Raw genomic sequence first — 71,588 nt, 5'->3', positions numbered from 1 at the left:
ATATCAAAAATACCAAAAATATTCTATCTATCAGATCTCACTCTCGTAAGTGACCGTGAAGGGCTTGACAACCCCTAATCGCGTTGGTTGCGAGTAGCTATCGCTTTGTGCAGGTATGAGGGACTTGAGCGTGGGCTCCTACTGGATTGATACCTTGGTTCTCAAAAACTGAGGGAAATACTTACGCTACTCTGCTGCATCATCCCTTCCTCTTCGGGGAAAACCAACGCAAGCTCAAGACGTAGCATGATGGTGCTTCTCTTGTCCCACTAGTGGACTATCTTACCAATGATTGCTTGCATGATGTTATCCACCTATCGCCATGCTTCATGCTAGTGCGACTTCTTCATGTCATGGCTTACCAATTTATGATGACTATGATGATGATCATGTTGATTTGCCTAGTTGTCATGCTATGCTCCATAGGATATCATGTGAAAATTCTATTGGTCACATCATGTTTGCCAATCCTTTAAACTTGTCATATGCTATGAGTGAGATCTCCCAAATTGCATCATTTCAATCTCAACATAGTGACTATGCATGCCCCGTTACAATAAATCCCATTTGCACTTATGGCATAGATGACAAGATGATGGTCATTGGCTTTTGTTTTTCATGTGATGATATTGCTATGCTTACTTTACATGATTTGCACAATTCATCTACTATGCCATGCCATGAAAATTATTGTGTATCGCATGATTACATCCCTTGTGTGCACCATATGCATTCCATGAATAACAATGTTCTACATATTTCTTGTGATGCATTACGCAATTTGAGTCTCCATTATGCTATACATAACAACAAACCTCTCATGATGGATGACATGTTTCTATATCACGCATCTCATTTATTTGAGCATTGGCTATTTTGTGCTAACCAACACAAGCATGTGCGCATCATGATGGATGATGTGTACATCTACCACGCACACACAATTTTCCCTTTGTCTTTGTTTTGTGTAGGTACTCACGTATACTCGTCAACCTCTCAATCCCAAGAGTTGACGAAACGAGCTCTTGAGAGCATAGATGACTTGGGATCCTGTGAACTACCCTTCCCACCGCTCTCTTCGCGCAACGACTACGCGCATCTCTCTCACTTGGATCTCACATGGCTATGGACTATATAACGCTTCTCGCTTCTTGCTCATTTTGCCATGTTCACTTTGCATGCTATGCTTGCTTCTATGCCTTTGCCATGCAATTGTGACCCTTACTTGCATCTACCCATGATTCACCAGTATGCTACTTCTATGCGTATTTGCATGCTTGGTGGAGATCCTTGTTGCTATTGCCATGTTTATCATGCGCCTCATGCTATTGATGCTATTTTGCTCATATCTTGCCTTCATGCTTGTGATGTGTCTTGTGCATTATTCATGACTACCATTTGCACACATGACATACTTAACATGATTCCTTCTAGTACATTGCATCTTCGCACTACTAGCTTGCTTGCCTTGATTCATATCATTGCTTGCTTTGTCGCATCACCCATGTTCCATTATTACTTGCTTTCTTGGGTTGATGACGTATATGTTCATGCCTCTCACATGATACATGTTGTGATGCATGCTTGCTTGCTTGCGCCTACTCTATTTGGTTGTTCTCACATCATATGCCTCTGATGACCCACAAGTATAGGGGATCTATCGTAGTCCTTTCAATAAGTAAGAGTGTCAAACCCAACGAGGAGCAGAAGGAAATGATAAGCGGTTTCCAACAAGGTATTCTCTGTAAGTACTGAAATATGTGGTAACAGATAGTTTTGTCATAGGATAATTTGTAACGAGCAACAAGTAACAAAAGTAAATAAAGTGCAGCAAGGACAAGCCTGGACAAACTCTTATATGATGTAAAGCGCTCCCGAGGACACATGGGAATATCGTCAAGCTAGGTTTCATCATGTTCATATGATTCGCGTTCGGTACTTTGATAATTTGGTATGTGGGTGGACCGGTGCTTGGGTGCTACCCTTACTTGGACAAGCATCCCACTTATTATTAACCTCTATTGCAAGCATCCGCAACTACAACAAAAGTATTAAGGTAAACCTAACCATAGCATGAAACATATGGATCCAAATCAGCCCCTTACGAAGCAACGCATAAACTAGGGTTTAAGCTTCTGTCGCTCTAGCAACCCATCATCTACTTATTACTCCCCAATGCCTTCCTCTAGGCCCAAACAATGGTGAAGTGTCATGTAATCGACGTTCACATAACACCACTAGAGGAGAGACAACATACATCTCATCAAAATATCGAGCGAATACCAAATTCACATGACTACTATAGCAAGACTTCTCCCATGTCCTCGGGAACAAAAGTAACTACTCACAAAGCATAAACATGTTCATAATCAGAGGGGTATTAATATGCATATAGGATCTGAACATATGACCTTCCACCAATTAAACCAACTAGCATCAACTACACAGAGTAATTAACACTACTAGCAACCTACTAGCACCAATCCTGGACTTAGAGACAAGAATTGGATGCAAGAGATGAACTAGGGTTTTGAGATGAGATGGTTCTGATGAAGATGTTGATGGAGATTGCCCTCTCCCAATGAGAGGAGCGTTGGTGATGATGATGGCGATGATTTCCCCCTCCGGGAGGGAAGTTTCCCCGGCAGAACAGCTCCACTAGAGCCCTAGATTGGTTCCGCCAAGGTTTCGCCTCGTGGCGGCGGAGTTTCGTCCGAGAAGATGGCTTATGATTTTTTCCCATCAAAAGACTCCATATAGCAGAAGATGGCCACCGGAGGGCCACCAGGGGGCCCACGAGGTAGGGGGCGGGCCCAGGGGGATAGGGCGCGCCCCCCACCCTCGTGGGCAGGGTGTGGCCCCCCTGGTGAGTTACTTCCGCTGAGTGTTTTTTATATATTTGGAAAATCTTCCGTGAAGTTTCAGGACTTTTGGAGCTGTGAAGAATAGGTCTCTAATATTTGCTCCTTTTCCAGCCCAGAATCCCAGCTGTCGGCATTCTCCCCCTTTATGTAAACCTTGTAAAATAAGAGAGAATAGGCATAAGTATTTTGACATAATGTGTAATAACAGCCCATAATGCAATAAATATCGATATAAAATCATGATGCAAAATGGACGTATCAACTCCCCCAAGCTTAGACCTCGCTTGTCCTGAAGCGAAAAGCCGAAATCGAAAAATATGTCCACATGTTTAGAGATAGAGGTGTCGATAAAAATAAAATACGGACATGAGGGCATCATGATCATTCTTAGGACAGCAACTTATATAATTCTTATCATATAATCTCTTATGCTAGAGTAATAATTCAATCACAATATCAAGTATGAATCGTAAACTTCATTGAAAACTAGCAAACTACAATCTCAGTCATTGAAGCAATTGCAATTTATCATAACATAGGAAAGAGTCAATGTATAAGAGCTTTTCAGCAAGTCCACATACTCAACTATCATATAATCTTTCACAATTGCTGACACTCACGCAATACTTATGGGTATGGAGTTTTAATCGGACACGGAGAAAGATATGGGCTTATAGCTTTGCCTCCCAACGTTTTACCTGAAGGGTAATGTCAACAATAATAGTTCATGAAAACTCACATCCAATTAATCATATATACCAGGATCTTTCCAACATATTGTGCTTGCCAAAGGATAAAATGTAAAAAGGAAGGGTGAAGATCACCATGACTCTTATGCAATGTAGGAGATAAAAGTAAAAGAATGGCCCTTCGCAGAGGGAAGCAGAGGTTGTCATGCGCTTTTATGGTCGGATGCACAAAATCTTAATGCGAAAGAACGTCACTTTATATTACCACTTGTGATATGGACCTTTATTATGCAGTCTGTCGCTTTTATTACTTCCATATCACACGATCATATAAAGCTTATTTCCTCCACACCAATCAATCATACATATTTAGAGAGCAATTTTTATTGCTTGCACCGATGACAACTTACTTGAAGGATCTTATTCAATCCATAGGTAGGTATGGTGGACTCTCATGGCAAAACTGGTTTAAGGGTATTTGGAAGCACAAGTAGTATCTCTACTTGGTGCGATGAATTTGGCTATCATGAGGGGGAAAGGCAAGCTCGTCATGTTGGAAGATCCAAGACAATATAATTTATCTCAGATGTAAGAAGACATAACCCATTATGTTGTCTTCCTTGTCCAATGTCAACTCTTTAGCAATGTCATATTTTAATGAGTGCTCACAATCATAAAAGATGTCCAAGATAGTATATTTATACGTGAAGACCTCTCTTTCTTTATTACTTCCTATTAATTGCAACGATGACCAAAACTGTGTTTGTCAACCCTCAACAACTTTTATTCATCATACTCTTTCTATGTGGGCTCATTAATCTCCATAAGATTCACATGATCTCTTTGTTTCTTTTTCTTGCTTTCTCTTTTCTTTTATTCACTTAGGATCATGGCAAGTAACCAAGCCCTTGACTCCACACTAATCTTTATTATATAGCTCACGGACTCGATTACATAGAAGGATAATAAAGCAAAACTTACGACTAGATCATACTAAGAACTTTTATTCTACTAGATCAAGATATTACCAAAAGGATCGAACTAAGAAAATGGTAAAGATAAAAGTGATGGTGATACGATACCGGGGCACTCCCCCAAGCTTGGCGGTTGCCAAGTGGAGTGCCCATACCAGATACTCAATTCTTCTTTGTTGGTGGAGATGGTGGTGATTTTGTTGATGGCGTAGGCTTCTTCCTTAATTTGCGCTTGCGGACAGAATTTTGGTCCCTTAAGTCCTCGATCTCCTACTCCAAGCTCAGTATCTTTTTGCATAGTTCTTGTTTGTTTTCCTGCAAGAGGCGAAAAGGGATAAACTCGATCTTAGGTTTCTTTACCCTATCCGGGAGGCTTGACTTTTTGAACTTCACATGCATGTCCCCAGGTTGAGGTAGTGGGACTTCATCTTCATCTGAGCTCATCTCCCCCTTTCCCTTGGGTTCATAGTCCTCTTCTTCTTCCGTAGTCCAACCGCAATGCTCCACATCCCCATAGACCTTAGGATCTGCGACGTAATCAGCTACGTAGCTTTCTCCTTCCGAATCCTGGGACGACATGTTGCTCTATCTGCAGCAGGATAGCTCAAAACAAAGACAAGAGATTTTTGCGTGATACGGGAGTCAAAACCCCTGGGAGATTATATAATGAATTTTTGCCGACCAAAATTGTTCCAAACTAATAGAAGTAGCATTAATCAAATTTGCTTTTTCTCGTTCTATCTCAGAGTATCCATTCATTCGATACTCATCCGCTTCTAGTTCGACTTTCTGTAATCGAATCCGAGCTTTTTCGAGTTGCTCAATGGTCCCTCTACGCAATTCTTCTGAATTTCGAATAGTACTCAAGATCCTCTGTTTTCGATTATCTAAGTGTCGTGTACGAAAACGGAGTCTAGAGAGCACACGAGGTGCCCACGAGGTAGGGGGGCACGCCCTCCACCCTCGTGGAGGCCTCGTGTCCTTCCCGGACTGCTTCTTATTTTTCTATTTTTCTAAATATTCCAAAACGGAGAAATATTGCCTTAAAAACTGTTTTGGAGTCGGTTTACTTACCGTACCACATACCTATTCCTTTTTGGAGTTTGAAACGTTCCGGAAAGTGTCCCTTATGTATTCCTCCGAGGTTACAGTTTCAATAACATTGGTTTCAACATTTATGGGATTACCTGAGATATAATGTTTCATTCTTTGACCGTTTACGACCTTCGGATTTGTGCCTTCGAAGTTATTGATTTTTATGGCACCGGAACGGTAGACCTCCTCGATAACGTAAGGACCTTCCCATTTAGAGAGAAGTTTTCCTGCAAAAAATCTTAAGCAAGAGTTGTATAGCAATACATAATCACCTACATTAAACTCACGCTTTTGTATCCTTTTATCATGCCATCTTTTAACTTTTTCTTTAAACAACTTGGCATTTTCGTAGGCATGGGTTCTCCATTCATCAAGTGAGCTAATATCAAATAACCTCTTCTCACCGGCAAGTTTAAAATCATAATTAAGTTCTTTAATAGCCCAATAAGCCTTGTGTTCTAGTTCGAGAGGTAAGTGACATGCTTTTCCATAGGCCATTTTATACGGAGACATACCCATAGGATTTTTATATGTAATTTTATAGGCCCATAATGCATCATCTAGTTTCTTGGACCAATTCTTTCTAGACCTATTAACAGTCTTTTGCAAAATTAATTTGAGTTCTCTATTACTCAATTCATGACCACTAGACTGAGGGTGATAAGGAGATGCAATTCTATGATTAACATCATATTTAGCAAGCATTTTACGGAAAGCACCATGAATAAAATGTGAACCACCATCAGTCATTAAATATCTAGGGACTCCAAATCTTGGAAAAATAACTTCTTTAAGCATTTTAATAGAAGTGTTATGATCAGCACTACTAGTTGGAATAGCTTCTACCCACTTAGTAACGTAATCAATAGCAACTAAAATATGTGTATATCCATTAGAGGAAGGAAAGGGTCCCATATAGTCAAAGCCCCAAACATCAAATGGTTCAATAACAAGTGAATAATTCATAGGCATTTCTTGACGTCTACTAATATTACCAATTCTTTGACATTCATCACAAGATAAGACAAACTTATGGGCATCCTTGAAGAGAGTAGGCCAATAAAAACCAGATTGCAGTACCTTATGTGCAGTTCTATCTCCAGCATGGTGTCCTCCATAAGATTCAGAGTGACACTTGCGTAGGATCTGTTCCTGTTCATGCTCAGGTACACAACGTCTAATAACACCATTCACTCCTTCTTTATAGAGATGTGGGTCATCCCAAAAGTAATGCCTCAAATCATAGAAGAACTTTTTCTTTTGCTGGTATGTGAAACTAGGTGGTATAAACTTAGCAACTATGTAATTAGCATAATCAGCATACCATGGAGTAGTATGAGAAGCATTTATGACATTTAATTGCTCATCAGGAAAGCTATCATCAATAGGTAGTGGGTCATCAAGCACATTTTCTAACCTAGACAAGTTGTCTGCAACGGGGTTCTCAGCTCCTTTTCTATCAACAATATGCAAATCAAATTCTTGTAGCAAGAGAACCCATCTAATAAGTCTAGGTTTATCATCTTTCTTTTCCATAAGATATTTAATAGCAGCATGATCAGTGTGAATAGTTACTTTAGAATCAACAATATAAGGTCTAAACTTATCACAAGCAAATACAATCGCTAAGAATTCTTTTTCAGTAGTAGCATAATTTCTTTGAGCATTGTCTAGAGTTTTACTAGCATATTGAATAACATTTAGTTTCTTATCAAATCTTTGTCCTAGAGCAGCACCTACAGCATAATCACTAGCATCACACATAATTTCAAAGGGTAAATTCCAAACAGGTGGCTGAACAATAGGTGCAGAAATCAATGCTTTCTTAAGTATTTCAAATGCTTCTACACAATCATCATCAAAAACAAATGGTATGTCTTTTTGTAATAAATTAGTCAGAGGCCGAGAAATTTTTGAGAAGTCCTTAATGAACCTCCTATAAAATCTGGCATGACCAAGGAAACTTCTTATACCTTTGATGTCCTTGGGACATGACATCTTTTCAATAGCATCAACCTTGGCTTTATCAACTTCAATACCTCTTTCAGAAACTTTATGCCCCAAGACAATACCTTCATTAACCATAAAGTGGCACTTTTCCCAATTCAAGACAATATTAGTTTCTTCACATCTCTGCAAAACTCGATCAAGGTTGCTCAAGCAATCATCAGAAGAAGATCCATAGACGGAAAAGTCGTCAATGAAAACCTCACAAATCTTTTCACAAAAGTTAGAGAATATAGCCATCATGCATCTTTGAAAGGTAGCAGGTGCATTACATAAACCAAAAGGCATACGTCTATAAGCAAAAGTACCAAAAGGGCATGTAAAAGTAGTCTTTGATTGATCTTTGGCTGACACAGGTATTTGAGAGAAACCAGAATAACCATCTAGAAAGCAAAAATGTGTATGTTTGGACAATCTTTCTAGCATTTGATCGATAAAAAGTAAGGGGTAATGATCTTTTTTAGTATCCTTATTTAATTTGCGGAAATCAATTACCATCCTACAACCTGTAATAATTCTTTGAGGAATCAATTCATCTTTATCATTAGGAACAACAGTAATACCTCCCTTCTTAGGGACACAATGGACAGGGCTTACCCACTGACTATCAGCAATGGGATAAATTATACCTGCCTCAAGGAGCTTTAGTATCTCCTTTCTTACCACTTCTTTCATTTTAGGATCCAGCCGGTGTTGATGATCACGAACTGGTTTAGCATCTTCTTCCAAATTAATTTTATGTTGACATAGAGTGGGACTAATGCCCTTAAGATCATCAAGAGTATACCCAATAGCAGCACGGTGCTTCTTCAGAGTTTTCAATAATCTCTCTTCTTCATGTTCTGAAAGGTTAGCACTAATAATAACATGATATATCTTTTCTCATCAAGATAAGCATATTTGAGTATCAGGTAACGGTTTAAGCTCAAACACGGGATCACCCATGGGTGGAGGAGGATCCCCTAGGATTTCGACAGGTAAATTGTTTTTAATAATAGGTTCCTGTTTAAAGAATACTTCATCTAATTCCCTTCTTTCATTCATAAACATATCATTTTCATGGTCTAGCAAATATTGTTCTATAGGATCACTAGGAGGTACAGCAATAGAAGCAAGACCAATAATTTCATCCTTACTAGGTAATTCTTCTTCACGGTGTTGTCTACTAAATTTAGAGAAATTAAATTCATGAGTCATATCATCTAAACTGACAGTAACAACATCTCTTTTGCAATCTATGGGGCAAAAGCTATAATGGGGCAAAAGCTATCTTGTGGGGAACCAAGAACAAGAAAATCAGCAGGATATTTAGTTTTCCCACACAAGACTTCAACATCTCTAACAATTCCCATTGGTGAAATAGTATCTCTATTGGCAAGTTTAATTCTGACATCAATATCTTCTATTTCAGCATGTGCAATCTCATGCATAACTTCTTGGTATAAGGAATAAGGTATTGCACTAGCACTAGCACACATATCACATAAGCCATGATAACAATGATCTCCTATTTTAACAGAAATAACAGGCATGCCTACCACAGGTCTAGGTTTATATTTATCACAGAGTTTAGCAATTCTAGCAGTTTCATCACAGAAATAAATAACATGCCCATCAATATTATCAGACAAGAGATCTTTAACAATAGCAATATTAGGTTCAACTTTAACTTGCTCAGGAAGTGTATATGTTTTAATATTGCTTTTACGGACTACAGTTGAAGCTTTAGCATGACCTTTATCCTAACAAGGAAAGGTGGTTTCTCAACATAAGAAGTAGGAACAATAGGATCATTATAAGTGATAGTCTTTCCTTCAACTTTAATAGGTGCAGCTACTTTTACTTCTATGAGAGGATGATATTTAAACCACTTCTCCTTGGGGAGATCAACATAAGTAGCAAAAGATTCACAGAAAGAAACTACTATCTCAGAGTCAAGTCCATATTTAGTGCTAAATTTACGAAAAATATTGGTATCCATAAAAGATTTAACACAATCAAAACTAGGTGTCATACCTGACTCCTTACCATTGTCGAGGCCCCAATCTTCAGAGTTGCGTTTAATTCTTTCCAATAAATCCCATTTGAATTCAATAGTCTTCATCATAAAAGAGCCAGCACAAGAAGTATCAAGCATGGTGCGATTGTTACCGGAAAGCCGAGTATAAAAATTTTGAATAATCATTTCTCTTGAGAGCTCATGATTGGGGCATGAATATAACATTTATTTAAGCCTCCCCCAAGCTTGAGCGATGCTTTCTCTTTCGCGAGGCCAAAAATTATATATGTAATTGCAATCACGATGAACAAGATGCATAGGATAAAACTTCTGATGAAATTCCAATTTCAATCGTTTGTAATTTTAAGACCTCATATCATCACATAGCCTATACCATGTCGATGCATCTCCCCTCAAAGATAAAGGGAAGACCTTCTTCTTAACAACATCTCCGGGTACACCTGCAAGCTTAAATAATTCACAAACTTCATCCACATATATCAGATGTTCATCAGGATGTTTTGTTCCATCTCCTAAAAAAGGATTAGCTATCAATTTTTCTATCATACCCGCAGGAACTTCAAAGCAAGCATTTTCATTTTCAGTAGGTTGAGGAGCAACTCTTTGCTCTACTGGTCAGGGTGAAGATACCCCGAACAAGCCCCTCAGAGGATTACTTTCCATAGTAACAAGTGACAGTAAATTTCAGCATACTATATAAATTTTTCCTTACCAAATTCCACCTACCAAAAGCGCTTCACTCCCCGGCAATGGCGCCAGAAAAGAGTCTTGATGACCCACAAGTATAGGGGATCTATCGTAGTCCTTTCGATAAGTAAGAGTGTCGAACCCAACGAGGAGCAGAAGGAAATGATAAGCGGTTTCCAGCAAGGTATTCTCTGCAAGTACTGAAATAAGTGATAACAGATAGTTTTGTGATAGGATAATTTGTAACGAGTAACAAGTAACAAAAGTAAATAAAGTGCAGCAAGGTGGCCCAATCCTTTTGTAGCAAAGGACAAGACTGGACAAACTCTTATATGATGTAAAGCGCTCCCGAGGACACATGGGAATATCGTCAAGCTAGGTTTCATCACGTTCATATGATTCGCGTTCGGTACTTTGATAATTTTGTATATGGGTGGACCGGTGCTTGGGTGCTGCCCTTACTTGGACAAGCATCCCACTTATGATTAACCTCTATTGCAAGCATCCGCAACTACAACAAAAGTATTAAGGTAAACCTAACCGTAGCATGAAACATATGGATCCAAATCAGCCCCTTACGAAGCAACGCATAAACTAGGGTTTAAGCTTCTGTCACTCTAGCAACCCATCATCTACTTATTACTCCCCAATGCCTTCCTCTAGGCCCAAACAATCGTGAAGTGTCATGTAGTCGATGTTCACATAACACCACTAGAGGAGAGACAACATACATCTCATCAAAATATCGAACGAATACCAAATTCACATGACTACTAATAGCAAGACTTCTCCCATGTCCTCAGGAACAAAAGTAACTACTCACAAAGCATAAACATGTTCATAATCAGAGGGGTATTAATATGCATATAGGATCTGAACATATGATCTTCCACCAATTAAACCAACTAGCATCAACTACACGGAGTAATTAACACTACTAGCAACCTACTAACACCAATCCCGGACTTAGAGACAAGAATTGGATACAAGAGATGAACTAGGGTTTTGAGATGAGATGGTGCTGATGAAGATGTTGATGGAGATTGCCCTCTCTCGATGAGAGGAGTGTTGGCGATAACGATGGCGATGATTTCCCCCTCCGGGAGGGAAGTTTCCCCGGCAGAACAGCTCTGCCAGAGCCCTAGATTGGTTCCGCCAAGGTTCCGCCTCGTGGCGGCGGAGTTTCGTCCGAGAAGATGGCTTATGATTTTTTTCCCATCGAAAGACTTCATATAGCAGAAGATGGCCACCGGAGGGCCACCAGGGGGCCCACGAGGTAAGGGGCGCACCCAGGGGGATAGGGTGTGCCCCCCACCCTCGTGGGCAGGGTGTGGCCCCCCTAGTGAGTTTCTTCCGCTGAGTGTTTTTTATATATTTGGAAAACATCTTGCGTGAAGTTTCAGGACTTTTGGAGCTGTGCAAAATAGGTCTCTAATATTTGCTCCTTTTCCAGCCCAGAATCCCAGCTGCCGGCATTCTCCCTCTTTATATAAACCTTGTAAAATAAGAGAGAATATGCATAAGTATTGTGACATAATGTGTAATAACAGCCCATAATGCAATAAATATCGATATAAAAGCATGATGCAAAATGGACGTATCAGCATCCGTACTATGAAATGCTCCCTTGTCCTTTCTTATGATGAGCATGATGCATCCACTTGTTGAGTATTTTACCACACGAATGATAGGTTTTGCATCTCCGATAATCTCATTTGTTTTCCAAGTGTTTGTCATGTTCTTTCATTTGGGAAGATTCACAAGGCGGTGCCGTTATGCGACAACTTGGTCATGCGAAGGCATACAAGATGTGCAACACCAACATTTGCGAGAATACCCTAAAGATGAACTCCTTCCCTTTGAGACATCCTCAAATAGGCATATTGGATGGATCACTCTTTCATTGTTGTCTCCTTCTTGTTGTCCACATGATACATCTCACGAACGGAGGAGCGACATTGGAGATCGGCTCCATGGACATTCAAGTTGAGGAGTTCTCGGACTTAGTGGATTCACCACCGGACCACCACTTCTACCACAGCATTGAGCTATGGTACAACACCACCCATAACAAATTTGCATCTTATGCATGGATTGACTCACCTTATGATTGCCTTGTTGCGTCTTGTATTTCTATGTCATCCATGATATATGAGCTTGTGCATTTCCTTAGCAAATTTGTTGTGATCTTTCTTGATGGCATATTCATACATAATGATCACATTGCCTACCATCAATTGCATGATAACATAATCATATTGAGCATACATTGCCATATTCATGCTATTGATAAACCGTCTCACTATGACATCATTTTGCACCGTGGTTGCATTGATCACATCCACAATACATTTGTGTGCATAATGAATGCTTTTGCTCCCATGAATGCTTTACATGTCATTTTACATCATTTGGATAAGCATCTCATGCATTTTCATGAACAATTCCTTTGGACGAACTCATGTTTATTTGATGGACACCTTGTGTGCGTTAACCATTGTATTTCCGGGTGTCGTTTGTGTTTGCTCTTCTTGCATGTATACCACTCCGGCGACACCTTGGAGTACTTGGATTGCGCAATGTCTTCAACTCCGTCCAACTACAAGTCCGTCCACAACAACCGTTTCCATGGTGATGAGGATCACGATCCGAGGTCGGATCTTTCCCAAGGGGGCGGAGATGATGCGGTGCAACCCACGATCATCCCCATGTACACTTCGACTACTACCCAAGCCCCAAAAGGACATACGATAAGACCTCGACCATACGCCATGGGACACAAGGTGAACTCACTCCTCTTCGAACCGTATCTTCCCACATACGAGACATGGTTACTACCTCATGCATGGACCTTGTGTATACTCAGGCTCATACGGGATGACCATGGAGATTCAAAGGACCAAGGCCAAGCATGGAAGAGAAGACGGAAGAAACGAGAAGAAGATGGAGCAGCTGCTTGCGTCAGTCCGGACGTCCGGACCTCCCTCCGGATCATCCAGACTCAGCCGGATCATCCGGATGCCCTCCCGGATCATCCGGGTAATCCTGCAGCCACGACACCCGAAGCTTGCAGAATCCTCCTAGCGAAGCCGGATCATCCGAACGAGGACCCGGATCATCCGGACGATGCCCAGATCATCCGGACCCCCATCCGGATCATCCGGCCTTTGCCTGCGCGCATGACTTGGGCCGAGGCCCGTGTACTCCTTGGCCCCTCACTTACCCCTTCGTGGCTTAGCACCACTATATATAGACCCCCTCCTCCTCCATTTGAGGGTTAGCAAAGTAGTAGCTCATTAGAGATAGAGCTTTGCTCATCAATATCGGATCGTCTCCTCTAGAGTGACCGCGGCCCCTCTACGGAGAAGATCCCCTTGGATTCAAGACCCCCTATTGGGTGGCCCCATCAAGACCTCCTTACGGAGAAGAACCGGTTACCGTTTGTATCGTCCGTTATTGACTTTGGATCTTGTATCTCACCTTTGTGTTCATCGATCTAGCGCATGTGTGATCTATTCTTGTTGGTTGAGTGATTCTCTCGTGTTTCCTCTTGTGTTTTCCCTCGTGTTCTTCGCGTTCTTGGACGGGATCCACTCCTTTCGTGAAAGATCAGGCCGTTAGGGTTCTACCCTACATCACAAAGGAAATCCAGCACCGGTTCATCCGTTTCAACTTTCAAGCCTATAGCATTTCATTACTGCGACCATCGTTGAGCCTGTGTGCACCCTTGAAAGGATCAGAGATTCATCAGAGGGACAGAAATATTTCTGCTCACTTATGGATAGGGGCCCCGGAGTCACTGTCGATTCGCGGCCACACGCCGGCGACCTGCACCGAGGACGGCTCTAGGTTGGAGGCATCGGCAGCGACTTGTGCATGCTTGAAACCGGCGAGGCGACCAGGCCGCCTCCCGTCCCGAGGGAGGGACAAGACTTGGCGAAGACGAGCGACCCGTGAAGCCGCTGCCGCAGCGGCAGGGAGGTGCTCCTTGATTGTGAACGTACACGAGGAAGAGTCTGTGGCAGTGGCACAGCATGAAGCGGAGGATCGTTGATTTGTCTTGCCGTCGTTAAGTTTGGGAGCGAGCGAGCGAACTCGTTCCTTAAAATTAAAGAAAAAAGCGAACTCGTTCTTTTTTTTTGAGTGGTGCGAACTCGTTCCTTGGTTTTTTTTTTTGAGTAACCTCGCCGATTTTATTGATTCAAAGTAATGTTCATAGGTATAAGGTCTGGGTCATGAGGAATGCCCAACTATACATGTCTACCGGTATCTAATTTACAAGCAAATTTAACGAGGTTGTGAGCCTCAAAATTAAAGTTACTACGAGCTACGATTTCATGTGTAATTGCTGCATTCGGACCCCCTGTCCCGTGGTTGATGTCATTAACTACTCCTTGACAATCAGATGCCACCACGACGTCCTGAACTGCAAGGTCTTCCGCCAATGCTAGAACTTCTCTGCACGCGTAAGTTTCCAGAATTATCGGGTCAGATATCCCCTGGTAGACCACCGCCGAGGAGCCAAGGTATATGCCATTGTGGTCGCGGCACAGAGCTGCAACAGCCCCACCTCTCCTGTTCCTTGCTATCGCCCCGTCTACATTCACCTTGACTGCACCTGAAGCCGGAGCAAGCCATCGTTGTGTTTGGTTATTAGCCGCGCCTACTCCAGCCGGGGATTCTCCAGCTCTGCTATAAAGTCGTTCTCCAGCTCTGCTATAAAGTCGTTCACAAAAGATATAGTGTATTGAGGGCTTTGGAAGATTGATTCGTAAATTGCTTTCCGCCTCGCATACCACAGCGCCCATAAGGTTACCACCATCTTTGTGAACTTTGAGCGTTCCAAAGATCCGAACAGTTCAAACAGCCAATTCCTAGCACTGGGATCATCAAGTTGCGCCATCTTTGAGACTGTTTCCTCATCCGATAAGGCCCATACACATATCGCCATGGTGCATGACACTAACGCATGTCTCCAGGAGTCCCGGCAGCCGCACAATGGGCATCATCCTGCTGCGCCATGTTTCTGTGGTGCAAAACATCGGTCGTTGGCAGAGAATGACGCCCCAGCCGCCACAAGAAAACCTTTATCTTTGAAGGAATCGACATCTTCCACAGAGCAGTCCACGCCTTCTCGTTCCTTGGTTCGATGGGAGCAACCTAGCGGACCACGGCCCGTAGGTTACGAATTTCGGCTGCTGGGCCGTCCAGCGTGCGCTTACTGCTTAAAGAGTAATGCTAGACGTACGGGCATTTTACAGGGGGTTTACAGGGCTGAGCGGTTGTGATTGGCAGAGATTAAATTAGGAGGGCGGGCCCACCACTGAAAATCAGGGGGGGGGGGCAATTAGATGAGGCCACGTCGTCTGCCTGTAAAGGTTTGTATGAAGATCGTGTACGTATAGTATTATTGCTGCTTAAATTAGGCCGCGTGCACTTATAGCTGCTTAATACACTACAACACGACTCACATTAGAAGGCGTTTTAAAATGCCTCCCAAAGTCTCTAAAATGCCTTCAAATATGTTCTGGGGCGTCTTTGAAAATTGCTAGAAATGGTCGTGAAGGGGAATGTTAATCAAGGCGTTAAACAATAATGCCTCGGAAGACTTAATTCGACGGCATTTTTGAAAAGTGCCTCGAAAGCTTTTCGACGATTTGCAGAAGTGCCGCTAAACTCCAGCAACGGGAAAACATAAATAGTGGATCAGGCCCAGCTAAGCGCTTATCTATTTCCTGTAGGTCTCGTTTTTTTTATTTGAGGTGAGAAGCGCTTATTAGTCTCTCTTCTCACTACCTTCAATTGGGCTGTTGCATTGTATTACTTGGGCTGAAATGGACAGGCCCGTTAGCGCAGGCTCCTTCTCTCGTAGCTGTTATCCTGAAGCAACCTGATTGCCCTGTCTTTTTAAGGTGGTCAAACTACTGTTCCATAAGCAGTATGGGACTAAAACTGCTTTGCCTGAGACACAGCGAACGAACTGATTGGTCAGCACCGCCGCCAAAATACATCTACTCCATCATATGAATCTTCAGGAACCATGCATCATTAGCTTCGCCTGTTCAGGTTGAGATGACAAATTCGTTTAATTTTCTTTTCAGCAAGTGACGAGGCAGATTTTTCGTATTTCTCTCCCAACTCCGGCGACACGTGTACCGGCGACCATAACTTCTATATTTCTTCCCTGCTCAGAGACAATGAATCATCGATTTTACACCGCTAGGCCTCGTCGGATTGTTCGAACACAGCACATCTTGTGTGTAACAGCTGATCACCGACCAGTACACCAAGGTAGCTGTCTGTACTCCAATGGGAAGGGACGTCTTTTAACATATATATACACAGGCATGTCTCACGGTCCAAAACAACGTCACCGTCTTCTCCAGCGCCGGCGTTCGGCTGCCTCGACGTTGCGATTAAACGGCGACACCCGCGAGCTGAGTCTCATTCATGCACATAGCAGCAGCTCGGCCACCTGCGGTCACCACCTTCATTCCGAGGCAATTTTCTAAAACGCCTTCATAGCTCATCAATCCGAGGCACTTTCTTAAATCGCCTCCATAGCTACATCAATCCGAGGCACTTTCTTAAATCGCCTCCATAGCTACATCAATCAGAGGCAGTTTCCTACAACGCCTCCATAGCTGCATCAATCCGAGGCACTTTCCTAAAACGCCTCCAAAACTAATCAATCCGAGGCGTTTTCAAGATGCCCTTAAAAAAATGCCTTCAATCAACGACCGTGGTGTAGTGATAGTCCCGCACGGCTCGCTTACAAATCAGATGTGCGGCTTAATTAGGCTGCTCTTGCCGTAAGTAGAGCCGAGGAAGCAATCACGGGCTAGTTAGCGCTGGCTAATCGGGTTTGCAAGCCAAAAGACTGACGTATAGACGTTGAGGCACACACGTATCACAAATGCGAGCCGAGTCTATACGAGCGACGATGTATAGACGTTGAGGCACACACGCAGCGCAAATGCGAGCGGAGTCTAATGATCCACACTTGTGCACCGATCCACACTTGTGCTATATATCTGCATCTGCATGTGCTATTTTACGTACCCGTGACCACTTTCAAGCCTGTGCTCACCCTCGACGGGGTCAAAGATTCAGAGGGACAGAATCTGACCGGTAGGAGTCCATGTTCATTATTCCTGTTCAGGCCAGTAAGAGGAAATATAAGTTTTATGCATGCAACAAAATGTCCTTACCAAAAGGTTAAGTGAGTGTGCATTATTTAGACATGTGATTCTCTTAGGGTTGTAGATATTGAACCAGGAAGATTCTCACAACAAAAAGTTCCAACAGTCACAAAAAAATATCTAAACGGCGATGTAAGTTTTGTAAGCGAGCACAAGTTCGTCTCGAGTGATGTCTCACGTGCTGGACTGGATGAGGTCATCAAGCGGCTGTAGTAAACTCGGTCAGCTACATTATACGGATAATGAAAGAGACAATGGCCGCCGGCAGTTCAGTTAACCACTACTACACTAGCTGTCTACAAGACAAAACATCTCTTTTCAGGTAGGTACACATGTCAAAAAATCAGAATAAGCATTGGAAACTCTTTGTGCCGACATGTGGCGACATGTATGTCTCTGCCAAGAGCTGCCTGGTTAAACAAGTTCTGCCACTGGCTAGTGTGTGCTGTTCTTTTGCAAAAGTATACCAAGACTTGAATTCTTTTCAAAGTAACAACAGAAATGCAAGTTCCGCAAACAATAAATTGAAGAAGAGTGTGGATGCGGCTGTATTGTCTGAATATGATGAGATGGTAAAGATCGCCTGAGTTCGGCCTGTGAAAGGAGTTCGGACGGATTGCTTCCGCTGATCCAGCGCACTGCCTATCATATACATGCCCAAGCCCAGTTCACTGGTTTCAGGCCTAAAGCAGTTTTTACCTGCGACCATTGCCGAGCCTGTGTGCACCCTCGACGGGATAAGAGATTCAGAGGGGCAGAAATATATCTGCCCGCTGACAGGCCCCTGTTCATGTTCATTTTTCCTGTCAAAGTCAGTAAGAAGAAACATGAGTTTTATGCGTGCAACAAATGTTCATACAAATGGTTAAGTGAGTACATTAATTAGAGCTGTGATTTTCTTAGAGTTGTAGATACTGAACCAGGAAGCTTCTCACAAATAAAAAGTGCGGAGAAAATATTCTCACAAGAAACTAAACAGCTATGGTAGTTTTGTAAGTGAGCAGCTGTTCGTCCCAAGTGATGTCTCATGTGCTGGACTGGATCAGGCCATCAAGTGGCCATAGTAAACTCAATCAACTAGATTACATGGATAATGAAAGAGCCAATGATCACCGGCAGTTCAATTAACCACTAACCCACTAGCATCTCCAAGACAAAACTTCTCTTTTCAGCTGGGTACAGATGCCAAAATTTCAGAATAACCATCAGAAACTCTTTCGACTGACATGTGGCGACATGCATGGCTCTGCCAAGAGTGGCCTAGTTAAACAAGTTCTGACATTGGCTAAATGGCAAAGCTGTCGTCACCGTCAGCACCCTGGATAACACATAATGAGAACATCATTTACTAATGCTGGGTATGATTGACCGGACCCGGTCCAAGCTAGTGACAGAATCTTCAGGCCTTCAGCATCCGTGTGCACTCTGGATAACACCTGACGAGAACATCATTCACTAATGCTGGGTATAGTTGATCTGGTCCTAGCTGGTGACTGAATCTTCAGCATCCGCGTGCATATATGGACTAGCATGACTCTTCAGCAGCTAACACTTCCCACTTCCTCAACAGTCTCTTAACAGACCAGCAGAGCAAGAATGGCGATGACACTGGTCGTGCTGCTGTTGCTACTGCCAGTAACTCGAGTCTCAGCTCAGGAGCAGCAGCAGCAGCAGCCGACGCAACATGTTGTGCAGCCAGGCTGCCGTGAAAAGTGCGGCAACATCACCATCCCCTACCCCTTTGGCATCGACGCGGGTTGCTTCCGCGACGATGGCCGAGGTGGCTTCCAGCTTTTGTGTGAGGACACCCTACCAGTGCCACGGCTGACCGTGGCTGACTACGGCATCCAGATCACCGGCTTATCCATTAGCACCGGCGAGGCCCAGGCCTCCCTCAACGCATCACGCCACTGCTACAACAGCAAGGGGAGCATCATCAGCCATGGCGGCCCGGTAGCTGTACCACTCGTCAAGACCAACCTCCTCTTCTCGGCCACCAAGAACAGCCTCGTCGTGCTGGGCTGCCCCAACCTCGGCTACCTCAACGACGTTGCCGGCTACTACGTCAGTGGTTGCATGGCCATGTGCCAGCCACAGAAATTCAATGCGTCAGGGTCCTGCACAGGTGTCACCTGCTGCCAGAGCACGATACCCGCCGGCGTCGACTACTACCAGCCGAGCCTGCTCGACATGCCGAAGAACAAGGGAGACCCGATCTTCTATGGAAAGAGCACGACCTGCCGGTACGTGTTCTTGGTGGAGACGGAGTGGTTAAGTACCGGCTACACCGGCGAGAACTTCAACCGGACAGACGACTTCGCCGTGCCTGTCGTTCTCGACTGGGCAGTACGGAGCGTCAGGAACTGCAGAGCTGCTAAGCGCAACGAAACCAAGTACGCATGCCGGAGCACGGTCAGCCAGTGCGTCAATTCCAGAAACGGCGCTGGGTACCGGTGCAAGTGCTCCAAGGGGTATGAGGGCAATCCCTATCTAGACGATGGATGCAAAGGTATTCACAGATATTGATCTTGCTGCAACTGGAACATTACTCAACTGTTGTCCCATTTAGTTAAATGTCTACTGTCCTTCTACCATTTTTGCCTCATCCTCTAACAACAAGTTTTGCCAAACTGAAGACATCAATGAGTGTGAACACGAAGAAAAAGACGCATGCTACGGAGTCTGCATAAATACGCCGGGAAGCTACACTTGCGAGTGCCCTCCTGGGACTAGTGGAGATGCCACAGCGAAGAATGGCTGCCGGCCAAACGACAGTTTCACTTTAGTACTGAAAATAGTTACAGGTAAACAGACAGATCTTCAATTTTTGCCCCTTTTGTTTTTCATGCTATTTTGCTGCTGCAGAACTAAGGGCTATGCAATATGTCGTACACAGGTGTCAGCCTTGGAGTGTTCTTGCCATTTTTCATGTTCTTCTGGCTCTACTTGGGGCTCCAGAAGAGGAAGCTTATCAGAACAAAGCAGAAGTTCTTCGAGCTAAATGGAGGCCTCTTCCTGCAGCAGCAGATAAGTAACTACAATGGCACCAGCAAAGGAACTGGTGGGTTCAAGATCTTTTCCAAGGAAGAGCTGGAGAAAGCGACCAAAAACTTTGCAGCTGGCCGTGTTCTCGGCCATGGAGGACACGGCATTGTCTACAAGGGTGTCCTTGAGGACAAGACAGTGGTGGCGATCAAAAAGTCAAAGATGGAAGAGGCCCCGACCAAGGAATTCGCAAGGGAGATGTTCATCCTCTCCCAGATAAACCACAGAAATGTCGTCAAGCTGCTTGGATGCTGCCTTGAAGCCGAAGTGCCCATGTTGGTCTACGAGTTCGTCTCAAACGGTACACTGTACCACTACATACATGGTGACAAGGGCATCAACTCTGACATAGCATTTGGCACCTGTCTTCGGGTAGCGGTAGAGTCAGCCGAGGCACTGGCATACATGCATTCTTCGGCCTCGCCGCCAATCCTCCATGGAGACATCAAGACAGCAAACATTCTGTTGGATCACAAGCTCACGGCAAAAGTTTCAGATTTCGGAGCATCAAAATTGGCACCAACTGATGAGGCCAAAATGGCAACGTTGGTGCAAGGAACTTGCGGTTACCTTGATCCAGAATACCTAATGACATGCCTGCTGACTGACAAGAGTGATGTATACAGCTTTGGTGTCGTGCTTTTGGAGGTTCTGACAAGGAAGAAGGCATTGTACTTGGAAGGGCCGGGAGAAGATAGAAGCCTCGTTTTATGCTTCATGACGGCAGTGAAGGTAGGTCAGCACCAAGAGCTTCTGGACAGACAAGTGAAGGATGAGATGAGAATCGAAGTGCTTGAAGAGATCATGCACCTTGTGATAAGATGCTTAAACATGAGTGGGGAGGAACGGCCGACAATGAAGGAGGTTGCAGAGAAGCTGGAGATGCTGAGGAGATACCAGCACCATCCGTGGGCTCAAGCGGATGCAAATCCGGAGGAGAAGCAGAGCTTGCTTGTTATGAACCAACAGAATGTGAATTACAAGTTCACGCAGGATTACATCCTTGATTTTTGAAGGAAGCAGTACATTCATCTTTAGCTCGTAAATCAAAATATTTTGTATCATTATTTTTGCACATTCCCTTATATATGAATTCTTTTGGATGTAAGAAAACAAACGCACATATGATGGTGGCAGAAAAATGAACACTGCAGAGATCTAACCGCACAGGTTTCACAATTCAGTGAAATTTTAGAAATGCTCCAGATCAATACTCCAAGTATGTAACTATGCACATTAATTAAATTTAAAAACTATGCTCATTAATTGGTTAATTTTTTATCTTCATTAAAAGACATTTAAAACAATAAAAGAACGGGAATTTTGCATTTGTTAAATTCCATCCTAATTATTCATAATAGAATAATAATAATACAATGCAAGATATACACAACAAACAGAACAAGGAAATCCAACATCATCGGTTTCAAGCCTATAGCATATAGCATTTCATACCTGCGAACCCGCAACCATTGTCGAGCCTGTGTGCAAGATGCACTATTTGCTCGAACAGCCACCAGAAAATGCCTATAAATTAAGATAGCCTCTGCCAGTTGATCTGTGCAGCTTTGATTTACCAGAGACGGGGAGCTTGGGTACCAACGCTCCATTAAAGGCTAGACTGCTTTGCCTCCGGCTGCAAGGCAGAAAGGTTTGTCACTGCTGTGAATAAAGGTACTTGGACGGGTCGGCAAAAGGTAACCAATTGGAGCTTCTAACAAGGAAGAATGCATACACGCATCGCAAATGCGAGCCAAGTCTACGCTCCGTATATACGCATACGGCCGGTTTTTTGTCTATTTTTCATGTGATTTGAATTTCTGTTTTTAAATGATATGATTTAATTAAATTGTTTTCAAAGTAGAAGCAGAAATGCGAATTCCAGCAGATCACTAGATCCAAGAAGAGTGTAGAAGCAGTTGCAAGGTCTGAATATGATGAGAACATTTGTGTGTGTGTGTGTGTGTGTGTGTGTGTGTTGGGGCTGACCTGACAATGTGTACGATGGAAACCTCCTTTGCGGCGCTACAAGATACTGATTCCTCCATTCATTTGCTACGCACTCATCATCTCATCAAAGGCCTAACCTACCGAGTCTGCAGAGTAGTAGCAGTAACATGCATCGTTCCACACTTGTGCTATATATCTGCATTCCCCGGCCATGTGCAGTGCAGACTACACGTGTTTGGGGTAGATCCAGCAGCTAGCAAAAGAGGAGCAGAGGCGGCAAGAAGAATGGCATCCAAAACAGCGCTCATGGCTGTGCTTTTTCTCGTCCTTGTGGCCGGCGATCTCGCCCATGGCCACGCCGTTCCGCCGCTCGGGCGCGCCCGGCGGAGCCTCGGCTGGATGCAAGGCATGAAGGGAGGCCCCCCTAGTGGCATGCAGCCATCAGAGACTGCTGCTTCTGCTGCCCGCCGCCGCGCCATTTCTTGGGTGCAAGAAGGTACTAGATGATTCTCCTGTAACTTAATATGTGCTGGCTGTTGCATTGATATGTGCTAACTTAAATATGTTTGTCATCAGGCGAGGAAAGCAGCCGGGCCGGCGGCATGGAGGAACGCAAGTTCATCGCGCCTGTGCCGGGATTCAAGCTCCCACCCCTTCCTCCAAACGCTGCCTGAAGAGATCACATCACAGGGTGAGCATGCCACGGCATGGACCATCACTAGGTCTATCAATGAATAAAGGTGCCGGAGTGTTCAAGGATGCTTTATATATATTGTTCAATAAGTAAGGCAGCGTCAATCTGCTATGTTTAAGTTACTAAGTATGATGCCGCCTTCGCTCAGTAACTGTAAGGTTGCAGCATCAGTTGTAATAATGGGAGAAAACAGTGAGCATTCAGATCGAACTAGCTCGGTTTTTGAGAAAGGGTCAGTGTGATGAATTGTTGACAAGGGAAAGCACAAACAGTTTCAGAAAACATCAAACGAGACTTGAACAGGCTCGACGTGCGTTTCGATCGACAAACATTGCCCCACACTGCTGAGGTTGTGCTAAAAGAAACTGCAAGTTTGCTCTTGTTAAAATCCATCCTATTAAACTCTAATACCCACAAAAAATTTAAACTCGTAACAGGATGGTAATACACAGCAAGTACAGACAACAAACAGAACAAGGAAATCCAGCACCATTTCACCGGTTTCAAGTATATAGCATTACGTACCTGCGACCACTTTCGAGCCTGTGCGGACCCTCGACGGGGTCAAAGATTCAGAGGGGCAGAATCTGACCGGTAGGAGTCCATGTTCATTATTCCTGTTCAGACCAGTAAGAGGAAACATGAGTTTTATGCATGCAACAAAATGTCCTTACCAAAAGGTTAAGTGAGTGTGCATTATTTAGACATGTGATTCTCTTAGGGTTGTAGATACTGAACCAGGAAGATTCTCACAACAAAAAGTTCCAACAGTCACAAAAAATATCTAAACGACGATGTAAGTTTTGTAAGCGAGCACCAGTTCGTCTCGAGTGATGTCTCACGTGCTGGACTGGATGAGGTCATCAAGTGGCTGTAGTAAACTCGGTCAACTACATTATACGGATAATGAAAGAGAGAATGACCACCGGCAGTTCAGTTAACCACTACTACACTAGCTGTCTACAAGACAAAACATCTCTTTTCAGGTAGGTACACATGTCAAAAAAATCAGAATAAGCATTGGAAACTCTTTGTGCCAACATGTGGCGACATGTATGTCTCTGCCAAGAGCTTCCTGGTTAAACAAGTTCTGCCACTGGCTAGTGTGTGCTGTTCTTTTGCAAAAGTATACCAAGACTTGAATTCTTTTCAAAGTAAAAACAGAAATGCAAGTTCCCACAAACAATAAATTGAAGAACAATGTGGATGCGGCTGTATGGTCTGAATATGATGAGATCATTTGTTTCCCACCTGAACTGAGATGGTAAAGAAGATCGCCTGAGTTCGGCCTGTGAAAGGAGTTCGGACGGATTGCTTCCGCTGATCCAGCGCACTGCCTATCATATACATGCCCAAGCCCAGTTCACTGGTTTCGGGCCTAAAGCATTTTGTACCTGCGACCATTGCCGAGCCTGTGTGCACCCTCGACGGGATAAGAGATTCAGAGGGGCAGAAATATTTCTGCTCGCTGACAGTCCCCTGTTCATGTTCATTTCTCCTGTCAAAGTCAGTAAGAAGAAACATGAGTTTTATGCGTGCAACAAATGTTCTTACAAATGGTTAAGTGAGTACATTATTTAGAGCTGTGATTTTCTTAGAGTTGTAGATACTGAACCAGGATGCTTCTCACAAATAAAAAGTTCGGAGAAAATATTCTCACAAGAAACTAAACAGCTATGCTAGTTTTGTAAGTGAGCAGCTGTTCGTCCCAAGTGATGTCTCATGTGCTGGACTGGATCAGGCCATCAAGTGGCCATAGTAAACTCAATCAACTAGATTACATGGATAATGAAAGAGCCAATGATCACCGGCAGTTCAATTAACCACTAACCCACTAGCATCTCCAAGACAAAACTTCTCTTTTCAGCTGGGTACAGATGCCAAAATTTCAGAACAACCATCAGAAACTCTTTCGACTGACATGTGGCGACATGCATGGCTCTGCCAAGAGTGGCCTAGTTAAACAAGTTCTGACATTGGCTAAATGGCAAAGCTGTCGTCACCGTCAGCACCCTGGATAACACATAATGAGAACATCATTTACTAATGCTGGGTATGATTGACCGGACCCGGTCCAAGCTAGTGACAGAATCTTCAGGCCTTCAGCATCCGTGTGCACTCTGGATAACACCTGACGAGAACATCATTCACTAATGCTGGGTATAGTTGATCTGGTCCTAGCTGGTGACTGAATCTTCAGCATCCGCGTGCATATATGGACTAGCATGACTCTTCAGCAGCTAACACTTCCCACTTCCTCAACAGTCTCTTAACAGACCAGCAGAGCAAGAATGGCGATGACACTGGTCGTGCTGCTGTTGCTACTGCCAGTAACTCGAGTCTCAGCTCAGGAGCAGCAGCAGCAGCAGCAGACGCCGCCGGAACATGTTGTGCAGCCGGGCTGCCGTGACAAGTGCGGCAACATCACCATTACCTACCCCTTTGGCATCGGCGCAGGTTGCTTCCGCGACGATGGCCGAGGTGGCTTCCAGCTTTTGTGTGACGACTCCTTACCAGTCCCACGGCTCACCGTAGCTGACTACGGCATCCAGATCACCAGCTTATCCATTAGCACCGGCGAGGCCCATGCCTCCCTCAACGTGACTCGCCGCTGCTATAACAGCAAGGGGAGCGTCATCAGCCAAGGCGGCCCGGTAGCTGTACCACTCGTTGGGACCAACCTCCTCTTCTCGGACACCAAGAACCGCCTCGTCGTGCTCGGCTGCCCCAACCTCGGCTACTTCAACGGCATTGACGGCTACTACGTCAGTGGCTGCATGGCCGTGTGCCGGCCACGGAAATCCACTGCATCAGGATCCTGCACAGGTGTCGGCTGCTGCCAGAGCATGATACCCCCTGCTGTCGACTACTATCAGCCGTACCTGCTCGACATCCCAAAGAGCAAGGGAGACCTGATCATCTATGTAAACAGTGTGACCTGCCGGTATGTGTTCTTGGTGGAGGCGACGTGGTTACATACCAACTACACCAGCAAGAACCACAACAAGACCGACGACTTCGCCGTGCCTGTCGTGCTCGACTGGGCTGTCCGGAACGTGGAAAACTGCAGAGGCGCTAGGAAGAATGCAACCACATATGCATGCCGGAGCACGCTCAGCAAGTGCGTTAACTCCAAAAACGGCGCTGGGTACCGTTGCGGCTGCTCCAAGGGATATGAGGGCAACCCCTATTTATACGATGGATGCAAAGGTATTCACCGATATTTGATCCTGATACAACTGGACAACAAAAATTGTCCAGTTTAACTTTTTTTGTTAAACCTCTACTGTCCTTCTGCCAATTTTGTCTCGTGCTCTGACAAATGTCTACTGTCCTTCTGCCATTTAACTGAAGACATCAATGAGTGTGAGCAGAAAGGAAAACACGCATGCTACGGGGTCTGCACAAATACGCCCGGAAGCTACACTTGCCAATGCCCTCCTGGGACTAGTGGAGATGCCACCGTGAAGAATGGTTGCCAGCCAAAGGACAGTTTCACTTTAGCCGTGAAAGTAGTTACAGGTAAACATATAATCCTGCAATTTTTGCTCCTTTGGTTGATGCTGGAAAACTAATGCCAATGCCTCATCATACTCAGGAATCAGCCTTGGAGTGTTCTTGCCATTTTTCATGTGCTTCTGGCTCTACTTGGGACTCCAGAAGCGGAAGCTTATCAGAACAAAGCAGAAGTTCTTCGAGCTAAATGGAGGCATCTTCCTGCAGCAGCAAATACATAACTACAATGGCAACAGCAAAGGCACTGGTGGGTTCAAGATCTTTTCCAAGGAAGAGCTGGAGAAAGCGACCAAAAACTTTGCAGCCGACCGTGTTCTCGGCCATGGAGGACACGGCATTGTCTACAAGGGTGTCCTTGAGGACAAGACAGTGGTGGCGATCAAGAAGTCAAAGATGATGGAAGAGGCCCAGACCAAAGAATTCGCGAGGGAGATGTTCATCCTCTCCCAGATCAACCACAGGAATGTCGTCAAGCTGCTCGGATGCTGTCTCGAAGCAGAAGTGCCCATGCTGGTGTACGAGTTCATCTCAAATGGCACCTTCGACCAATACATCCATGGTGGCAAGGGTATCAACTCCGACACAGCTTTTGGCACCTGTCTTCGGGTAGCAGTAGAGTCAGCCGAGGCATTGGCGTACATGCACTCTTCGGCCTCGCCGCCAATCATCCATGGAGACGTCAAGACAGCAAACATTTTGTTGGATGACAAGCTCACAGCAAAAGTTTCTGATTTTGGAGCATCAAAATTGGCACCAACTGATGAGGCCACGATTGCAACGCTGGTGCAAGGAACTTGTGGTTACCTTGATCCAGAATACCTAATAACATGCTTGCTGACTGACAAGAGTGATGTGTACAGCTTTGGCGTCGTCCTATTGGAGCTTCTAACTAGGAAGAAGGCGTTGTACTTGGACGGGTCGGCAAAAGATAGAAGCCTCGTTTTATGCTTCATGACGGCAGCGAAGGTAGGTCAGCACCAAGAGCTTCTGGACAGACAAGTGAGGGATGAGATGAGAATCGAAGTGCTCGAAGAGATCACGCACCTCGTGATAAGATGCTTGAACATGAGTGGGGAGGAACGGCCGACGATGAAGGAGGTTGCGGAGAGGCTGGAGATGCTGAGGAGATACCAGCACCATCCGTGGGCTCAAGCGGATGGGAATCCGGAGGAGCAGAGCTTGCTTGTTATGAACCAACAGAATGTGACTTACAAGTTCACGCAGGATTACATCCTTGATTTTTGAAGGAAGTACATTCAGCTTTAGGTCGTAAATCCAACTATTTTGTATCGTTATTTCTGCACATTCCCTTATATATGAATTCTTTTGGATGTAAGAAAACAAATGCACATATGATGGTGGCCGAAAACTGAACACTGCCAAGATCTAACCTCACAGGTTTCACAATTCAGTGAAATTCTAGAAATGTTCCAGATCAATACTCCAAGTATGTAGCTATGCACATTAATTAAATTTTAAAAACTATGCTCATTAATTGGTTAAAAAAATCATCTTAATTAAAAGACATTTAAAACAATAAAAGAACAGCAATTTTGTATTTGTTAAATTCCGTCCAAATTATTCATAATAGAATAACAATACAGTGCAAGATATACACAACAAACAGAACAGGGAAATCCAACACCATCGGTTTCAAGCCTATGGCATTTCATACCTGCGAAGCTGCAACCAATGTCGAGCCTGTGTGCACGACGCACGATTCACTCGAACAGCCACCAGAAAAGCATTTAAATTAAGATAGCCTCCACCAGTTGATCCGTGCAGCTCTGATTGACCAAAGACGGGGAGCTTGGGCACTAACGCTCCATTAAAGGCTAGACTGCTTTGCCTCCGGCTGGCAGGCAGAAAGGTTCGTCACTGCTGTGAATAGAGGTGGTGAATCTAAAGAAGAGTTCCTCTACCGGATCAGAGACTCAGAGGGGCAGAATAGTTCTGCTTGCTGACAGGTAGGGGTCCGTGTTTATTTTTCTGTCTAGGTCAGTAAAAAGAAACATGAGGTTTATGCAACAAATGTTCTTCTTACCAAAACGTTAAGTGAGTGTACGGCATTATTTAGACCTGAGGTTATCTTTACAGGCAATGTACAGAAAATATTCTGTACAACGAACATACTGAACAAGGAAGATTCTCAAAAGAAGAAGTTCCAACAGAAAATATTCTCACAACAAACTAAACGGCGATGCTAGTTTTTGTCTCCAGTTATGTCTCACGTGCTGGACTGGATCAGGTGGCCGTAGTAAGCTTGGTCAACTAAATTACATGGACAACGAAAGAGCCAATGATTGCCGGCGGTGCAATTTACCACTTTAGTCTCCACTAGCATTAACAGGCCTAAAGTTCTCTTCTCATGTAGGCATACATGACAAAATTTTAGAATAACCATCAGAAACTCTTTGTACTGACATGTGGCGACATGTATGGCTCTGCCAAGAGCTGCCTGGTTAAACAAGTTCCGCCATTGGCTAAATGGCGAAGCTCTGGTCGCCGTCGTCACCATCAGCACTCTAGATAAAGCATAACAGAACATCATTAACTAGTACTGGGCAATTGACCCAGTCCTAGCTAGTGAACAGATTGTTCAGCATCCCTGCGCATATATGGACTTCCATGATTCTTCAGCAACTGACACTTCCCACTTCCTCAGAAGTCTCTGAGCAGAGCAGCTTAGCAAGAATGGCAACCACACTGGTTGTACAGCTCGTGCTGCTGTTGCTACTGTCAGTGACACAAGCCTCAGCTCAGGAGGAGCAGCAGCCGCCTCGGCAGGTTGTGCGGCCAGGCTGCCAGGACAAGTGTGGCAACATCACGATCCCCTACCCCTTCGGCATCGGTGCCGGTTGCTACCGCGACGATGGCCGAGGTGGTTTCCAGCTTGAGTGTGATGACTCCCTCCCGGTCCCGTGGCTTGCCGTAACTGGCTATGGCGTCCAGATCACCAACCTATCCATTGGGACCGGGGAGGCCTGGGCCTACATCAACGTGACACGCCACTGCTACAACAGCAGCGGGAGCATCATCAGCCGTAATGGCGCCACGCCCGTGCCACTCATCAACAGCCACCTCCTCTTCTCCCAGGCGAGGAACCGCCTCGTCGCGCTTGGCTGCCCCAACCTTGGTTACTTCGTCGACACTGCTGGCTACTACGTCAGTGGTTGCATGAGCGTGTGTGGTCCGTCAAAGTTCACCTTGCCAGGTTCATGCACAGGCGTCGCCTGCTGCCAGAGCGGGATACCCGCTGCTGTGGACTACTTCGAGCCATACCTGCTCGACATCCCAAAGGAGCAGACAGACCCAATCTTCTATAGCAACAGCACGACCTGCCGGTACGTGTTCTTGGTGGAGGCGGAATGGTTGAATACCAAATACACCGGTGGGAGCCTCAACCGGACTGATGACTTCGCCGTGCCCGTCGTGCTCGACTGGGCAGTCCGGAACGTTCGCAACTGCAAAGCTGCCAAGCGCAATGCAACCGACTACGCGTGCCGGAGCATGCTCAGCCATTGCGTCAACTCCAAAAACAGCACAGGGTACCGGTGCAACTGCTCCAAGGGGTATGAGGGCAACCCCTATCTAGACGATGGATGCAAAGGTATTCACAGTATAAATCTTGCTACAACTGGAACACTTAAATATTTTCTTAAACGTCTGCTATCCTTCTGCCATTTTGTCTGATGTTCTGACAAGTTTTTTGCCTGAAGACATCAACGAGTGTGAACGCAAAGGAAAACACACATGCCACGGGGCCTGCACAAATACGCCGGGAAGCTACACTTGCCAATGTCCTCCTGGGACAAGTGGAGATGCCACCAGGAAGGATGGTTGCCGACCAAAGGACAGTTTCACTTTAGCCCTGAAAGTAGTTACAGGTAAACAGATAATCCTGCAATTTTTGCCCCTTTGGTTGCTCCTGCAATTTTACTGCTGGAAAACTAATGGCTATGCAACATCGTACTCAGGAGTCAGCCTTGGAGTGTTCTTGCCATTTTTCATGTCCTTCTGGCTCTACTTGGGGCTCCAGAAGAGGAAGCTTATCAGAACAAAGCAGAAGTTCTTTGAGGTAAATGGAGGCCTCTTCCTGCAGCAGCAGATACGTAACTACAATGGCACCAGCAAAGGCACTGGTGGGTTCAAGATCTTTTCCAAGGAAGAGTTGGAGAAAGCAACCAACGAGTTTGCCGCCGACCAAGTTCTTGGCCACGGCGGGCACGGCATTGTCTACAAGGGTGTACTTGAGGACAAGACAATAGTGGCGATCAAGAAGTCAAAGATGATGGAAGAAGCCCCGACCACAGAATTCGCGAGGGAGATGTTCATCCTCTCCCAGATCAACCACAAGAATGTCGTCAAGCTGCTCGGATGCTGCCTCGAAGTGGAAGTGCCCATGCTGGTCTACGAGTTCGTCTCAAATGGTACCCTTTACCACTACATCCATGGCAGTAAGGGCCTTGACTCTGACGCAGCCCTCGACGCCTGTCTTCGGATAGCAGTAGAGTCAGCCGAGGCACTGGCATACATGCACTCTTCAGCCTCGCCACCGATTCTCCATGGAGATGTCAAGACGGCAAACATTCTGTTGGATCACAAGCTCACAGCAAAAGTTTCAGATTTCGGAGCATCAAAACTGGCACCAACTGATGAGGCCAAGATGGCAACGTTGGTGCAGGGAACTTGCGGTTACCTTGACCCGGAATATCTAATGACATGCCGGCTGACTGATAAGAGTGATGTGTACAGCTTTGGTGTCGTCCTATTGGAGCTTCTGACAAGGAAGAAGGCACTGTACTTCGATGGGCCAGAGGAAGATAGAAGCCTTGTTTTATGCTTCATGGTGGCAGTGAAGGTAGGCCAGCACCAAGACCTTCTGGACAGCCAAGTGAGGGACGAGATGAGAATTGAAGCGCTCGAAGAGATCACACACCTGGTTGTGAGATGCTTGAACATGAGTGGGGAGGAGCGGCCGACAATGAAGGAGGTTGCAGAGACGTTGGAGATGCTGAGGAGATACCACAGCCACCCGTGGGCTCAAGCAGATGCCAATCCAGAGGAGGAACAGAGTTTGCTTGCTATGGAACCACGGAATGCTAATTACAAGTTCACACAAGATTGCGTCCTTGATTTTGAAGCAAGCAGTACATACAGCTATAGCTTGTAGATCAAAATATTTTGTTCCATCTTTTCTGCATATCCTTTCAGATATGAGTTTTTTCGGATGTAAGAAACATATGCACATATGGTGGTTGCAGAAAGGTGAACTAAACCCCTCACAGGTTGTAAAATTCAGTTAAATATTAGAATTGATCTAAATCATAATACGCAAATATGCCCATTAGTTGGTTGATGCTTTTCTTTTCTTTTCTTTTTATTAAAAAGATGTTAAAAGCAATAGAATGTAAAGAGAACCCGCAATAATTTATTAGGATGGAAAGATTACAAAACTTATACAAGGGATTTGCAACTCATCTTTTATCCACTTATTGAATAGGCAACTACTACAGAAAAATAAATACTTAACTTCATTTGCAGGCAACATCCAAACTAAAACTACAAGATGGTTTATGTGTAAAAACTGCAAGTTCTACTTTTTTATAAGATGTACCTTTTTTCCGTTTGGAGGGGTGGTGTCTCATGAACTTTCCTGATGTCAGAGCTTCCTTATAAAGGAATAAACTTTCCAATGTATGTCATAGCACTTGAGTGTCCCATGATAAATCATTTGCTATTGCATCCTTAATCCACAAATCCCACCTGAACGGTCATTCTTCTGCACAAAGGAGAGCAAATTGTGTTAGATATGCCCTAGACTGGCCTATGGTGGCTATGTTCAGAGCAAATAAGTTCAGAATATAGCTTATTCAGATATATAGATTTTGCTTCCCAGTTTTGTAATTGCAAACTTGGTTTATTCTGATGGTTCAGAACTTCACTTTCTTGATTCTTGCAGAGATGATCAGTCGCACATAATCAGCAACATACAGCACAGTGACATGAAAGCTAGTACCCTGTTCTGTCAAAACAGCGGCTAGTCCCCTGGAGATTGTGAACTTACTATGTCGGCGAGAGCTTGAGAAAGAGACATATGTCTCCATATGTAGAGGTGATGTACTCGGACATAGCTGTATTGTGGTGGTCATGACGGAAAGATTGCCTGGTTACAAGTAAATAAAAGCCCAGGGCCATAAGTTACAACATAATTGTCAATCAACTGATGTGAAAGCATACGTTGCTCCATAGTACGAGCTTCTGTCATAGCCTAGTTCTTCTGTACAGTCTTTTAGACTTCGTTGTTTGTTTTCATTTTGGTTTGGAACTTCAGATACTGGTTAGTAAAGTTACTCCGGCTGAGCCTCGCTGAAGAGCTCCCAAATGCTACCCTTCTTCTGTTGCTCATCAGCCAAGTCTGTCCCCTGCAATAGCAGCTGCACGAAATTCAGAACCCCCATGTCAGGTTGAATGAACAATAGCGGTCAAGTATATACTATACAGATTTGACACTGTGAATTTGCTAATCCACACCTGGTCGATGTTTGCTTGGACGTCGAGCCGGAAAATTCCCCCAAACCCGGCAGAGACAAACTTAGGGAATCGATTAACCCCACATAAGCTCCGGAAATCGAACCGAAACAGAGGTGAGAGGAGCTCGCGGGCACCCACCTGACGGCACTTCTGGAGCTCCGCCGCGGCGGGTTTTAGAGGTGGAGTGGACGAGGCGGCGGCGGCGGCGGGGCTGGGACTGGCACTGGCGAGGAGGAGGGGGTCGCGGAACCTGCATGGACGGGACGGGACAGCGGCGTCGAACCCTCCGACGACCCGCCGGGCAGGACGGGACCGCGGCGTTTGGGAGAACCGCCGGAGAAGAGGATGAAGAAGGGGCGGTGTGGGTGACTGACTCACAGCGGGCCGCGGCAGCTCGGGCCTCCCGGTCCTTTGGCGGGCCAAGCGTTCTGCCGCCTCGCGGCCTGGACGGGAATACGGCCCAGCAAGAGAGGTACTTGCATCTTTTTTCTGCTGGAACGGCTTGGGTTGGGCTTCTGCGTGGGTGGATCTCCCGCCAAATCGATCCTCGCCTTCTTCGCCAAACCATCCCAGATTATCCTCCAGATTTCGGATCGAATCGTACCCGCAGGAGATCCAGAGGGGTGTCCGTGATTGCACATGGAGAATCGGACAAGAGCAGATCGAAGGCCTTGACTGGGACAACGACAAGCTCCAAAGGGAGTTCATTTCTCTTTTCGAGGGGTTGAACGGCGGTCCCCCTGCACCTGAAGACGACGACAACGACAACGAGTCATCGGCCTGGTGCGACGAGCAGCAGCTCAAGGCGCTCAACCAACGCCTCGCGCTGTGCCGCATCAGAGCTCACCAGGTGCCTTGTCATCAGCACCACAGCATACATATGTGTGGCAAGATATCATGTTACAAACTTACAACAACTTTCTGCGTCTAATAGACTCTGTTTTGCGTTAAATTACTCTGCTGCCGGGATGTTTGATTTGATTTGATGCAGGAGAAATACCGGGGAATGGATGATGCGAGCCTCTTAGCGCTGTTCCTGCCCTCCCATCTGGAGGACAAATGGTACTATAAGTATTACCAGCGCGATTTTCAGTGGGACTTTGATCCTGACTACTGCAAGTACGTTCACTTGCAGGACTATCAGCGGCTCATGCTTCCGGATAATGTAGGTAACGAACACTTGGACCCATGCAACTATTTCAGTGGTTCATTGTTCAAAGATTGTATTCCTTAGTATAAACTGTTTTCTCTATTTCAGTGGTTCGTTGTTCAAAGATTGTATTCCTTAGTATAAGGTGCTGTGTGCTGTAAACTATTACGTAAACATTATAACGCACGATTGTGCTGAAGCTGAGTGATGGCGTGGCCAAGCATTGCCCCTGCTGTTTCTGAAATCTGTGCACCGTTATCCCTACTTTGTTTACAAACCATGTAAATAGATAACAGTCCTTGCAGAGTGCCACATAACTATATAACACATCCTTCTAAACTATAAACCTTCGTGCGCAGTTTAGAAATGGATTTAATTGTTGGTAAAGGTGAGCTATGTAAAGACTTATAGTTGACGTCTGCAAGGAAAGTGTAGGCTCCGCTTGTAGAAGTCGGTTACTTAATCTCCAGTCATGGCCTAGATTGGTCATTGGTACCTTGCTTACATGTCTCTAGTCCTTGCAATGACTTTTTGCTCTATGTGCCCACTTGAACTGATCAAATGGCTGAGTTAGTGCAGTAGGAAATCTAGAAAAGAACAATACATGTTAGTCATAGGTTAGCATTGGTTGCAGAGCTGCTCTTCATGGCACATATACTGTATGTAGCTAGCAATGAATGTGCTACTCATAATTTTTTTCATTGTGCAGGGTGAATTTGAAGACTGGGAATACTACCACAAAACATGTAGTACCCTCGAGGGCAACCAAGAATTTGTCCAGTTCTGGGAAGAGTTGTCGAGTAAAACCGAGGCACGATGTGATCGATTGTAAACTTCTGCTCATTATTTCTCATCATGTTCTGATTTGCCTTCTTGTCGTGTGCAGTTGATTGAATTGTATTTTACACGCAGGTCCCGTAAGGTAAGCATTCCCCAAAATTCTCTTGTGGTTAATAGGTTAATTGTATGTATTTGATGCGGTGGCCTTGCGTGCCAGATCCTAAAGCGTGTTTCAATGTTTAGGAGCTAGGCCATTGGAAGCTGTTGTTTTAACATGGACTGAAAATCGCACGAGGCTATCCCCATGTTTATAAGTATTTAATTTGCTCAGGCTTAACTGTAATGCCCTTCCGTCACTTGTCAATTTACTTGGCACTGCAAATTACAACGGTGTTTGATAGTCTTATATTTTTTCCAGGAATTCGTGCATCGCATGTGGCTTCATTATGCTAGGGATAAATACTATATTGGTTTCCTTTTTGACATGTGGCAGCTGGTTGCCGAGCAAAAGATTTGGTTCTTGCCTGAATACGCTAAACTAGGGAGGAGGGGTTGTGTTTCGCCCCCTTATTCGTTCCAGCTTTACATGCTTAATGACAAAGACATTGGTTTTTCTGAACACCGCTTAGATGAATTTCGAGGATGCCTTGAGGCAGGTCCACAGGAAAGGCAATACCATTTTCATTTTTCCCTACAGAGCTGAGTTTGAACCAAATCTACCTCCGATCAAAGAGCGTGTAGGTTGCATTTCTCCGCACATTTTGTCACTTCATATCTCTAGCTAGCTAGCTAGCTTTTTGGTTCTGCTCTCGGCCCCAAAAATAAAATTTAATGTGTGGCTAATTCTTTTGTATGTTGGTTGTCCAGTATAAGCCCCACTTGGATCGCATTGTTGAGAAGGTAACCTTCTTTTTCTGAGGTCAAGGTCTAACTGGGATTGTTTGTTCGCACTAAAGCAATTTGTGTTTGCTTGTAGGCTCAGGAAGGCCATGATGTTAATCAGTTGATCAAGGATACCGTTAAAAAGATTGTGAGTGGCTTCTTTTTCTTGCCAAGATGTTTGATGTGCCTCAATTCTTTCTAGCTTTTAATGCACGGTCTGTTGAAATTCGCTTTATTTTGCTGATGTGGAAGCTAAATTTACTATATTTTGAGGTTACGAAACCCAAGACCTATTATGATTATGCGAAAAAGAAGTTGGGTATTGCTGAAGAGATCGGTTTGATTCCCCCCTCAACCGCCAACCCTGATGGACCGACCGGTTTGATACACTGAAACAAAAATGCTCGCCGTCGTCCCTCGATTTGTTCACTCACGCTTGTGAATCCGTGGGGCTTTCCGCAGGCACTACATGCACTCCGCCCATCCTATTGCAGATACATCTTCCCCACAGATGATGGCCCAAATGTTTGCCTTGTTAGTTTCGGCAAAATGGCGATGGACAGAGGCGGTGTTTGTGCTGGAGTTGAGTCAGTAGAACTGGTGCTAGGTCGTACAGTCTTGTTCAGTTATAGCTGAAGAAGATAAGGTTCTCGTAAAGTCTTGTTCACGTAGGCAACATATAATAATTATATATCCAAGTATACATGCCGATTAATTGCCGAGCCCGTGTCTTCTCCTGCTTACAATTTTTTTCATTCAAATGATTGATTGTTTTTATGTTTTGCCTCGGCTGCTTGCTTACAGTTACAGGTATTGACCGATCGATCGACTAATCCCGTGCCGTACGCCGGCCGTGGTAAATAAATTTGTTTTCCTTTGGTCACTGTTCGCCGGTCCATGGTACGTGCTGGTTTCCATTCTCTTGTTGGAACGAAGAAGAAATTTCAGGTCCGGTCCAATTAAGTTGCAACTTCCAGGTCGCAACTCGCAACACTGGAACAGAGGGAGTCATGGCCATTGGGCCACGACTGCCGGCTTAAAATATGATTAGCCGGCCGGCCGGCGTCGAGCCTAGACGGACGTGCGTACGTCCAATGGTTAAATCCAGCCGGTCTGCTGATGACCTCATGGAGCATGCGGGCAGTAGCTCGGCTAACTTGGCACCACGTACAGAAGCCAACGTTTGGTGTGAGTTTGCTTCTAGGAGTATATATCATGCATGCGCGACAGCGGCGTGAACAACTTTTAATTGTTTCCACCAATTATCAGCGCCTAGATTTGTGATTTGTTAACCGCCATGCCATTGGATCTGCTCCACAACTAAAAATGCATCAAATCATGCTTGGTGCAAGGTGGCCATCACCCAGAAAGACTCCCGAATAGTATTATCCAGCAGACAAAAAAGCCGACTACGACGGTTCCGGCCAAGTGCAATCGCCAGGCCGGACAGAGTGGAGGTGGACGTAGCAGCCACACAAAGCCTTTCCCGGACATCCTTCACCTTGTGTTGTCCAGCTACAGACTTCATTAGAGAATCTCCAACAGCCGTGCGCAAAAAACCTGTTTACCGCACGCGCTGCGACTGGTTTTACGCGCCCGCCTGCGCTGGCTTCAGCAGCCGTGCTATAATGCAGCGCGCACGCCGCTCCAGCAGAGCGCAAAAATACAACGGGCGCGACTCGTCGGGCATTTTGCATATATGATATTTTGGACAAAAATGAACATGTGAAATTTGACACAAACAAGTTGATGAATAAAAGTTCATGCCCACAAGTTCAAAATCATGCCCACAAGTTTATCCAACCAAGTTCAAATGCAAACTAAAGTTCAAGACATGAAAGACACATCAATCTTCATCTTCCTTGTCTTCGTCTTCGTCCTCATCTTCCAAAGACGACTCTTCCACCTCCGAAGATGAATCTTTCTCCATCTCCTCATCACGCACCGCATCACGCACCGCATCATGTGAAGCTCCGACGATGTTGGCAAGATCTTCAACGGCATCTTCATGGGAATGTGTGTGAGAAGGCACATCGAAAAACATTGCACCCATGGCGGCCGGAGGTGCACCCATGCCTCCCATGAGAGAAGCAAAACTCATGCCTCCCATGGCGGCCATAGCGTCGGAGGGTGCTCCAAAGCCACCCATGCCTCCCATGGCGGCCGGAGGTGCACCCATGCCTCCCATGGCGGCCGGAGGTGCACCCATGCCTCCCATGGCGGCCGGATGTGCACCCATGCCTCCATTGGCTCCGAAGCCACCCATGCCTCCCATGGCGCCGAGGCCACCGCCACCCATGGCGCCGAAGCCACCGCCACCCATGGCGCCGAGGCCACCGCCACCCATTGCACGAACCAAGGCTCTTTTTTGGATCAAGACTTCTTGTTGGGCAAGATTGACATACTCTTTTTGCGGCGCATTAAGGTTAGATGTGTCCAAGAAGAACAAGTGCTTCTCCCATTCCAACAACTTAGCTCGCTCCTCGTTGCTCACTTTCCTCTCCTCCAAAGCCACCTTTCTCTCCTCGGCCGCCACCCTTCTCTCCTCGGCCGCCAACCTCCTCTCCTCGGCCACGGCATCTTGGTTCCTTGCCATTTTCCTCACCACATTGGCTTCGACCCTTGCCTTCACAATAGCTTCCATAGCATTTTTGAACTCATCATCTCCTTTCCTCTTCTTCTTTTCGGTTTTGTCTTTCTTGCACCCATCCGGTCGTTTTGGCTTCGAGTATGAAACCGAGTTGGGTGTGGGGCTTCTCTTGCCGTCATCACTTGATGCATCCTCCTCCTCCTCATCATCATTCATCTCAATTGCTCGCTTCCGTGTGTTGCTCAAATGCAAATCCTCCAAACCATCGCGCTTCTTCCATTTCTCATCATCCTTTAACACTTCATAGCAATGAGGCAAGGTAAAGACCCTGCCTTTCTTGATCTTCCCCTTCTTGGTTGTCCTTGTCTCTTCTTTGAACAAGTTTTGTGCAATGTTGTACTACAAGAAAAACAAAACAAGTTAGCACTTCGGTCACCAAAAACAAGTATGATGAACATATATAAGATGCCACTTACTCGATCATCCTCATTTGTGCCACTTGGGTTAATCTTGTCAACTGCCTTTTGTACGGCCGCCCACTTTTGACAATCCGAGTTGATTGTCGACCATCGGGACCGAAGTGATCTCTCGGAGCGGTCAATTCCACTCAAGTTGTGAGCATCAAAGTGTTCTTTCATTCGCCCCCAATACGCGTCTCTACTTTGATCACCTCGCCTTCGTGGTGCCGGAGCCGTCCGCCGCCTTGTTTTTCTTCACGGATGTTTTGCCCTTCTTCGTCCGCGCCGCATTGGGGACCTTCTTCGACGGTGCGGCGGCGGCACGGGACGGCGCCGGTGCGACGCCACCCGGCGCCGTGGTCATCCGCGGCGGCAAGAAGAGGCTGCGCGCGAGGCCGACGCTCGGCGGAGCTCCGGCGGTGGCGACGCCAGCGCTTCCCGCGCTAGGGTTTCCGGCGGCGGCGGGGGGGGGGGGGGGGGGGTCGCGGCTGTACAGCGGGGTGAGCGGGGCGCCGGTGTGCGCGTCCATGGGTGGGTGGCAGGGCGCCGGCGCCGGCGCGCGTGGGGCGTAGGACGAGGAGAGGAGAGAGTGCGGCGCGAGCGCTCGAGTGTGCCGCGCGCTGTAGCTGGCGCCCGAAATACCCCCCGCGGGTAAGTGTTTTCAACCGCGCGCCCAACCCGTTATAGCGCGCGCGCCGTTTTTGCGCGCCCGCTGGAGCGACCCGCCGCGTTGCGCGCGCGCTAAAACGGCCTAATTTGCGGCGCGGCGCTAGTTTAGCACGGCTGTTGGAGATGCTCTTACTGCTACATTTTCGAAAGTAAAAGCGTTTTCAATTAGGTAGATGTATGATGATGGTACGGTGGTTTCAGTTTTTTTTTCTTTTTTGAGAGGTGGTAGTAAAAGTGTGTTCAGGTAGGCACTCGAATGAGCCATCCATCAAGTATGTGATTGCATGCAAAACCCAATTGATAATGCTACTAGCATTTATGAAACATAACAAGTTGCAGAAAGTGCAGAACCAGCAAATCAAACCATGGGATTCATACATACAGAGTTTGCAAGTTGTGACCGGCAGTATCTGAATCATGCTCGTCAGCATCATCAGGCCAACTCCACGGCGCGACCCTATCCTGTCCGCCCCCGTCTGTTTGGGGTAAAAGGGACAAACGAGACGGCCCAGCGCGCGGGCGCAAACGGACTTTTGTCCGCTTTGTGTCCGCTTTCGACCCATCCCCGGCCCAAAGTTGCGCCGGTTTTGGGGTGAAACGGACAGCGCGGACGGGCGGGACGCGCGCGCTTGTCCTCCCCTGGCCCGTCTGTCGGTGGGAGAAACCAACCCCCCCCCACGCCCATTTGGCGCCATTTCCCCCAAACCCTCCCACGTCCCTCCCGCCACCCCCTCTCTCCCCCGTCCATGGCCGACGCCCCGCCGAGTTCTGGCGGCCTGGTCGTCGACCCGACCGCAAAGGTGAAGAAGAAGGCGCCAAGGAAGCCGCGGTCGGAGTGCACGCCGGAGGAGATCGCCAAGTTGGACGCGGAATCGGCGAAGAGTAGGAAACGGAGAGCGGCCGTCAAGACCAATGCCGCCGCGGCCAAGTTCGCTGCCCAGCGCGAGGAGCTGGAGGCCGCGCGGCGCAAGGCCGCTGCCGACGAGAAGGAGGACCTCGTCAACAAAGCGCACGCCATTCTCATGCTTGGCATGGCCGTCCGGCGGGGTTCCATGCAGCGGCCGTCGGCCCGGCGAGCACAGGCTCGTCGGTCGCCCGGCCTACGCACTGCCAGTCGCCGACGTCGCGCGCCGCGCCCATGTCGCCCGGCTTTCCTCCGCCCAGGCACGACGGCCAGACCCGTTTCTCGGCGTCGCCGGACGTGGGCTTGTTCGCGCCGTCCACACCACGCCCCGCGGCCGTCATCGACCTCAACGTCACGCCTGGGTCCAGCCGCGGCGGGCGGCCGTCCGTCGAGATGCAAAGAAAGCAGGCACGTGCACCGTTCACGAGCACCATGCCGGCCCCCCGCGTGTTGTTTGACGGAATGCCAACCTCAGCGCCGACGGTGGACGACCCCTTCTACAACCAGTACATGGAGGACGTGATCTTTCAGGATGGGCATGGCCGTGCCTACGACCCCGAGGAGACCCAAAGTCAGGATGCCCGCGCCCAGTACGTGCCCAATGAGGAGGCCGACGACCGTGCTGACTTCGACCATGGTGATTCGTGGCATGAAGACGACGACATCTATGTCGAAGGTGAAGATGAAGATGAAGCCAATGAAGTTGATATTAGTGGCGCTCCATTGTTCATAGACGAGCTCACCCAAAGAGCGAAAGCACAAAAGAAGTGGAAGAGCATTCGCACCGGTTCATATACACAAGATGAGGACAAGTTGATTTGTCAATGTTGGATGGAGATTAGCCAAGATCCAAGGACCGGCGCGCAACAAAAGGGCATTGTTTTTTGGACGAGAGTCCACAAAACATTCCATGAAAGGAAGATGTTTGAGCCCTACCAAATTACAAGCAACCGTGGCATCGGTTCGATTCAAAAAAGATGGTTGTTCATCTAACAAGAGTGCAACAAGTATTGTGCCGCATTTGAGAGCGTTGAAGCACGGCCCGTGAGTGGTCTCGGCGTTGGGGACATGGTATGCTCTTCTCTTTCTAGCCCTTTCCTTGCTACGGCCATGATACTTCGACCGTGTATATGTTTGCATGTTCACTTGTTGTTGATCATGTGGTGTAGGCATTTCAATCTTTGGAGGCATTCAAGGCCCGGCACAATGACAAGCCATTCACTCTTACACATTGTTGGACGCTCATCAACAATTGCCCTAAGTTCAAGGATCAATACCGTGAACTTCAAAGGAAGAAAGGCAAGAAAACGGCCAAGTTCGCCAGAGGTGGGGATGGCGAGGCGTTGAAGAAGCCGAGGGGCAAGACCAACTCCAAGGTGGACGACATACGTGACGCCTCAACCATGGCCTTGCATGAGACTTTGCATGGCATGATGTCACATAAGGATGTGAGGGACGAGAAGAAGTGGCAAAGTAAGGACGAGCAAATGAAGCAATACCTAGACCTCCAAAGACAGAAGCTTGAGATGGAGGAGGCGGCCAAGAAGAGGAAGATAGACATGGAGGAGGCGACCCGGCAAAGGTAGCTCGACATGAAAGAGGCCGCCCGGCAAAGGCAGCTCGACATCGAGGCCGACAACGTCAAGGCCAGGCAGAGGCAGCTCGACATCGAGGCCACCAATGCCGCCACCAAAGCGAAGGAGGTGGCCCTTGCGATCATGAGCGTGGACTTGTCGAAGATGAGCGACAAGACGAGGGCCTGGTTCGAGGCCAAGCAGAAGGAGATGCTCGACGCCGAAGGCCTGAACTAGGTCGTCCGATCGGCGTGGCCGTTCTTTTCGGAGGCTGGCATGGGTGCCGCCCGCCTGCTGGGCCGCTGGCAGTGTGCCGGCGAAAAAACATTCACTTTGAAGGCCGGCTATGTTGCCGGCCGCTGGCTGTGTTACCGGCGAGGACAACTATTCATTTTGGAGGCTGGCTGTGTTGCCGGCCGCTGGCTGTGTTGCCGGCGATAATCGTGTAGGCCGCTGGCTTTGTTGCCGGCGTGATGAACTGGGGTTGTGAACTGAGACTTGGCATTTGAAACGTCCCTTTTTTTAAAATAGACGATGATCGAATGGGGCAAAAGGATGCGTCCGCGTGGTGGGCGCACGGCCACCGCATCCCAGGGCAGGCCCGGACACGATCCCAAATCTTTATCCAAAGGGACAAAAACAGAACAAAACGGACGTCGGTTTGAGATCGCGCGGTGGAGTTGGCCTCAGCAGGGCATTCACCAAATGTTCAGCTCCGTGAGAAGACAAGACATCACATCATGCAGACTTGTAGAGACCTCTGAATTTTTTAGTTGGTGTTCATTTGGTAACGAACTAGTAAGAGTGTTGTGGAAGCACGCAGAATCAATGACAGGTTAAGCTGAAGCAACACGCGGAAAATTATACTATACAAAAACATGCAAGTATTTTTGCTCCATTTTCGTTCTTGTGAACAAACTCTGCCGACTACTTAAGCACTATACGTAGTTACTAACCCTCTTCTTCTTCAGCTAGAACTGAACAAGACTGTATCTACAAGTACAGAGATTCAGAACAAACAGGTTCAGGCTCAGCGAGGTGAAAGCTTCTGCAATTCTAGCTTCACCACCACCACCTCTCGACCTTAAACGATCACAGACTGAATTAGCGCTACTTCTACTGACTGAACTGAACTCCGGCACCACCACCGCTTCTTGTCCATCGCCAATTTGCTGGCAGGATGAGATCAACGAGGCAGAAATTGAGCCGTCGTCTCATCTGCGCAGAAGATCTTCTATCTACAGATGGATCATGGATGGAGCCTTGGTCGATCCATTTCTTCAGCCCGCGACCGCATGTCCACCGCAGCTCGTGATCCATGGATGCCCTGCGGAAATCACCACCCGATCCAGAAACGTCAGCTATCAACTCGAGGGCGACGAGCATTTTTCGATTCAGGGGATCACTCATAGTTCTTTGTTGGTGCTTACTCAGGACTTGTTCGGCGGAGAGCCTCCGCGCGACGTCCTTGCAGAGCATGCGGCGCATCAGGTCCTTGGCCCCGGGCGAGACACCGGCGAAGGCGCGCGGCGGGAAGCGCATGTTGCCGCGGAGCACGGCCTCGAAGATCTCCGGGGCGGTGGCGCCGTAGAAGGGCACGGTGCCGGAGAGCATCACGTAGAGCACCACCCCGGCGCTCCACACGTCCACCTTCTCCCCGTACTCCCTGCCGGCCACCACCTCGGGCGCCACGTAGTACGGCGTGCCGACGAGCCCCGACATGCGGCGCCCGTCCCCGAACCACTCCGCGGAGCCGAAGTCGGCGAGCTTGAGCGCGCCCGTGGCGGCGTCGAAGAGCAGGTTGTCGGGCTTGACGTCGCGGTGCGCGACCCCGCGGCGGTGGCACGCGGCGAGCGCGGACGCCAGCTGCGCGGCCAGCCCGGCCGCCTCGCGCTCCGGGAGGCTGCCACCGCGGGCGGAGAGGAGGGAGAGGAGGTCCCCGCCGGCGCAGAGGTCGACGACGAGGTGCACGGCGTCGGCATCGTCGAAGGCGGCGTGGAGGGCGACCAGGTGCGGGCTGCAGGGCGGGGAGGAGGCGAGGAGGTGCAGCTTGGGCTCCTGCTCCGCGAGGGCCAGGTCCAGCGCGTCCCGCAGCGACGCCTTGGGCGTGGTCTTCAGGGCCAGCGCCTCCCCCGTGGCGTTGGAGTGGCACCGGCGCACCGTGCCGAACCGGCCGCGCCCGATCTCGTCGCCGATGGAGTACTGTTGCCTCAGCGCGTCCTCTCCGCCGTAGACCATGGTGTGCTCTGGCCTCTGCTCTGTGCTGTGCTGTGCTGGTCTCCGTCCGACGGACGGCGAGGGTGCTTATAAAGGCACAAGCGAATATTCTGGGAGCTGCCTCTTTTGGCTGCTTCTGGGCCCTTTGGAGCAACAAAAATCGTGTTGCTGATTTTGGGAAGGCGTTATTAGTTTGTAAGTTAATGAGTGGATTAATTAGGAAATAAACTGGTAAATCTGAGCAGACAGAAAACAAAGATACGCCTATCATCATGTTTTTCTACAATTGGACGTATTTCATGCGACGAATAAATGAATGATTGCCTATTCAATGATTCCGTCGAGTAGGACATTTTGAAGACCGAGCTTCACGAAGCCTTTTTGTTTTGAAAAATTCAAAATTCATAAATTTTAGTTTTAAAAAATTCTGACAAAATACACATGTATGCAAGGATGTAAAGTGTATGTGTGAAAAATTTCAGCATGAAACACCTTGAATTGCGAGCTGCACAAAAAAAGTAAAATCACAAACTTTGAAGATGAACAGTACATATGCTAAAAAGCCCCAGATTTGTCTTTTTTTTTGTAGCTCACATTTTAATGTATTTCGACCAGAAAATTTGCACACATGTAAATTATGTATCTAGATATATGTGTATTTATTTTCAGAACTTTTTTGAAACTGAAATTTTTGAAGTTTGAAGTTTTCAAATAAAGGCCTTCATGGAGCTCGGTCTTCATTTGGTATTTTCGGATTCCGTTGGCATTTAAGAATGTTTTACCAGTACTACATCAGAATGCACATACAAAATGCTACCGATCAACCTTTCTAAAAAAGGAAAGGTCTCTCCAACCAGACCACAATTTGTCATGGCTGAGTTTGTTTTGGCCCATATTAATTGACGGTTGATGGGTTTAGGATAAGATAATGCAGCAACAGATACACTGATTAGCAATACATCATGACCCTTTGGAATGGGTTTAGGATAAGATAATGCAGCAACAGATACACTGATTAGCAATTCATCATGACCATTTGGAATCTCCTGGAGACACACTTCCCCATTTGCATGCTTAAACCAAGAGTGCCTCTATAATTTGCAGGGTTTTAAAAATGCAAGAATTGGAGGGAAAAAAACCACATGATTGGAATGTTTGATTGCAGCACAGAGAACACAAATAAGATTTTCTTCAAAATGTTTGAGTTGAGATTTCCTATTGGGACCCAGTTCTTTTTGCCGAATCTTTCAGAATCTTGAGAATCGAATTTCCCCAGATTCCCCCGGAATTTTGAACCAATATTGTTTTTAACAAACCAAGGTAGCTAGGGTCTAAACCAAAAAGGCTTTTACCCCGTTTTATATATACATATAAGGCACCACACCAACAACAACATCCAAGAGAAGCAATTTGTTCAAAGACTGATAAAACAATAAGAAGAGGGAAAATAAAGAAAAAGATGAAAGTGCTATTGTTAGCTTGAGCTCACATGAGCTCGGATGAACAGTATGTTTCAAAAAATAGTAAAAAAATAAAAAGTAATCACTTGGCAATAAACTTTAGTGTTTTTTACACCCATGCAAAATCTCCAATGAAATCACATTTGTCGAGGTGTGGATTAAAAATTTGATCCTCCAAAATATCTATGAAACACTCTTTTTGGAGCATCGATTTTTTTTGGCCTACACCGCGACAAATGCGATTCCCTCCCGAAAATTTGCACGCACCTAGAAAAATCATCAATGTTTCTTGGGAAAAAAATTAGTTAAAAAAAGTAAATTACTATTTTTTTGGATTTTACTGTTACCAAGCTCATGTGAGCCTGAGCTCACATACTCCATGTCCAGAAAGAGAGCACGAGAAATCCAACGAGGCAAATGAGTTATGTTGAGGGCACCAGCTCAACAAGCCGTACAAGAAGAAAAAGGTGGTGAAACAAGCCTAAATAGCCATGGTTTTTTTTGCAGGTACTAAATAGCCACAGTTGTCAAAGAAAATGGGCGGAACAAGCCTAAATAGCCTAGGATGAGGTCCGAATCTCAAGATTCTGAAATAATCGACCAAAAGAACTAGGTCAGGATGTATATGAATGGTTACTTACGCAAAAAACATTCTATTGGATTTAATCCTATGAATTCGACAACCAACGTAGAAAATATTCCTAAGGATTCCAGTACTCCAAAAACCATGTGAACTTATTTGAATCAAAGAGGTCCTCCATGAATTTACTAGGGAATCACATGTGCATCTCCTGATCGCAGCGGGGATGGCGGGATGTTAACCACGATGATCCGATGGAGCTGTCACGTAGAGTGCGTAAGCCGGAGAGAGACCATAGAGAAGGCAATTCCGGTGGACCATCTCGGACACCGGATCCGGCCAGGTCGGCCCGCGCCGCCGGCCCGGACTGGCTTTGGAATTCTCGCACCGTAGAACGGTGCTACGTGCCAGCACGCCGAAGATTTGCCGTCACGGTCACAATCATCAACAGTTCAGCTTGCGACGGACGGAGGCGGACACGGCTGCAGCACGTCGAACAACGTGCGCGATGGACGTCGCCGGTTTCGTACGTGCTTGAGATGACTGACCAGACCGCATTCGCGTTTGTAGAACGCCCATTTGGAAGAGTAGGCACCTGGTTCTTGCACGTCTTTCCGAAATCTAGGCAGCAGGAGTAGTAAAATGTAGACGACCGACTTCGACCGGTCCGTCGTTTAGCGCATTGGTCGTGAACCGGCGTATTCCGAGCACACAAGTTCGCAATGAATTTCAGCTAAGTAGAGGCTACTCCGTGGCATGATTCTGTTACCCATTTTGATACCTTTTTCATACTATAAAACTCCAACATAAATAAATTTGATTGCGACATGAAAAAACTAGGACTAGAAAGACCGCCTTAAATATCTAGGATATCTGTATCAACATGAAGCTGAAGAAGATATCAAGCAAGAGATTGCTAGCCGCACAAATAAAAAACTACTACTACTGACGTCTAGCCGGACGGGGTGCTGTGTGCCGCTTAGCACAGGCGCATGGTCCATGACATGCACACGATTGCACCATCCATCCAATGAGCTTAGCACGGGTGCACCCACGGCGCTCACATGCATGGTGCATGACGTACACGTGCACCCGGGCACGTACATACCTTCATTCACGACACATGCTTATCACCCCTCCCCAGCCCTGACCGGTCGAGATGGCTCGCTACTTTGATAGTGACAAATAGATTTTAAACACTGAAACTGCACTAGTGCACTAATGCAAATTAAAACTCCCAAGTACACGGTCTGGTCCAAGATAAGATTACACTATAACCGGCGTCGAGCATAAACATCCATCGTATAATTGAATTCGGGTGCTCGCCTCATCGGCCACGCGGGCAGGAGCTGCTCCGTCCGTTCCATAATATAAAAACGTTTTTAAATCTAACGTTCTTATATTAATTTTTTTAAACACAGTACAGACGTAAATGTTTATATACACGTGCATACACTCGTCCCTATGAACACACACGCGCACCCTATCACTATGAGCATCTTTGAAAAACTGAGTTGGCATATCATCTTGAAATTTACGAATTCACCGTAGTCATCTCGTCATCGACGAGAACGTCTCCTCCCACTAAATGCGCATCGTCAGAAATCCTGAAATAAATCTAAAAATAATTGCGAGCATCAGGACTTGGGTTCTGGTGGGCTGGAAATACCATAGTCCCTCTAACCATCGTACGCAATGTTTTTATATTATGGGACGCAAGAAGTTGCTTATTATTGGCTAAACACGTACGATGTTTATATATTACTAAGCACAAACGTGTCGTCGGGGTTTGCGTTCATGAGGCTAGTCATAGTGGAAGTAATTTAGCTAGTAACATAACGCATTTCAAAACAAGTTTGCTTATGTGGCACCTAATTAAGAGGAGAGAGGTATTTGGAGTAATATGTTATGTTACCATCACATAGCGCTTCCCAAGAAATGTTGAGTCTATAAACTAATAAATACAATCATATATGATACTATTTCTATAACATTTTACACTATAAAAATAGTAACATAAACTAATATCATATACATGACACTAGTCCAAATTACTTCCCACTATGACCAGCCTGACGCGGACCAGGGGATCGACACGGACGTTTCGGCACCATGCATGCATCCAAATGCCGTCGGCCGATCACACCAACGCAACAGCAGGGACGCTTGAATTGGTACTGACTCACACGGCCACTATATATATTCCGAGCTGTCAAAAATGCATTGGCCTGTACTGTGTTGAACATAATGCATTTTTTGGGTAACATAATGCATTGGTTGATAGTACATCACTAGATAACCGTGACAACCCAGAAGAAAAAATCATTGACGTGAACATTGGTATACTCACAGGGACGGATCCAGCTCAGACCAGTGCCTCGGGCCCCCTTTGTATACTACTGAGTCCAAGACTTCAATAAAATTAAACCCGGATTCGCTCAAGCAAACATTAAACCTGGTTGCTCACCTCATCAGGTATGCGGGGTGCAGCTAGCTACCTTGGCAACCCATACAGATGCAAATGTCCTGTTTTTTCTTTTCAAAACGGAGGCAAAAGTTTTGCCTCATCAATTAATTAAAAAAAATAAAATTACCAGGTTAATTTACAAAAAATGAAACGAAAATCAATACAAACGGAGTACAGACGAATTACTCATGTGGCATAAAAAAAAAGTCCCGCTCGAGTTTGCTACCTTTACGCACGCCCGGAACGTTAATTTGTTTTGGGTACATCCTTCGCAGTGGCCAAAAATAGCAATCATTCTGTTTGGTGCGATATATCCATCACCTAATTAAGAAAAAAGAAACTATTATATCCAGCATGTACTTAGGATTGTAATTCTGTCGATCATTTGAATAAAGTGACAACTGGCTTCCCTTCAAAAAAAAAAGAAAACAAAAATAATGGCTTGGGGGGCTCATTGTCGTGCAGCGGGGGGAGCGCCCGATCTGATTTCTCTCGGTCTGTTCTGGCTCGCCTGCGTTTCTACCGGCGGCGAGGAAGGTGGTGGCCCGACGCAGCGTTTGGGGGTGCACGGTCCAGTGGCTGTACTTGTCGGCCTTGGCCGACTGCATGGGAGTGGTTGCTCCGGGTGAAAGCCTGGCCGGCGGCGACGATGGCTGTGGGCGTCGTTATCCTCCTTGAAGGCGTCGTCAGGGATATGCACATCCTCAACTCCTGGATCAAGATCGTCGGGTGAAAGCCTATATCCTGTAGAAGTATCGGGTGGTGGTGCCGTCTTCAACGTCGATTCCCCTCTTTAGGGCACCGTCTTGTAGATCTTGGTTCCATTGGTGCTTCCTTCGGGTCGGTCATGCACGCCCTGGCGATCGGCTTGTGTTCGTTTGACGATGTGGATCGGTTAGGCTTCCCTGGCAACGATTGATGGAAATATGCCCTAGAGGCAATAATAAAATGGTTATTATTATATTTTCTTAATCATGATAAAAATTTATTATTCATTGTAGAATTGTATTGACTGGAAACCTAAATACATGTGTGGATACATAAACAAATACCGTGTCCCTAGTGAGACTCTACTAGTCTAACTCGTTGATCAAAGATGGTTAAGATTTCCTAACCATTGCCATGAGTTGTCATTTGATAACGGGATCACATCATTAGAAGAATGATGTGATGGACAAGACCCACCCGTTAAATTAGCATAATGATCGTTTAATTCTATTGCTATTGTTTTCTTCATGTCAAATACATATTCTTTCAACTATGAGATTATGCAACTCCCGGATACTGAAGAAATGCCTTGTGTGTTATCAAACGTCACAACGTAATTGGGTGATTATAAAGATGATCTACAGGTATCTCCGAAGGTGTTTTTTGAGTTGACATAGATCGAGATTAGGATTTGTTACTCTGAGTATGAGAGAGGTATCTCTGGGCCCTCTCGATAATACACATCATAAGTTTGCAAGCAAACGACAAAGGAGTTAGTCACGAGGTGATGTATTATGGAACGAGTAAAGAGACTTGCCGGCAATGAGATTGAAGTAGGTATAAAGATACCGACGATCGAATCTCGGGCAAGTAACATACCGACAGACAAAGGGAATTGCGTATGTTGTCATAACGGTTCGACCGATAAAGATCTCCGTAGAATATGTGGGAGCCATTATGGGCATTGATACGTCTCCAACGTATCTATAATTTTTGATTGCTCTATGCTATATTATCTACTGTTTTGGACTATATTGGGCTTTATTTTCCACTTTTGTATTTTTTTGGGACTAACCTATTAACCGGAGGCCCGGCCCAGAATTGTTGTTTTTTGCCTATTTCAGTGTTTCGAATAAACAGAATATCAAACGGAGTCCAAACGGAATAAAATCTTCGGGAACGTGATTTTCTCACCGAACGTGATCCAGGAGACTTGGACCCTACTGCAGGGATCAAAGAGGAAGTCACGAGGGTGGGGGGCGCCCCCCCCTAGGGCGCGCCCCCTGCCTCATGGGCTCCTCGGTGCTCCAACGACGTACTTCTTCCTCCTATATATACACACGTACTCCCAAATGATCAGAACAGGAGCCAAAAACCTAATTCCACCGCCGCAACTTTCTGTATCCACGAGATCCCATCTTGGGGCCTGTTCCGGTGCTCCGCCGAAAGAGGGCCGTCATCACGGAGGGCTTCTACATCATTCTAGCCCCTCCGATGAAGTGTGATTAGTTTACCTCAGACCTTCGGGTCCATAGTTAGTACCTAGATGGCTTCTTCTCTCTCTTTAAATCTCAGTACAAAGTTCTCCCCCTCTCTTGTGGAGATCTATTTGATGTAATCTTCTTTTTGCGGTGTGTTTGTTGAGACCGATGAATTGTGGGTTTATGATCAAGTCTATCTATGAATAATATTTGAATCTTCTCTGAATTCTTTTATGTATGATTGGTTATCTTTGCAAGTCTCTTCGAATTATCCGTTTGGTTTGGCCAACTAGATTGGTAGTTCTTGCCATGGGAGAAGTGCTTAGGTTTGGGTTCGATCTTGTGGTGTCCTTACCCAGTGATAGAAGGGGCAGCAAGGCACGTATTGCATCATTGCCATCGAGGATAACAAGATGGGGTTTATTTCATCTTGCATGAATTTATCTCTCTACATCATGTCATCTTGCTTAAGGCGTTACTCTGTTTTTAACTTAATACTCTAGATGCATGCTGGATAGCGGTCGATGAGTGGAGTAATAGTAGTAGATGCAGAATCGTGTCACGGACGTGATGCCTATATACATGATCATGCCTAGATATTCTCATAATTATGCTCAATTCTATCAATTGCTCAACAGTAATTTATTCACCCACCGTAGAATACTTATGCTCTTGAGAGAAGCCACTAGTGAAACCTATGGCCCTCGGGTCTATTCTCATCATATCAATCTCCATCACTTTAATCTTGTTTTGCTTTTTATTTTGCTTTTACATTTTACTTTGCATCTTTATACCAAAAATACCAAAAATATTATATCTATCAGATCTCACTCTTGTAAGTGACCATGAAGGGCTTGACAACCCCTAATCGCGTTGGTTGCGAGTAGCTATCGCTTTGTGCAGGTACGAGGGACTTGAGCGTGGGTTCCTACTGGATTGATACCTTGGTTCTCAAAAACTGAGGGAAATACTTACGCTACTCTGCTGCATCATCCCTTCCTCTTCGGGGAAAACCAACGCAAGCTCAAGACGTAGCAGGCATCCAGGTTCCGCTATTGGTTACTTACCGGAGAGGTGTCTCGGTCATGTCTACATAGTTCTTAAACCCGTAGGGTCCGCACGCTTAACGTTCGATGACGATATAGTATTATATGAGTTATGTGATTTGGTGACCGAATGTTCTCCAGAGTCCCAGATGAGATCACGAACATGACGAGGAGTCTCGAAATGGTCGAGAGGTAAATATTGATATATAGGACGATGGTATTCGAACACCAGAAATGTTTCGGGGGTTGCCGGGTACTTATCGGATCACCGAAAGGGGTTTCAGGAACCCCCGACAAAAGATATGGGCCTTATGGGCCAAGAGGGGAAACACACCGGCCACAAGGGGCTGGTGTGCCCCCCATATGGGCCGGCCTAAGGAGGAGAAGAAAGGGGAGAAGGGAAAGAAAAGTGTGGATTAGGATTCCCACTTCCTTTCCTCCCCCCTCTTTCCTTCCCCCTTGGGGAAACATGGCAGGGGGCGCAGGGCAAGGCAGGGCCCCTAGGGGCCGGCGGCCAGCCCTAGGGCGAGTCCTGGCCTCTCCCCTCCCTCTCCCATATATATATATATATATATATATATATATATATATGTGTGTGTGTGTGTGTGTGGGGGGGGGGGGGGGGAAGGGGCGTCTAGCACACACCAGATCAATTGTTAGCTGTGGCGCCCCCCTCAACCGTTTACACCTCCGGTCATATTTTCGTAGCGCCCAGGCGAAGCCCTGTGGAGATCACTTCACCATCACCGTTACCACGTCGTCGTGCTGACGGAACTCATCTACTATCTCGACGTCTTGCTTGATCAAGAAGGCGAGAAACATCACCGAGTTGAACGTGTGCAGAACGCGGAGGTGACGTGCGTTCGGTACTTGATCAGTTGAAGCACGAAGAAGTTCGACTACATCAACCACGTTGTGAAACGGTTCCGCTTACGGTCTAAGAGGGAACGTAGACACACGCTCCCCCTCGTTGTTATGCATCTCCATGGATAGATCATTACGTGTGCATAGATTTTTTTTCCATGCAACGATACCCAACAGTGGCATCATGAGCCAGGTCTATGCGTAGATGTATGCACGAGTAGAACACAAAGAGTTCTGAGCGATGTTAGTTATACTGCTTACCACCAACGTCTTATTTTGATTCGGCGGTATTGTGAGATGAAGCGGCACGTATCGACCTTACATGTCCACGCACATGAGACCGGTTCCACCGACTGACATGCAACTAGTTTTGATAAAGGTGGCTGGCGGGTGTCTGTTTCTCCTACTTTAGTTGAATCGAATTTGACTATGGACGGTCCTTGAAAAAGGTTAAAACAGCAAACTTGACGAATCACCGTTGTGGTTTTGCGATAGATAATAATGATTCTTTTTAAAAGCCCGTAGCAGCCACGTAGAACTTACGACAACAAAATATAGGACGTCTAACTTGTTTTTGTAGGGTATGATGTAATGTGATATGGTCTAAACATAATTTGATATACGTTATTGTATGTGATGTTCATGTTTTGTAAAAAATTACACTATAACCGGCGTCGAGCCTAAACATCCACTAAACAAATCCTGGTGCTCACCTCATCGGACACGCGCAGGTGTGGCAGCTAGCTTAACTTGGCTAACACTACTTACCAGTTGACTGTGACAACCTAGAGGAAAAATATCACTGATGTGAACGTACGTATATTAAACCTATCCGGCGTTTAGCCCAAGACTCCAGTCTCCAATCAATTTAAACCCGGGGCTCTCTCAAACAAACATTAAACCTGCCATCAAGCATGCTCTCCTCATCGAGCATGCGGGCGCAGCTAGCTTGGCAACACGTTACAGAAGCAAACGTCCCGCTGGAGTTTGCTTCCACTACGTGCGCCAGAAAATGTTAATAATTATTGATAGTACGCATAAGCTATATATTTCCTCCATTTTTAAATATAAGTTTTTTTAGATATTTCACTGTGAACTACATACGGAGCAAAATGAGTAAATCTACACCCTAAAATATGTTTATATACATTCATATATAGTTTATAGTGTAATTTATAAAAAAACTTAGATTTAGGAACGGAGAAAGTATATGTCTGGACCATGGCACTGGCCTAAAGTAATGCAATCATGCATTCCTGTTCGGTGCGACGTGTCTATCACCCAGTTAGGTTAATACACAATTATATCCAGCAAACAGAATAACAAACCAAGGGCCTGGACTTGGACCTAGGGAGAGACCATAGGTAGAGTAATGCTTTGCTCCGGCCAGTATAACCTACGACGTGCCCATGTGGACCCTTTTTCCACGGCATGCAAGTTTCCTTCTCCCGGCCGGTCTTGTCAAGCAAGCAAGCGGACCCGCAGAAAGGAAGACCTGCCCAAGTCTCCAGGTCACGATCCATTTCCAGCGTCTACTTTAGCTGCCAAAAAGATAATCATGCATGCAAAGCCCATTACACCTTTCGCTGTTGTTAAACCATGGTTTCGCGTCGCCGTCGGCGGTCAGTAGATGAGGCCATGAGAGCAATCCAACAAGGCGACCCATTTCGTTTGTAGCCGTTTGTTTGGGTCGACGTGGACAAAATAAATCGGCCTAACGTGCCGACTCAAACAAACGCGTGTCTGCTTTTGTCCGTTTGTCAATTCATTTCCGGGCCATTTTTCAGTCTGATTTGCGTCGGCGCGGATACAAGATGGACGCGCGCGCTCGTTCTCTTTCCTCACCGGGTCCGCTGGTCGGTGACACATTGGATTCACATCCTCGCTCGCCTGCTACGTCGCCGACGCCGCTGGCCATTTTTTCAGATAAAAATGATACATATATAGTTCTAGCGTGCATAGATAAAAAAAAAATACCACTACTCGTCGCTTTCTGACTCCAACTCGGTAATGTCCTCCTCCGACGTCTGAATGTAGGCGTCAGCATACGCCTCGTCTTCAAAGTCCCAACCCGCCGTTTCTCGTAGCTTCAGTTTCAATTGAGCTGCCTGCTTCCGCGAACGCTTGTCCTCCCGATAGGCGGCTCGCTCCCTCCTCCTCGCGTCCCTCTCCAACCTCCTTTGCTTGTAGAACTGGCGCTCGTCGACGATGTCCTACGGGAAGCCTCCGCGCCACACCATTAAGACTTCCACGTCCTTCTCCGCGATGGCGAGGCGACGCTGCCGCCTCCGGTGGACACGACGATCCTCGTCGGTGAAAAACCGCGGGAGAGGCGCCAGATCCTACGCCCGCTGGCTCAACACGTTGCGAAAATTCATATCCCGGCGAGGCCTCAGAAGGCGCCACGCCGTCGCGTCGTGCACGCGGGCCGTCCCCTCTGCGGTGTCGAAGGTGCCGAGGATGAGACGTTTCTCGCGAAACCAGATCTTGGAGGAGAAGGCGCCGGAGTGGCGCTCGCGGACTCCGCGAAAATCCGAAGTGCCCAGGCGGCGGATCGACATGGTGGCACAGAGGCGGCTAGAGTGGGCGGCGGACAGAGTGTGGAGGGAGCGCCTTCTTTATAACGAGCGTCTGCCGCGGCGCGCGCGCGAACCTTTCCCGCGCGCTGGAGCGCCAAAACCAGCGTGCGCTAGGCCGCTTTCCCTCGTGCGCTGGTGCGCCAAAACCAGGGCGACAACATGATTTAAAACGCGCGCGTGGTTATGAAATGGGTCGGGCCGTTAGACGCACTGCCGATCCAAAACTAAAAAAAACGGACAAAAAAGAATAAAAATGTCGTCCGTTTGGGTCTGCCCGTTGGAGTTGCTCTGAGGGCTTTCTCTTGTCCATCGTCGCAATCAGGGGTGTCCACATAGAGATGGAGAGGGCAATAGATCCCAGGATCAGGATATGCACATGCGATTCTTTGTGCGCGCCTCTAGCAGAATATGCCTGTTCACGACCGATGCCTCGACGACCGACCGGTCCAAGTTCGGAGAAACGTGCATGCGCGCGTGCGTGCACTTCAGCTAGCAATGCCCGTGTGGTCAAGCACCAAACCGGCGACGTCTTTTCCTCACGTTGTTGTCGTTGCCTCGCGTTCACAGTCCGTCCGTCCGTCGCCGCACGCCGAATGCTGATGAGTATGGCGGCACGAAACGTGCCCGGACTCGTACCGCTACCGTTCTACGGTGCGAGAGGTAGGAGTACTTGCGTACGTTCTCCGGCCGGTGAATTCCAAAGCTAGCTGGCTAGTTTGGCTGGTCTCGGCGGGCGGCCGGACGTGCGTTGGAACTGGCCGGCTCGTGTGGCCGTGTCTAGGCTAGGGCCGGAAACTTCTTTCCGTGGTCTCCGGCCGTGCGTTTCCCCGAGTAGCCTGGGTACACTTGGTGACAGCTCGATCCATGTGAGTACGTTGGTACGCACTATCGATCTTGTCACTTTAGAAGTTGTCGTCTGGTCCCAGTGAATCAGAAAATGATGCCCCGTCAACTTGTTCATACACGAACACATCATCGTGTACTCTCGGCGTCGAGCGCGATACGCAGGACACGTCGCCGAAGGAGGCTCACCAAAAGCACGATACGCAAGACAATCCGGCGAACGATTTTGAAGACCCGAAACCCCACGCGGTCAGGAAGAACCCCGTCTGGACGCACAGCGGTGATGGGCTGCCCTAGGTCGATTCGCCCGCCCCTAGGACTTCGTACATGGAAGTTCTCTAAAGCAAAGAACACCGATGAACGAGAAGCAGAAAACTAGGGTAGGAGATGAAAGTTTGTAGATGGGTTTTTGCGATTGTGTGTTGTTTCAATTGGCCATCAACCCTCATGTATATAAGAGGCGGCTAGACTTACCGTGCAAGAAAAAATTGTAATTCACGTCCAAAACTCTAGTTTGGGTCCAACTAGAAATCCGAACTTTTCAAAACTGTTCGGTTTACAACCTGGCTGCACCTTGCGGGTCAATTTTGTGGCAGTAACAACCTTCGATGAAAATGCGCCCAAAATCATATTTACTCGTTTCGACAAGACGAACAACTTTCATGTTGAACGCTTTTCAATTAAAGGCCATCTCCAGAGCCAAATCGCTCGCGCAAAACAACTAATTATTCACGCAGCTCATCAGACATACCCACATGTGTGTCTGGTCCGGGCGTCATATTTTGCTCACAGGAGGGTCGCGCTGTGCGGGCTCTAATTTTTGCATACGACCTCGGATTGGGACAATCTTTATATCAAAATCGATCGTTTCGACGAGACGAGACGAAGACAATTGGTGTTGATCAGTCTTCCATATGAGGCCGTCTTGGGGCATAATCAGCCGAAAAGTGTTCTGCATACAAAATCTCAGTATTTCGAACACAATTTCGGCCTTAGAGATGAGATCGGATGGCTATGACCTAAATATCAAAGTTTCTTATTTTGATGATATGAAACTTTCTCACTTTGAGAACTTTTCCATTTGAAGCCTTCTTTATTATGCTTTTGACAATGCCAAAATATGATGTCAACACAACTGAAAACTGGCGAAGCACGCTCCGATCTCCGGTGTTTGATTTCGTTCACTAGAAGATGCATGCGATGTGACGTTTCTATCCCCATCACTTAAAGAGTTAGAGCTATTGCCACATGACATTCGGTTCAGGTGTTTGCATGCATGCACTAGTAGAAAACAGAGCTGAAAGGATCGATATAGTTGACTAGAGGGGGGGGTGAATAGACAACTAACAATTTTTAACTTTTCTTTACCAAATTAAAGTTTACATCAAAGTAGGTTGTCTAGACATGCAACTATGTGAGCAACCTATATGATGCAACAACAACAAGCACACTAGCAAGTAAGGGAAATAACACAAATAAGCTTGCACAAGTAAAGGTACGAGATAATCAAGAGTGGAGCCGGTGGAGACGAGGATGTGTTACCGAAGTTCCTTCCTTTTGAGAGGAAGTACGTCTCCGTTGGAGCGGTGTGGAGGCACAATGCTCCCCAAGAAGCCACTAGGACCACCGTATTCTCCTCACGCCCTCACACAATGCGAGATGCCGTGATTCCACTATTGGTGCCCCTGAAGGCGGCGACCGGATCTTTACAAACAAGGTTGGGGCAATCTCCACAACTTAATCGGAGGCTCCCAACAACACCACGAAGCTTCACCACAATGGAATATGGCTCCAAGGTGACCTCAACCGTCTAGGGTGCTCAACACCCAAGAGTAACAAGATCCGCTAGGGATTAGTGAGGGAATCAAATTTCTCTTGGTGGAAGTGTAGATCGGGGTCTTCTCAACCAATCCCGAGCAAATCAACAAGTTTGATTGGCTAGGGAGAGAGATCGTACGAAAATGGAGCTTGGAGCATTAATGGATCTTTTTGGGGGAAGAGGTGAGTCTTCTTGAAGAAGAAGACCCCTTTATATAGTGGGGGGACATATCCAACCGTTGTGCAACCCGCAACCCGCATCTGGGCGGTATTACCGTAGAAGGAGCGGTAGTACCGCTAGCAGCGGTACTACCGCTGTGGCAAGCGGACATAGGTCAACCAGGGCTGAGGAAGAAGAACCCCACGCACACAAACGGTACTACCGCCCTGCGGGCGGTACTACCGCTAGTGAGCGGTACTGCTGCTCCCTACAGCCGCTGGACAAACAGAGAAGGGCAATGAGCTGTGCGACAGTCGGAGCGAACGTAGGAGCGGTACTACCGCTTAAACAAGCGGTACTACCGTGCCCTACTGCTGTCCCTACTACCACCCCCTGCGTGGTCTTTTACGAAAAACCCGACACGAAAAAGTCGAGACCACAGCAGGGGCGGTAGTACCAGCGGTACTAACAAGAGATACTACCGCCGGTTGGCGGTACTACCGCCCTGGCCGCGGTACTACCGTGTAGCACAAGGCACCCCTTGTTTTGCACAACACGGAAATGCCAACAAGCAGGAAGACAGCGAGGGTGCAAGGAAAAAGTGTACGTGATGATTCTGCCCATACTCTTCTGAAACGGATCCCCTCTTGATAGTACGGTTATCCCTACGACTCAATTCCACCGAAAAGAAACGAAGGAAAATAATCCGTCTAAAGTGAAGTCCTCGAGGGGAAGAATCGCAAAGTGCCCCTGAAACACTTAGTGCACACGATTAGTCTGCAAACGTATTGTCATCAATCACCAAAACCACTTGAGGGATAAATATGCCCTTACAATCTCCCCCTTTTTGGTGGATTGATGACAACACGGGATTTGCACAAAAAGTGACTGAAAATAAGCAATCCCCTTCTAACAAAATATAGACGGGCTCCCCCTAGAGATGTGCACCAAGGAATTAGCATGAAAGGCTATGTGCACATCTTTGGGATCAAACTCCCCCTATATTTTGTAGGCAGGCAACATCCTTGCATAAGAAAATAACAACGAGTACAACTAAGCAAGGACGAGCATGAGGGCACTAATATAAATGCTGAGGATGAAGCCTCTCACAATATACTAGGGTACTTGATACTAAAGAGATAGGATAGGGTAGTTCACATCTATCTTACACCATATGGTCTTGCTCACAGCCGAAAGAAAGCGAACGAAAACGAATGAACACAACGAACACGAGACACGAAAACATGAACACGAGACACGAGAACACAAACACGCCAACACAAGACCTAAGGCAAATCCCTAACTCTCCCCCTTTGGCAGCAAGACACCAAAAGGGACGACACGACCCACGATGGTAGTAGGTCTCCATGGCATCACCAGTCATCCTCCTCCTCCTCCTCCTCAGAGGCCTCTGCAGCACGGGGAGAAGCGCGAACGCCGGTGTCCTCCTCAGTGTCAGACCACGGGCAATGCACTATAATCCAAGACTCCTCATCAGTGATCCACTCCTCAGAGCCATCAGCAACCTCAAGGCTAACCTGTCTCATAATGGCCTTGTCACGACGACGAGCCATCTTGGCCTCCTTGTGAGCCTTGTACCAGCCTTTCGCCTGGAAGCAGAACAGACGCTTCATCTTCCTTTTGAGTTTATTCGCCCAAGAGGGCTCTTCAGATGGGGGCTCATACTCCGGCCCATCATCATCCTCCTCCTCCTCATCAGATAGGACAGTCTCCTGCACAGGAGGTGCCGGAGTAGACGAACTCCACTTCTCCTTCTGACGTAGCTCGATAGTGTCATGAGACACCATGTTGTCTGTGACAAGCTCATCATCTGGAAACTGGGCTGCCCAAGTGTCCTCGATAAGCTGCATAAGATAGGGGCCATAGATGATGCACTTGCTCTCCATGACAGCAGAGTGAAGCTCAGACCACATCACATGTGACACATCCAGCACCTGCTGAGAGCCCTGGTGTTCTTGACAGAACAGAAGCATATCCACAAGGTAAGAGTGCACCTGATCCAAGTTGCCAATCCGAGGGAATAGGGAGTTCCGGAAGATCCGATGCATGATGTCTAGAAAGGGCCATAGCTCATAATTAATCTTTCCAGTCTCAGACACCTTCCTGGTAGAACAGGGCCAAAGCTTTTCCTTGTGAGTAGCAGCAACCTCCTTATGAGGGCGAAACCTAAGTGGGGTCTGGGCACCCTCATCATTGTACGTCAAGCTCACCATGAAATCTTTCCATGGTGCGGACAGACGAGGACCATTGGTCATCCAAGACAGAGTACGGGTCGGATCATGCCCAAAGTGAACGGTGGCAAAGAACTGGGCCACGAGCTCAGCATCAAAGTCTTTGTTGAAGGTGATGATCCTCTTGATGTCCAACTCCTCACACCTCTGCAAAGCATTCCCAAAGTATGGCAGGTCCTTCTCCATGTGTGTGAGATCGATAGACTTGGCCTTCACAAACAGGTTCTTCTTTTTCTTCAAGACATCATGGTAGATTGACTGTTGAAACCTGTTCCAAAATGGACGCCTCTGAAGAGCAGGCTCTTGAACCACATGATAGGGATTGTGCTTCATCTTGGTGCAAAACTCCATGGCAGACATCAGATTAGCAGGCTTGCGTCCAGCGGAGATCTTTGATGTTGGAACCTTGGCCCTGCGCTTTGGCGGCTTAGAAGAGACACCCTCACCACCACCACCAGCAGACCCTGGAGCATCTGACGAGCGAAAGCGCTTGGAACCTGTTGCATGGTCTGGATTCCTGCGACGAGCCTGATGCCCGGAGCTACTACCACCTGAAAGCACACGCACACAAAGGCCACAAAAGCAAGAGAGCATAAGCCAGGGAAGAACGACGGCCAAAAAAAGAAATAGGTATAGAAATAGGAGCAATAGCATCTCAGGGCGGTAGTACCATGCACCAAACCGGTAGTACCGCTGTAAGCGGTAGTACCACTAGGGTACAGCGGTAGTACCACTAGGGTACAGCGGTAGTACCTCTAGAGCGGTTGTCAGCAGGCTAACACCTACCGCGGCAAGATTCGGTACTACCGGAGATGCACAAGATCATATTTCTACACCTAATCGGCAAACACCCTAGTCTAGCAGTCTCCCAGGTCCTTCCTAAGCCTCGAATCAACAACTAAATCTAGGGATGCAACGAGTATAGCCCCAAAACCTAGATCCAAGAAGGAGAACCAAGAGAGAGAAGAACGGGGGCAATACCGTCATCGATGGCATGAGGAGAGGGTGGGGAATGATCCCACCAGACGGAAACGAGGGAGCCGGCCTGAATCCGGCAGCCCGACGCCGAGCCTCTGGTGCTTGGGGAGACGCTTGAGAGAGGAGAGGACGAGGGAATGGGGCAAACTGAATGGGGCGGGAACGGGGCTGTTTTTGGCTAGGTCTCATTATCATCATGAGGGAGTCACCGTAACTCCGGCTCTCCTAGTTGTGTCTAGGCTTAATGATTATTCCCCCTCCCCTCTTGGGGTGCCCTGCGCCTCCTTATATATGTTGAAGGGGCGGGTTACATGTAGAGTCCAACTCGAACTTAAGACTTAACTATTCTGTTTTCTCTCCATGGGCTTCTCTCCATGGGCTTTCTTTAACGTTTTGGGCTTCTTAACTGTTAACCTACAATCTGGCTTAACTGTCCGGCTTAACTGTCTGGCTTAACTGTCTGACTTGACTGTCTGCTTAACCTTCTGGCTCATATGACTGTGTCTGCCAGGTTTACATGACTGTGTCTACCGGCTTACATGACTGTGTCCGCCGGCTTACATGACTGTGTCCGCCGGCTTAACTTGATTAACTGTTCCCGCTACTTAACCTCTGGTTTAAATAATCTGCCGGATTACCAATGAAATACCAAGTCCCAGCCGGGTCATATCTCCGGCCGGGTCATACCGCGGGGTATATCCCCGACAGGACCCTTTTACCCCAGTTTCAAAAACGAACCGGGACCAATGGGACTCGCTCCTGGCCCACATCCATTGGTCCCGGTTCCAGCCACGAACCGGGACCAATGATGTGGCTATATATACCCCCTCGCCCGCGAGCAGAGCACTCCACTGCTCTATTTTTTCTGACTGGCGTGGGGAGGGCTTTGTGGTGTTCTAGCTCACCTCCTATGCACATGAGGTGTTCGATGAAATGCCCGAGCCACACTACTTAAGCTTTCTCCTCTCCAAGCTCGACCTCCAAACTCCATTTTCCTCAAGATTTGTCTAGATTTAGCGGTCCGTCACGTCCCGTCCCCGTCTTCACCGCCATCGGTCGCCCGCGCTGATCTCGTCGCCGGCACCACCGTGCTGAGCCTCTTGTTATTATCTTCTTTCCAAAAGAAAAAAATTCTTACTTGTATGATTTAGATCAATTTTTTTTGAACCGGGCATTACCCCTTTCCATTACTGCGACATAACGGAAATACATCAAATGTCCAGAGAAAGAGGCGGGAAAGGGGAAAGCGAGTTCAGGCATCGCCGGGAAACCCACTGTAAGCACTCGCCATCGAGATTACCTACTGTGGGGCGAAAACCCGGCGACACCATTACATCACAGCATCAAACCAAAACTACCAGACTGTTTTAAGTAAGCAAGGATAAAAGGGCCTAATCACCCAACCCACACAAAACCCGCATAAACAGCTTCCCTCTGAGAGCAACAGCAGTAGGAACCACCTCGTTTGTACTTGGTCTTCTTCATTTGTTCTGGCCTCAGCAGGCTCCCTCATCCCGATGCGCCACGGCACATATCTGCATCAGTCTTGAAGCATTTCTCTTCAACATGTTCGCTCCAGTCCTCTAGTCCTCTGCATCCTTGTGCTGTTTCATCAACCCTGCCCAGTAATAAAGGAGAGCACAAGCAGAGAAAATGCGTTCAAAAGGGTTTCTCAGAGGTACAAATTCAAATGTAACTCTGTTACGACACGTCCAAATCGCCCAACATATGGCAGCAATGCCCACTGTGTAAAAAACTCCCCCTTCTGGGAAAAACGAGTGGCACCATACATATGCTTGCCATAGATTATTTGGGCATAAGTCAGTCCCAAACATACAAGCCACTGCTCTCCAAGTTACCCTGGCCACTGGGCAGGTAAAAAAGAGATGCTGGGATGTCTCTTTTGCTGCACAAAAGGAGCATTTTGGATCTTTTTTCCACCCCCTGTGCTTCATTACATCTCTAGTTAAAATAGCATTTTGTGATAGTTGCCACATAAAAATTTGGATCTTCAGAGGTATACTTGCCCTCCAGATCCAGTTATAGTCACACCCCACAATATGCTTTTCCAAGAAAGTGTAAACTGAGCGGGTGGTGAAATAAGTTTTAGACCCCAGCCCCCATTTGATTTTGTCATCCTCACTAGAAACGCAAATCTTACTGACTGTATCCACTATCTGATGCCACTGTTCCCCCATTTCATGGTTTAGCCTTCTTCTAAAGAAAGACATGGGATCAGCCGTAAGACAAGTTTTGACAGTACATTAAGGAAAAATGCATATAGAGAACAATCTGGGAAATTGTTCACAAAATGGAACTTGATCCCCAATAGGATCCTTCCAAAGTCTGGCAATATTACCAGATTGTATCACCACACGTCTACCTGCCATATAGAGATATTTTACTTTCATTATTGCCTTCCAACAGGGGGAGTCGCTGGTTTTCCCTTTAATCGAGGCAATAGTATCTCTTCGAAAATATCTAGCCTTAATAATATCTGGCCATAAACCCTTTTTAGTCTCCAATTTCCACCACCACTTGGCGAGCAAACTGAGATTCTGTTTATGCAAGTCTTTAACTCCCAGCCCCCTTTGTTTTTAGATAGACAGATCCTGGTCCATTTGACCAAATAATACCTTTTCCTATTCTTAGAGACTTGCCAGAAAAATCCCCTTCTGTGCTTATCCAGTCTTGCAATCATAGTTTTTGACAGCAAGAACATGGATAGATAGTAAAAGGCAATGCTAGAGATATTAGCATTAAGCAAAGTAAGTCTGCCTCCAGCATTACTCCCTAAACCGGATTCGCATCTTTTAATATACCTTTCTTCCAAAAATTCCCAATCCACTCCTCTTAAAGTTGAGTAGCTCACTGGCACCCCCAGGTATTTCATGGGAAAGTGTCCAATTTGACAGTTAAACATATCAGCGTATGTTGTCGGAATATTATCATCCCCACCAACACACAAAATCTCACTTTTCTGAAAATTGATTTTCAATCCTGACATTAATTCAAACATATAGAGCAACATTTTCATATTTAAAGCTTTCTCAGGGTCATGCTCAATGCATATCACTGTATCATCAGCATATTGCAAGATGGCCACACCATTTTCCACTAATTCAGGGGCAAGCCCAGTAATCAATCCATTATTCTGCGTTTGACGCACCATTTTGGACAAACATTCAGCTGCAATATTGAACAAGAAGGGAGAGATAGAATCAATTGTTACATTGGTTGCGATTATGATCGCATTTTCTTACTTTTATTATTGTTTGTTATTATATAGTGCGATGGTTTTGGTATCCGCCTCCGTCGGCCCTCGTCCTGTATATGATTCGGATGTGGTATATATTATCTTTTATAACTATTTGGTTCATTTATTGTTTATGACAATTATGCCGACCAACGTGAAATATATTTTTTATCTAAGAGGTATGTGAACCGGAAATTCCAACCGACCCTATTGTCGAGAGGTTAAATTTAGTTGAAGAAGAAAACAATTACTTGAAGGAAAAAATAAAAAAATAAGGAGGAGAAGATGATATTGGAGCTGCATGTTGCGGATGTCGTCGATGATCACAAGATCAAGATGAATGCAATGCGCTTGAAAATTAGAAAGGTTAGAAAATATGCCACTCATACCGAGGCTTGGTATCATTATGTCGTTGGATCAATTGTTATCTTGGTTGCGATTATGATCGCATTTGTTGTTGCATTGAAATGTTTTACATAGTTTCAATGTATGATTTAATTAGATGCTCTGGAGAGCTATATGTTGTTCAATGAGAACTATGTATGTACTTTGGTTTTAATGTGATGATGAACTTCTATTAATTTGATCACTTATCTATTCATGATCTTATGTAATGGTTTTTAACACACTTAATTATATAAAATGCACGTAGATGAACCGACAATGGATGTACGGTGACAGACACACCTTCGAGTACATTAAGGGCGTGCATAATTTTCTCGGAGTGGCTGAGGCAAACAAGCAGAATGGTTTTATGTGTTGTCCACGCCCTATATGTGGGATTATGAAGTCTTACTCTGACCAGAAAAATCCTTCACACCCACCTGCTTTATCGGGGTTTCATGCCACACTATAATGTTTGGACCAAGCACGGAGAAATAGGGGTTATGATGGAAGACAGCGAAGAATAAGAGGATGATGACAACTATGTGCCCCCTGAATACGGTGATGCTGCAACGGGGGAAGCTGAAGATTAAGAGGAACCAGACGATGTTCCCGATGATGATATCCGCCGGGTCATTGTTGATCCAAAGAGACAGTGTGAAAGTGAAAAGGATAAGCTGAAGTTCGATCACATGTTAGAGGATCACAAAAAAGGATTGTACCCCAATTGCGAAGATTGTCAACACAAAGCTCGGTATCGTACTGGTTGCTGCAGTGAAAGGCAGAGAATGGTCTGCCTGACAAAGGATTTGAGAAGCTACTGGAAATATTAAAGAAAAATCTTCCAAAGGATAACGAATTGCCCGACAGTACGTACGCAACAAAGAAGGTCGTATGCCCTCTAGGATTGGAGGTGCAGAAGATACATGCCTGCCCTAATGACTACATCCTCTACCGCAGTGCGTACGAGGATTTGAACGCATGCCCGGTATGCGGTGCATTGGGTATAAGATCAAATGAGATGACCTTGGTGATGTTGACGGCGAGCCCCCCAGAAAGAGGGTTCCTGCCAAGGTGGTGTGGTATGCTCCTATAATACTACGGTTGAAATGTCTGTTCAGAAACAAAGAGCATGCCAAGTTGATGCGATGGCACAGAGAGGACCGTAAGAAAGACGGGAAGTTGAGAGCACCCGCTGACGGGTCGCAGTGAAGAAAAATCAAGAGAAAGTACTGGGAGGAGTTTGCAGGTGACACAAGGAACGTATGGTTTGATTTAAGCGCAGATGTCATTAATCCTTTCGGGGAGGAGAGTAGCATTCACAACACCTGGTCCATGACTCTATGTATCTATAACCTTCCTCCTTGGATGTGCATGAAACAGAAGTTCATTATGATACCAGTTCTCACCCAAGACCCTAAGTAACCCGGCAACGACATTGATGTGTATCTAAGGCCATTAGTTGAAGAATTTTCACAGTTGTGGAATGTAAATGGCGTACATGTGTGGGATAAGCACAGACATGAGGAATTTGACCTGCATGCGTTGTTGTTTGTAACGATCAATTGGCCTACTCCCCGTAACCTTTCAGGATAGACAAACAAGGGATACCACGCATGCACACACTGCTTAGCTGACACCGAAAGTATATACCTAGACAAATGTAGGAAGACTGTGTACCTGGAGAATCATAGATTTCTTCCGACCAACCATCAATGTCGAAAAAAGGCAAGCATTTCAATGGCAAGGCAGGTCACCGGAAGAAGCCCGCCATCTGTACCGGTGATCACGTACTTGCTATGGTTAATGCTTTACACGTAATCTTTGGAAAGGGTCTCGGCGGACTATCTATTCCGAATGACGCTGAGGGACGCGCACCCATGTGGAAGAACAAATCTATATTTTTGGACCTACCCTACTGGAAAGACCTAGAGGTCCGCTCTTCAATCGACGTGATGCACGTGACGAAGAACCTTTGCATGAACCTGCTAGGCTTCTTGGCGTGTATGGGAAGACAAAAGATACACCGAAGGCATGGGAGGACCTGCAACGTTTGCACGAAAAAGACGACATGCCTCCAAAGCAGTATGAAGGTCCTGCCAGCTACGCTCTTACCAAAGAAGAGAAGACAATCTTATTTGAATGCCTACTCAGTATGAAGGTCCCATCTGGTTTCTCATCAAATATAAAGGGAATAATAGATATGCCGGAGAAAAAGTTCCAGAACCTAAAGTCTCTTGACTGCCACGTGATTATGACGCAACTGCTTCCGGTTGCATTGAGAGGGCTTCTATCGGAAAACGTTTGATTAGCCATTGTGAAGCTATGTGCATTCCTCAATGCAATCTCTTAGAAGGTGATCGATCCAGAAATCCTACCAAGGTTAAGGAGTGATGTGGCGCAATGTCTTGTCAGTTTGAAGCTGGTGTTCTCACCATCCATCTTCAATATCATGAAGCACGTCCTAGTTCATTGATACGTCCATTTTGCGTCATGCTTTTATGTTAATATTTATTGCATTATGGGCTGTTATTTCACATTATGTCACAATACTTATGGCTATTCTCTTTTATTTTACAAGGTTTACCATGAAGAGGGGGAATGCCGGCAGCTGGAATTCTGGCTGGAGACCTATTCTGCGCAACTCCAAAAGTCCTGAAACTCCACGGAATATCTTAAAATAAATAAAGAAAAATCATCGCCAAAGATGAAGGCCAGGGGGCCCACACCCTGCTCACGAGGGTGGGGGGCGCGCCCCTCCCCCCTGGGCGCGCCCCCCTACCTCGTGGGCCCCCTGGTGGCTCTCCGACGCCCATCTTCTCCTATATGAAGTCTTTCGATGAGAAAAAAATCATAAGCAACCTTTCGGGACGAGACTCCGCCGCCACGAGGCGGAACCTTGGCGGAACCAATCTAGGGCTCCGGTAGAGCTGTTCTACCGGGGACACTTCCCTCCGGGAGGGGGAAATCATCACCATCGTCATCACCAACGCTCCTCTCATCGGGAGAGGGCAATCTCCATCAACATCTTCACCAGCACCATCTCATCTCCAAACCCTAGTTCATCTCTTGTATCCAATTCTTGTCTCTAAGTCCGGGATTGGTGCTAGTAGGTTGCTAGTAGTGTTGATTACTCCTTGTAGTTGATGCTAGTTGGTTTACTTGGTGGAATATCATATGTTCAGATCCTTTATGCATACTATTACCCCTCTGATTATGAACATGAATATGCTTTGTGAGTAGTTATGTTTGTTCCTGAGGACATGGGAGAAGTCTTGCTATTAGTAGTCATGTGAATTTGGTATTCGTTCGATATTTTGATGAGATGTATGTTGTCTAACCTCTAGTGGTGTTATGTGAACGTCGACTACATAACACTTCACCATTATTTGGGCCTAGAGGAAGGCATTGGGAAGTAATAAGTAGATGATGGGTTGCTAGAGTGACAGAAGCTTAAACCCTAGTTTATGCGTTGCTTTGTAAGGGGCTGATTTGGATCCATATGTTTCATGTGTTGGAAATATGCCCTAGAGGCAATAATAAAAGTATTATTATTATATTTCTTTGTTCATGATAATTGTCTTTATTCATGCTATAACTGTATTATCCGGAAATCGTAATACACGTGTGAATACATAGACCATAATATGTCCCTAGTAAGCCTCTAGTTGACTAGCTCGTTGATCAACATATAGTCATGGTTTCCTGGCTATGGACATTGGATGTCATTGATAACGGGATCACATCATTAGGAGAATGATGTGATGGACAAGACCTAATCCTAAGCATAGCACAAGATCGTGTTGTTCGTTTGCTAGAGCTTTTCCAATGTCAAGTATCTTTTCCTTTGACCATGAGATCGTGTAACTCCCGGATACCGTAAGAGTGCTTTGGGTGTATGAAACGTCACAACGTAACTGGGTGACTATAAAGGTGCACTACAGGTATTTCCGAAAGTGTCTGTTGGGTTGACACGGATCGAGACTGGGATTTGTCACTCCATATAACGGAGAGGTATCACTGGGCCCACTCGGTAATGCATCATCATTATGAGCTCAAGGTGACCAAGTGGTTGATCACGGGATCATGCATTACGGTACGAGTAAAGTGACTTGCCGGTAACGAGACTGAACAAGGTATTGGGATACCGACGATCGAGTCTCGGGCAAGTAACATACCGATTGACAAAGGGAATTGTATACGGGGTTGTTTAATCCTCGACATCGTGGTTCATCCGATGAGATCATCGTGGAGCATGTGGAGCCAACATGGGTATCCAGATCCCGCTGTTGGTTATTGACCGGATAGTCGTCCCGGTCATGTCTGCATGTCTCCCGAACCCGTAGGGTCTACACACTTAAGGTTCGGTGACGCTAGGGTTGTGAAGATATGTATATGCAGTAACCCGAATGTTGTTCGGAGTCCCGGATGAGATCCCGGACGTCACGAGGAGTTCCGGAATGGTCCGGAGGTAAAGAATTATATATAGGAAGTGCAGTTTCGGCCATCGGGACAAGTTTCGGGGTCATCGGTATTGTACCGGGACCACCGGAAGGGTCCCGGGGGCCCACCGGGTGGGGCCACCTGTCCTGGGGGGCCACATGGGCTGTAGGGGGTGCGCCTTGGCCTAGATGGGCCAAGGGCACCAGCCCCAAAAGCCCATGCGCCTAGGGTTCCACTTAAGGGAAGAGTCCCAATGGTGGAAGGCACCTCTAGGTGCCTTGGGGGGGAGGGAAACCTCCCCTTGGCTGCTGCACCTAGGAGATTGGATCTCCTAGGCTGGCGCACCCCCCCTTGGCCCTCCTATATATAGTTGAGGAGAGGGAGGACTTCATACCTCAGCCTTTGGTGCTTCCCTCTCCCCTGTTACATCTCTCCCTCGTAGTACACGGCGAAGCCCTGCTACTGTGACGCCCTGCATCCACCACCACGCCGTCGTGCTGCTGGATCTTCATCAACCTCTCCTCCCCCCTTGCTGGATCAAGAAAGGAGGAGACGTCATGCGCTCCGTACGTGTGTTGAACGCGGAGGTGCCGTCCGTTCGGCGCTTGGTCATCGGTGATTTGGATCACGTCGTGTTCGACTACATCAACCCCGTTCTTTGAACGCTTCCGCTCATGATCTACAAAGGTATGTAGATGCATCCAATCACTCGCTGCTAGATGAACTCATAGATGGATCTTGGTGAAACCGTAGGAAATTTTTTGTTTTCTACAACGTTCCCCAACAGTGGCATCATGAGCTAGGTCTATGCGTAGTTCTTCTTGCGCGAGTAGAACACAATTTGTTGTGGGCGTAGATGTTGTCAACTTACTTGCCGCTACTAGTCTTATCTTGTTCAACGGTATTGTGGGATGAAGCGGCCCGGACCAACCTTACACGTATGCTTACGTGAGACCGGTTCCACCGACTAACATGCACTAGATGCATAAGGTGGCTGGCGGGTGTCTGTCTCTCCTATTTTAGTTGGAGCGGATTCGATGAAAAGGGTCCTTATGAAGGGTAAATAGAAGTTGACAAATCACGTTGTGGCTTTTACGTAGGTCAGAAAACGTTCTTGCTAGAACCCTAATTCAGCCACGTAAAACTTGCGACAACAATTAGAGGACGTCTAACTTGTTTTTGCAGCAAGTGCTTTGTGATATGATATGGCCAAAGTTGTGATGAATGATGAATGATCTATATATATGATGTATGAGTTGTTCATGCTATTGTAATAGGAATCACGACTTGCATGTCGATGAGTATGACAACCGGCAGGAGCCATAGGAGTTGTCTTTATTTTTTGTATGACCTGCGTGTCATTGAGAAACGCCATGTAAATTACTTTACTTTATTGCTAAACGCGTTAGCCATAGTAGTGGAAGTAATAGTTGGCGAGCAACTTCATGGAGACACGATGATGGAGATCATGATGATGGAGATCATGGTGTCAAGCCGGTGACAAGATGATCATGGAGCCCCAAGATAGAGATCAAAGGAGCTATGTGATATTGGCCATATCATGTCACGTTTATTATTTGATTGCATGCGATGTTTATCATGTTTTGCATCTTGTTTACTTAGAACGACGGTAGTAAATAAGATGATCCATCATAACAATTTCAAGAAGTGTTCTCCCCTAACTGTGCACCGTTGCTAAAGTTCGTCGTTTCGAAGCACGCCGTGATGATCGGGTGTGATAGATCCTTACGTTCACATACAACGGGTG

The 71,588-nt window shown here is 46.5% G+C and overlaps 4 protein-coding genes, 1 long non-coding RNA gene and 2 pseudogenes across 15 annotated transcripts; 4 read left to right on the top strand and 3 right to left on the bottom strand.

Annotated features, from left to right (window-relative positions):
• Window positions 1–17,748: 17,748 nt before the first annotated feature.
• On the bottom strand, window positions 17,749–33,728 carry LOC147966563 (uncharacterized). Of its 11 annotated transcripts, none has more exons than XR_015608990.1 (9): window positions 33,278–33,724; window positions 32,984–33,180; window positions 32,811–32,909; window positions 32,361–32,698; window positions 28,419–28,732; window positions 24,479–24,725; window positions 23,753–23,844; window positions 22,039–22,219; window positions 17,749–18,341 (listed from the first exon to the last, which is right to left on the bottom strand). It is a non-coding gene; the product is annotated as an uncharacterized LOC147966563 (long non-coding RNA). The 11 variants fall into 11 exon arrangements; XR_015608988.1 differs by having other exon boundaries at window positions 32,361–32,525; window positions 33,278–33,715; XR_015608992.1 differs by having other exon boundaries at window positions 32,361–33,168; window positions 33,278–33,337; window positions 33,416–33,728.
• Window positions 18,356–22,028, top strand: LOC125515290 (wall-associated receptor kinase 1-like; annotated as a pseudogene).
• Window positions 22,819–23,435, top strand: LOC147966564 (uncharacterized). The gene is made up of 2 exons (XM_087528956.1): window positions 22,819–23,029; window positions 23,110–23,435. Exons 1-2 carry the CDS (start codon window positions 22,819–22,821, stop codon window positions 23,205–23,207), a joined length of 309 nt encoding a protein of 102 aa, XP_087385082.1. The 3' UTR covers window positions 23,208–23,435.
• Window positions 24,944–28,410, top strand: LOC125530133 (wall-associated receptor kinase 1-like; annotated as a pseudogene).
• LOC125530134 (wall-associated receptor kinase 1-like) lies at window positions 28,747–32,352 on the top strand. Its single transcript, XM_048694535.2, has 2 exons — window positions 28,747–30,353; window positions 30,463–32,352. The coding sequence occupies exons 1-2, from the start codon at window positions 29,372–29,374 to the stop codon at window positions 31,914–31,916; spliced, it is 2,436 nt and encodes an 811-aa protein (XP_048550492.2). The 5' UTR covers window positions 28,747–29,371; the 3' UTR covers window positions 31,917–32,352.
• A 9,697-nt stretch (window positions 33,729–43,425) lies between the features above and the next one.
• LOC125515289 (phosphoenolpyruvate carboxylase kinase 2-like) lies at window positions 43,426–44,586 on the bottom strand. The gene is made up of 2 exons (XM_048680734.2): window positions 43,715–44,586; window positions 43,426–43,611 (listed from the first exon to the last, which is right to left on the bottom strand). The coding sequence occupies exons 1-2, from the start codon at window positions 44,520–44,522 to the stop codon at window positions 43,565–43,567; spliced, it is 855 nt and encodes a 284-aa protein (XP_048536691.2). The 5' UTR covers window positions 44,523–44,586; the 3' UTR covers window positions 43,426–43,564.
• Window positions 44,587–55,086: 10,500 nt separating this feature from the next.
• LOC147966562 (uncharacterized) lies at window positions 55,087–55,668 on the bottom strand. Its single transcript, XM_087530874.1, has 2 exons — window positions 55,471–55,668; window positions 55,087–55,320 (listed from the first exon to the last, which is right to left on the bottom strand). The coding sequence occupies exons 1-2, from the start codon at window positions 55,666–55,668 to the stop codon at window positions 55,087–55,089; spliced, it is 432 nt and encodes a 143-aa protein (XP_087387000.1).
• Between the last annotated feature and the right edge of the window lie 15,920 nt (window positions 55,669–71,588).

This window comes from Triticum urartu, chromosome 6A (assembly GCF_056163025.1).
Source record: "Triticum urartu cultivar PI428250 chromosome 6A, HENAU_Tu73, whole genome shotgun sequence".
NCBI classification, from domain to species: Eukaryota; Viridiplantae; Streptophyta; class Magnoliopsida; order Poales; family Poaceae; genus Triticum; species Triticum urartu.
This window is presented reverse-complemented; position numbering and strand designations above follow the sequence as displayed.

Excerpts from the sequence above, each read along its gene's own strand:
- LOC147966564 (XM_087528956.1), top strand. The coding sequence starts at position 22,819 with ATGGCATCCAAAACAGCGCTCATGGCTGTGCTTTTTCTCGTCCTTGTG. Across the intron at positions 23,030-23,109 it reads CATTTCTTGGGTGCAAGAAG|GCGAGGAAAGCAGCCGGGCC; the intron begins GTACTAGATGAT and ends GTTTGTCATCAG.
- LOC125530134 (XM_048694535.2), top strand. The coding sequence starts at position 29,372 with ATGATTCTTCAGCAACTGACACTTCCCACTTCCTCAGAAGTCTCTGAG. Across the intron at positions 30,354-30,462 it reads TCTAGACGATGGATGCAAAG|ACATCAACGAGTGTGAACGC; the intron begins GTATTCACAGTA and ends TTTTGCCTGAAG.
- LOC125515289 (XM_048680734.2), bottom strand. The coding sequence starts at position 44,522 with ATGGTCTACGGCGGAGAGGACGCGCTGAGGCAACAGTACTCCATCGGC. Across the intron at positions 43,612-43,714 it reads CTCCGCCGAACAAGTCCTGA|GGCATCCATGGATCACGAGC; the intron begins GTAAGCACCAAC and ends TGATTTCCGCAG.
- LOC147966562 (XM_087530874.1), bottom strand. The coding sequence starts at position 55,668 with ATGTCGATCCGCCGCCTGGGCACTTCGGATTTTCGCGGAGTCCGCGAG. Across the intron at positions 55,321-55,470 it reads GGGATATGAATTTTCGCAAC|GACATCGTCGACGAGCGCCA; the intron begins GTGTTGAGCCAG and ends GGCTTCCCGTAG.